The sequence below is a fragment of the Bufo bufo genome, chromosome 5, assembly GCF_905171765.1.
Source record: "Bufo bufo chromosome 5, aBufBuf1.1, whole genome shotgun sequence".
Classification (NCBI taxonomy): Eukaryota; Metazoa; Chordata; class Amphibia; order Anura; family Bufonidae; genus Bufo; species Bufo bufo.
In genome coordinates this window covers 139277496-139349584 of record NC_053393.1, presented here as the reverse complement: position 1 = coordinate 139349584, position 72089 = coordinate 139277496, and positions in this window count along the sequence as shown.

Sequence of the window (72089 nt, the reverse complement as noted above, 5' to 3'; positions counted from 1 at the left end):
ATTTTTTATTTTTTGTCACAAGTTAGTGGAAAATGATGATTTTTTTTTTTTTTTTTTTTTCATACAAAGTCTCATATTCCACTAACTTGTGACAAAAAATAAAAACTTCCATGAACTCACTATGCCCATCAGCGAATACCTTGGGGTCTCTTCTTTCCAAAATGGGGTCACTTGTGGGGTAGTTATACTGCCCTGGCATTCTAGGGGCCCAAATGTGTGGTAAGGAGTTTGAAATCAAATTCTGTAAAAAATGACCTGTGAAATCCGAAAGGTGCTCTTTGGAATATGGGCCCCTTTGCCCACCTAGGCTGCAAAAACGTGTCACACATCTGGTATCCCCGTACTCGGGAGAAGGTGGGGAATGTGTTTTGGGGTGTCATTTTACATATACCCATGCTGGGTGAGAGAAATATCTTGGCAAAAGACAACTTTTCCCATTTTTTTTATACAAAGTTGGCATTTGACCAAGATATTTATCTCACCCAGCATGGGTATATGTAAAAAGACACCCCAAAACACATTCCTCAACTTCTCCTGAATACAGAGATACCAGATGTGTGACACGTTTTTGCAGCCTAGGTGGGCAAAGGGGCCCATATTCCAAAGAGCACCTTTCGGATTTCACTGGTCATTTTTTGCAGAATTTGATTTCAAACTCCTTACCACACATTCGGGCCCCTAGAATGCCAGGGCAGTATAACTACCCCACAAGTGACCCCATTTTGGAAAGAAGAGACCCCAAGGTATTCGCTGATGGGCATAGTGAGTTCATGGAAGTTTTTATTTTTTGTCACAAGTTAGTGGAATATGAGACTTTGTATGAAAAAAAAAAAAAAAAAAAAAAATCATCATTTTCCACTAACTTGTGACAAAAAATAAAAAATTCTAGGAACTTGCCATGCCCCTCACGGAATACCTTGGGGTGTCTTCTTTCCAAAATGGGGTCACTTGTGGGGTAGTTATACTGCCCTGGCATTCTAGGGGCCCGAATGTGTGGTAAGGAGTTTGAAATCAAATTCTGTAACAAATGACCTGTGAAATCCGAAAGGTGCTCTTTGGAATATGGGCCCCTTTGCCCACCTAGGCTGCAAAAAAGTGTCACACATCTGGTATTGCCGTACTCAGGAGAAGGTGGGGAATGTGTTTTGGGGTGTCATTTTACATATACCCATGCTGGGTGAGAGAAATATCTTGGCAAAAGACAACTTTTCCCATTTTTTTATACAAAGTTGGCATTTGACCAAGATATTTATCCCACCCAGCATGGGTATATGTAAAAAGACACCCCAAAACACATTCCTCAACTTCTCCTGAATACAGAGATACCAGATGTGTGACACTTTTTTGCAGCCTAGGTGGGCAAAGGGGCCCATATTCCAAAGAGCACCTTTCGGATTTCACAGGTCATTTTTTACAGAATTTGATTTCAAACTCCTTACCACACATTTGGGCCCCTAGAATGCCAGGGCAGTATAACTACCCCACAAGTGACCCCATTTTGGAAAGAAGAGACCCCAAGGTATTTCGTGATGGGCATAGTGAGTTCATAGAAGTTTTTATTTTTTGTCACAAGTTAGTGGAATATGAGACTTTGTAAGAAAAAAAAAAAAAAAAAAAAAAATCATTTTTCCGCTAACTTGTGACAAAAAATAAAAAGTTCTATGAACTCACTATGCCCATCAGCGAATACCTTAGGGTGTGTACTTTCCGAAATGGGGTCATTTGTGGGGTGTTTGTACTGTCTGGCCATTGTAGAACCTCAGGAAACATGACAGGTGCTCAGAAAGTCAGAGCTGCTTCAAAAAGCGGAAATTCACATTTTTGTACCATAGTTTGTAAACGCTATAACTTTTACCCAAACCATTTTTTTTTTACCCAAACATTTTTTTTTTATCAAAGACATGTAGAACTATAAATTTAGAGCAAAATTTCTATATGGATCTCGTTTTTTTTGCAAAATTTTACAACTGAAAGTGAAAAATGTCATTTTTTTGCAAAAAAAATCGTTAAATTTCGATTAATAACAAAAAAAGTAAAAATGTCAGCAGCAATGAAATACCACCAAATGAAAGCTCTATTAGTGAGAAGAAAAGGAGGTAAAATTCATTTGGGTGGTAAGTTGCATGACCGAGCAATAAACGGTGAAAGTAGTGTAGTGCCGATTTGTAAAAAAGGGCCTGGTCTTTAGGGGGGTATAAACCTGTGGTCCTTAAGTGGTTAACAAGTGAAATGCTCTGTTGGGTTCAGATCAGGTAACTGACTTGGCCATTCAAGAATATTCCACATTTTTGCTTTAATAAACTCCTGGGTTGCTTTGGCTTTATGTTTTGGGTCATTGTCTATCTGTATTATGAAACGCCGACCAATCAGTTTGGCTGCATTTGGCTGGATTTGAGCACATAGTATGTCTCTGAAAACCCCAGAATTCAGCCGGCTGCTTCTGTCCTGTGTCACATCATCAATAAACCCTAGTGACCCAGTGCCACTGGCAGACATGCATGCCCAAGCCATCACACTGCCTCCGTCGTGTTTTACAGATGATGTGGTATGCTTTGGATCATGAGCTGTACCGTGCCTTCGCCATACTTTTTTCTTTCCATCATTCTGGTAGAGGGTGATCTTGGTTTTATCTGTCCAAAGAATGTTCTTCCAGAAGTGTGCTGGTTTTTTAAGATTTTTTTTTAGCCAAGTCCAATCTAGCCTTCTTGTTCTTGAGGCTTATGAGAGGCTTGCACCATGCAGTGGACCCTCTATATTTACTTTCATGCAGTCTTCTCTTTGTGGTAGATTTGGAAATTGATAACCCTATATCCTGGTTGGCTGTTGTGAAGAGGTTTCTCTTCACCATGGTGATCATTCTGCGATCATCCACCACTGTTGTCTTCCGTGGGTGTCCAGGTCTTTTTTCATTGTTGAGGTCACCAGTGCTTTCTTTCTTTCTCAGGATGTACCAAACTGTAGCTTTTGCTACTCCTAATAGTGTAGCAATTTCTCAGATGGGTTTTTTCTGTTTTCGCAGATGAAGGATGGCTTGTCTCGCCTGCATGGAGAGCTCCTTTGACCGCATGTTTACTTCTCATCAAAATCTTTAAAATGCAAGCACCACACCTCAAATCAACTTCAGGCCTTTTATGTGCTTAATTGAGAATTAAATAATGAAGGAATTGGCCACAACTGCCCATGAAACAGCCTTTTTCCAATTACTTTTGGTCCCTTTAAAAACAGGGTGCCACATGTAAAGGAGCTGAAACTCCTAAACCCTTCATCCAATTTTAATGTGGATACCCTCAAATGAAAGCTAAAAGTCTGGACTGTATGTCCATGTCCATTATATAACTATAACTTGAATATGTTTTAGTAAACAGGTAAAAAAAAAACTAAATTTGCGCCAGTGTCCAAATATATATGGACCTAACTGTATATGAGGATAGATACTAAACTGCTTGGGAGATGGGCAGATGTCTTCTTTGAAGTCTGCAGTGAAAGTATGAAACTGCTTTACGTGACAGGTACCCGAGGTAGACCCACAGATTTTTGCCATGGATTTGCCATGGAATTGCAGTTAGCACGGTCCTCCCTAGGATTCTCCAATTGTAATTTAATGGGGCACATTCTTGCATCTTTTTTCCCACAAGATAGGCAACATATTTTTGGGGTAGATTTTTTTTTCTGCCTCACTACTTGAAATCCATTTTTTTATGCATGTGAACATGCCTGAAATGTAGATTTCGCACAGATTTCAGCACGGAATACATGCAACAATCTTTGTGTAAAAAAATAATAAAAGAAAAAGATGAACATATTCTAATACAGGCTGGAAGCCAGGATCAGTGCATTTACAAAGGTTCTCTGTTTTCATGTATATTTATTTATATATTTATCAGTGTATTCATTCATTGTATAAAATATATGCAAGTTTAAATGCTGTAAAGTGGCAGTGTTTCTTGTGTATGCCATTTTATATAAACTATGACTACATGAATCTACAATTTAAAGGGAACCTCTCATGTTAAACATGGTGTTTGAGCTGCATGCAGCATGTTATAGAGCAGGAGGAGCTGAGCAGATTGATACATACTTTTGTGAGGAAAAAATGCAGTATAACTTGTATTTTATACATTTAGATGCACGCTCATTCTGGGCTTTTGAAAGCAAGGAGGCAGTCCAATCAGTGATTCCCTCTATGACTGTGTATACAAAGATAGCTGTCAATCACTGATAGGTAGGGATGGACGAACATCGGCCGAGACGATTCACGAACGAGCTTTGGTGATTAAATATTCGCAAACCGCTTGTTCGCGGAAGGCCCTATTGACTTTAATGGCAGGCGAACCTAAAAAACCTTCAGGTGATATTTGCAGCCACCAAATACTTACTAGAAGTGCACAAACAGTCCCACAACATGGACAGTGACATACCAGAGGGGGATCAATGGCAAAATTTTTAATAAGGGGCCATTTTTATGCGTCTTAAAGGGAAACTCTCAAAAATGTGCCCTGCTGGAGCCTAGAAATCTTTTATTTTAGGCCACGGGAGTACAGGCCCCAAAAATTAGGCATTCACCTGACAGAAAAGAACAAGTGATTATGTTGCTGGAGGTACAGTTGTGTACCAAATTATTCAACCCCCAATGCTGTAAAGGGTTTTAGGGAATTTAGTGTACATTTGTAATTGTGTTCAGAATGAAATCTTACAAGGACTTTTTAAAGAACGAAATGCAACTAAAATGACATCAATGGTTTTTGTAATACAGTATTAAATGTTTTTTTTGTGATTTCTTCATTGACACAATTATTCAACCCGTTAAAGACTACCACTCTTAAGAACAGAGGTTCATTCAAGTGTTTTCGATCAGGTATTGAAAACACCTGTGGATGTCAAGGAGCAGCAATCAAGCATAATAAGCACCAATTAGGCAGATTTAAAAGGACTGTGATACTCAGCTCCTTCTAGACATTTACTGGTGTGTTTACAAACATGGTGAAGTCAAGAGAATGGTCCAGGAAGACAAGAGAAGAGGTGATTTCTCTTCACAGGAAGGGCGATGGCTATAAGAAGATTGCAAAGATGTTAAACATACCAAGAGACACCATAGGAAGCATCATTCGCAAATTCAAGGCAAAGGGCACCGTTGAAACGCTACCTGGTCGTGGCAGAAAGAAGATGCTGACTTCGACTGCTGTGCGCTACCTGAAGCGCAAAGTGGAGAAAAGTCCCCGTGTGACTGCTGAGGAACTGAAAAAAGATTTGTCAGATGTGGGTACTGAAGTTTCAGCTCAGACAATAAGGCGCACACTGCGTAATGAAGGCCTCCATGCCAGAACTCCCAGGCACACCGGTCTCCAAAGAATAAGAAGAGTCGACTGCAGTATGCCAAAAGTCATGTGGACAAACCACAAAAGTTTTGGGATAGTGTTCTGTGGACTGATGAAACAAAATTAGAACTGTTTGGGCCCATGGATCAACGCTATGTTTGGAGGAGGAAGAACAAGGCCTATGAAGAAAAGAACACCTTGCCTACTGTGAAGCATGGTGGGGGGTCAATCATGCTTTGGGGCTGTTTTGCTTCTACAGGTACAGGGAAGCTTCAGCGTGTGCAAGGTACCATGAATTCTCTTCAGTACCAGGAGATATTGGATGAAAATGTGATGCAGTCCGTCACAAACCTGAGGCTTGGGAGACGTTGGACCTTTCAACAGGACAATGATCCCAAGCATACCTCCAAGTCCACTAGAGCATGGTTGCAAATTAAAGGCTGGAACATTTTGAAGTGGCCATCGCAGTCACCAGACTTAAATCTGATTGAGAACCTCTGGTGGGACTTAAAGAAAGCAGTTGCAGCGCGCAAGCCTAAGGCCCCTTTCACACGAGCGAGTATTCCGCATTGCACCCGCACTGAATACTGACCCATTCATTTCTATGGGGCTGTGCACACGAGCGGTGATTTTCACGCATCACTTTTGCGTTGCGTGAAAATCGCAGCATGCTCCTCTTTGTGCGTTTTTCACGTAACGCAGGCCCCATAAAAATGAATGGGGTTGCGTGAAAATCGCAAGCATCCGCAAGCAAGTGCGGATGCGGTGCGATTTTCACGCACGGTTGCTAGGAGACGATCGGGATGGTGACCCGAACCTTATTATTTTCCCTTATAACATGGTTATAAGGGAAAATAATAGCATTCTGAATACAGAATGCTAAGTAAAACAGGGCTGGAGGGGTTAAAAAAAAATAAAAATCATTTAACTCACCTTAATCCACTTGCTCGCGATGCCCGGCATCTCCGTCTGACTCTTTTACTATATAGGACCTGTGGAGAGCATTAACTATAGTTTAAGGACCTGGGATGACGTCACTCCGGTCATCACATGGTACGTCACATGATCTTTTACCATGGTGATTCACCATGGTAAAAGATCATGTGACGTACCATGTGATGACCGGAGTGACGTCATCGAAGGTCCTTTAGCCAGGTCCTAAAGAAAAGAATACAGAAGCAGATGCCGGCTGCGCTATCAAGTGGATTAAGGTGAGTAAATTTTTATTTTATTTTTTTTAACCCCTCCAGTGCTATTTTACTTTTCATTCTGTATTCAGAATGCTATTATTTTCCCTTATAACCATGTTATAAGGGAAAATAATACAATCCACAGAACACCGATCCCAAGCCCGAACTTCTGTGAAGAAGTTCGGGTTTGGGTACCAAACACGCACGATTTTTCTCACGCGAGTGCAAAACGCATTACAATGTATTGCACTCGCGCGGAAAAATCGCGGGTGTTCCCGCAACGCACCCGCGCATTTTTCAGGCCTAAGAATGTGACTGAACTGGAGGCTTTTGCCCATGAAGAATGGGCGAAGATGCCCGTAGATCGCTGCAAGACACTTGTGTCAAGCTACGCTTCACGTTTAAAAGCTGTTATAACTGGAAAAGGATGTTGTACTAAGTACTAAGATTGAATGTCACTTGGGGGTTGAATAAAACTGATGATGATGTGAGCACAGAAAAGACATTTGTTGTTATTTCATTATAAATGTTATGTTATATTTGTCTGACTTACAAGTGCCTCTTTGATTTAATTGTAAACAAGATGACTGAAATGATCAAAATCAATGTCAAACTGGCCAAAACACTCAATTTCAGTGGGGGTTGAATAATTTTGAAAACAACTGTACATTAGGCGGTCACTGGATAACAATTTTACTGTATTGCAATGGAGTACAGGCCACAAAAATTAGGCATTCACCTGACAGAAAAGAACAAGTGATTATGTGGCTAGAAGCAGGGATGGCCAACCTGTGGCTCTCCAGCTGTTGCAAAACTACAACTCCCAGCATGCCCAGACAGCCTACAGCTATCAGCCTACAGCAGGGCATGGTTGAATTGTAGTTTTACAACAGCTGGAGAGTCGCAGGTTGGCCAGCCCTGGGCTAGAGGTACATTAGGTGGTCACTGAATAACAATTTTACTGTAGGCCAGGGGAGTACAGGCTCCAAAAATTAGGCATTCACCTCACAGAAAAGAACAAGTGATTAAGTGGCTGGAGGTACATTAGACGGTCACTGGATAACTATTTTACTGTAGACCAGTACAGGCCCCAAAAATTAGGCATTCACCTCACAGAAAAGAACAAGTGATTGTGTGGCTAGAGGTACATTAGGCGGTCACTAGATAACAATTTTACTGTAGGCCACTGGAGTAGAGACCCCCCAAATTAGGCATTCACCTGACAGAAAATGCCTTTTATGCCGCTGTATATACAGTGCTGCCCATAATTATTCATACCCCATTAGATTCCCTGGTCCATTGGCTGAAAAACACCCCAAAGCATTAGGTTTCCACCACTGTGTTTGACAGTGGGAATGGTGTTCTTTGGGTTGAAGGCTTCTCCTTTTTTACGCCAAATGAAGGAAACATCATGGTGACCAAACAATTAAATTTTTGTCAAATTGAGTGAGATTGACCACTGATCGGCCTGTGACCGCAGAGCTGAAAGCAGTGAAAGACCGGTGTGGCTCTTGGCTTTCAGGCACAACAGCCGCAGCACAGCATGGTAACGTCTCACCTGGTACGTCAAATAGGTTCTGGGGAGCTTGGGGGGTGCAGTGGAAGAGGCAATAGCAGTGGAAAAGGAATCAGCCGAGGAGGAGACAAAGTATGGAGTAGGAGGAGGAGAAGCAGAGGCAGGCCTGCATGCAATCTGTGGCGGTAACACCAAATCCACACGGGTGCCACGGGTTACATGCTTGACGGTCGTCAGAAGGTTCATCCAGTGGGCAGTTAAAGTTATGTACCTTCCCTGCCTGTGTTTTCTAGACCACTTGTCTGTGGTCAGATGTAGTGATGAGCGGCAGGGGTTATATTCGAATTTGTGATATTTCGCAAATATTTTGTGTAATATTCATCATATATTCGTGAATTCGTATATTCGTTATAATCTACATTCTTTTTTTACATGAAAATCTGCAAGGTAATGATTGCTTAATATGTGAATATTGCGCACTCAATAAAGGCCTGGGTCAAAAATGAATACAGTATATAGCACTATAGAATTCGTTTTAGGAATATTCGTCATTTTTTCCATCTGAACACGTGATTCCTCCCTGCTTCTTGCTTTTGGGCCAATGAGTAATTAGCCCACAAGCAACTTAAGCAGATGGAAAAAAATTACTAATATTCTAAAAAACTAATATATAGCACTATATTCAATATAGTGCTATATATTAGTTTTTTAGAATATTCGTCATTTTTTTCCATCTGAAGTCATGATTCCTCCCTGCTTAAGCACAGGGAGCACTATATTCTAAATATTTTCGAAATCTCGAAGTGGCGATATTCGCGATAAAAATTCGCATTTCGAATATTCGTAATCAACACTGTGTGCCAGAGATATATTCACTTGCCGCTGAACGTGGCCAAATAGCTCTGGGATGCCCTTCTGGGAGAAATATTTTCATCCGGGGACCTTCCATTGCTGTGTGCCATTGTCTACAAATTTTCTAAAGGCCTCTGAGTCCACCAGTTTATATGGCAGTAGTTGGCGGGCTAGCAGTTCTGACAAGCCAGTGGTCAGCCGTTGGGCAAGAGGGTTATCTGGCGTCATCAACTTTTTACGCTTGAATATTTGGGCCACGGAAGCCTGCCTTCTGCCAGAAAAACGTGACGTCGGCACGGTGGAAGGTGGAGTGGAGGAAAAATGGGAGGAGAGAGGAGAAGGAGAAGGAGAAAAGGCAGGACGTCGAGGGCTGGGAGTGTGGCTTTGTGGGTTCTGATGGCGTTGCTCCCACTGGGCGCGGTGATGGGAGGCTAGGTGCCTTCTCAAGGCAGTCATCCCTAGGTGAGTGTTGGGCTTACCGCGACTTATGTGTTGACAGCACAGGCTGCAGATGGCAACACTATTGTCAGAATCTGACACGTTAAAAAAAGCCCACACTGCGGAGCCATGTGCTGGCATCCTGGGAGCGCCAGAAGTGACCGTGCATGGTGGATGGCTCGCTCCATATACATTTGCAGTCTGCTTTTTGCCTCCTGTGCACTGAGAGTTCTGCCTGCTTCTCCTTCTTCTCCTCTCTATTTGCTGCTCTGTCTCTCCCTCTGAACTCGCCTCCTCTTACTCTCTTGTGGGCACCCACGTGACGTCCATAGACAGCGCCTTCACCACCACTGACATTAGAGATGTCGGAGTAGGCAGCAACAGCGGGGACCACCCTCCTTGGGCTGATCTGTGTACTGACGTCAGACCGCTGGGTGGCGGTAGTTGCTACCTCCTCTCCCTCATCCGATGCCAAAAATGGCTGCGCATCGGTAAGGTCTGGGAATGGCAGGGAAAATAATTCCTCTGAGGGGTGGAGGGGCTATAGTGGTGGTGGTGGCTTTGGGGATGCACATAGCAGAGAGTGAGGGGGGTGCAGATACAGAGGATGAGGAGGGTGCAGAAGCCACTCAACCAACTCTGGTGCGTCATTTGACGTAATCGCACGCACCTTCTCCAACTTTCCACTTAGGCTCCGACCTGGTGCAGCTGCCCGACCCCTACCACCCCTGCGGAACGGCCTGCCTTTTCCTCTGCCTGTCATTTTCAAAATGACCCTGTGCCAAAGTCCCTAGAGAAGAGCAGTATTTGTAGAAGCAGGTACAGTCAGGTCCATAAATATTGGGACATCAACACAATTCTAACATTTTTGGCTCTATACACCGCCAGAATGGATTTGAAATTATACAAACAAGATGTGCTTTAACTGCAGACTGTCAGCTTTAATTTGAGGGTATTTACATCACATCCAAATCAGCTGAACGGTGTAGGAATTACAACAGTTTGCATATGTGCCTCCCAATTGTTAAGGGACCAAAAGTAATGGGACATAATAATAATCATAAATCAAACTTTGACTTTTTAATTCTTGGTTGCAAATCCTTTGCAGTCAATTACAGCCTAAAGTCTGGAACGCATAGACATCACCAGACGCTGGGTTTCATCCCTGGTGATGCTCTGCCAGGTCTCTACTGCAACTGTCCAGTTCCTGCTTGTTCTTGGGGCATTTTCCCTTCAGTTTTGTCTTCAGCAAGTGAAATGCATGCTCAATCGGATTCAGGTCAGGTGACTGACATGGCCATTGCATAAAATTCCACTTATTTCACTTAAAAAACTCTTTGGTTGCTTTTGCAGTATGCTTTGGGTCATTGTCCATCTGCACTGTAAAGCGCTGTCCAATGAGTTCTGAAGAATTTGGCTGAATATGAGCAGATAATGTTGCCGGAAACACTTCAGAATTCATCCTGCTGCTTTTGTCAGCAGTCACATCATCAATAAATACAAGAGAACCAGTTCCATTGGCAGCCATACATGCCCACACCATGACACTACCCCCACCATGCTTCACTGATGAGGTGGTATGCTTAGGATCATGAGCAGTTCCTTTCCTTCTCCATACTCTTCTCTTCCCATCACTCTGGTACAAGTTGATCTTGGTCTCATCTGTCCATAGGATGTTGTTCCAGAACTGTGAAGGCTTTTTTAGATGTCGTTTGGCAAACTCTAATCTGGCCTCCCTGTTTTTGAGGCTCACCAATGGTTTACATCTTGTGGTGAACCCTCTGTATTCACTCTGGTGAAGTCTTCTCTTGATTGTTGACTTTGACACACATACACCTACCTCCTGGAGAGTGTTCTTGATCTGGCCAACTGTTGTGAAGGGTGTTTTCTTCACCAGGGAAAGAATTCTTCGGTCATCCACCACAGTTGTTTTCCGTGGTCCTCCAGGTCTTTTGGTGTTGCTGAGCTCACTTGTGCGTTCCTTTTTTTTTTAAAAATGTTCCAAACAGTTGTTTTGCCCATGCCTAATGTTTTTGCTATCTCTCTGATGGGTTTGTTTTATTTTTTCAGCCTAATGATGACTTGCTTCACTGATAGTGACAGCTCTTTGGATCTCATCTTGAGAGTTGACAGCAACAGATTCCAAATGCAAATAGCACACTTGAAATGAACTCTGGACCTTTTATCTGCTCATTGTAATTGGGATAATGAGGGAATAACACACACCTGGCCATGGAACAGCTGAGAAGCCAATTGTCCCATTACATTTGATCATTTAACAAGTGGGAGGCACAGATGCAAACTGTTGTAATTCCTACACCATTCACCTGATTTGGATGTAAATACCCTCATATTAAAGCTGACAGTCTGCAGTTAAAGCACATCTTATTTGTTTCATTTCAAATCCATTGTGGTGGTGTATAGAGCCAAAAATGTTAGAATTGTGTCGATGTCCCAATATTTATGTACCTGACTGTATATTGCAGGCTTCAATCAGTATTTGGTGGAAACAAGTATATCAATCCCTTTAATCAGTATTTTGTGGAAGCAGGTCTATCGCAGGCCTCAATCAATATTTAGTGGAATCAGGTATATCGTACCCCTCAATCTGTATTTTGTGGAAGCAGGTATATAGAACCCCTTAATCAATATTTGGTGGAAGCAGGTATATCGCACCCCTCAATCAGTATTTTGTGGAAGCAGGTATATCAAACCCCTTAATCAGTATGTTGTGAAAGCAGGTATATTGCACCTCTCAATCAGTTTTTTTGGGGGCAACATGTATATCACACCCGTTGCAAATAGTTTTTCCAATAGCGCTTGTCCCTCTATATACCTGCGGTATCGCAGCAGATCCGCACCCAACTGCTGCACAATACTAATGCACTATATACTTTCTATGTTAGAAAGTATATTATACGTATATCACACCCCTCAATCAGTTTTTTGGGGGGCAACAGGTATATCACTCAAGTTGCAAATAGTTACTCCAATAGCGTTTGTCCCTCTATATACCTGCGGTATCGTAGCAGAACCGCACACAACTGCTGCACAATACAAATGCACTATAATATACTTTCTATGTGAGAAAGTATATTATAAGTATATCCCACTTCCTCAGTATATCACATCTATCAATAGCACACCTACACCAGTCCTTAAAAGGACTTTTGTTTCCCTATGAGCTAGCATTTGGTGTCCCTAACAGTCTGTCTCTGCTCCACCATGTAACCTCTCCCTACACTGGTAAAACAAAGAATGTAAAATGGCTGCCAGATCGGGTTCTGTTATAGGGTGGGGTTGTGTCCATATGCTAAAACTTCTCAATTGGCTGTCCTGTCCCACCTGATGTGTGTGTCATGGGTCAATGTTGGGCGCAAAGCAAAAGAATATGGCGCCGGCGAACATTGCCATATGTCCGCATGTTCGGCGAATCGCAAACTCGCAAAGTTCACTGTGAAATGACCACCGGGAGAACCGCAAGGCCATCTCTACTGAAAGGACCGCCTCCTTGACTTTAAAGCCAACAATGAGCAGGAATATAAATGTATAAAATACAAGTCATACTGATTCTTTTAACCACAAAACTATATATCAATCTGCTCAGCTCCTCCTGCTCTATAATATGCTGCCTATAGCTTATACTGCATTTTCATGGTGACATGTTCCTTTTAAGTCTATGTTCATATGGCATACTTTTTACAAGCTTTCTGTACTGATTTTGCCCAGGAAATCCATAGGCAAGTACACAACCCCATTATCATTGGAATTTTTATGATCTCCAACTCTGCTCCCTCTGTGCAACTTGGAAGGGTATATCACCATTACCATAATATAACTTGGAAGAAGTCATAATTTCCCATATACCTGATGTCTGCTAAAACGTAATGCTAACTTAAAAAATAGACCTATTTGAGGTCATAATATTTTCTATTGCATCTTTTGTTCTTGTCATGTTCTAACAAGGGTCCTACTGACCCCTAGAACATATCTCGGGCAAACAAACACAAAGCAAGCAATCATAAAAGGCAAAGACCAACACAAATTCTTTATTAACAGATTCAGGACATGGCAGCGAACTGGACCAGCAGGTAAGGGACCAGTGGATAGGAATACCACTGGACCAAGTGCACCAGTTTGACTTAAAGTGGACCTTTCACTAGAATAAAACATCTAAACTAACTATACAGACATGTGGAGCGGCGCCCAGGGATCTCCCTGCACTTACTGTTATACCTGGGTGCCGCTCCGTTCACCCGGTATAGCCTCCGGTATCTTCATAGTTAGGCTCCACCCAGGGGAACCTGCCAGCGTCTCATTCTCCCATGCTGTAGCGCTGGCCAATTGCAGCGCTCAGCTCATAGCCTGAGAGGCTTTTTTTTCTCTCAGGCTATGAGCTGAGCACTGCGATTGGCCAGCGCTACAGCATGGGAGAATGAGACGCTGTCAGGTTCCCTCTGGGTGAAGCCTAACTATGAAGATACCGGAGCCTATACCGGGCGAACGGAGCGGCGCCCAGGTATAACAGTAAGTGCAGGGGGATCCCTGGGCGCCGCTCTCCATGTCTGTATAGTTAGTTTAGATGTTTTATTCTAGTGAAAGGTCCTCTTTAAGGCCAAACTCAGACAGCAGAGACTCATTGAGTCCCGTTCTTCACAGAGTCCCTGATGGTGGGGATAAACTTAGCTGAGGGCTCACTGGATAGGCAGACAAGCAGATGCCTGGACCCCATGTGGAATTGATGCATGGCAGTCACAGGCAAAGCTGCACAAATAGACTAGATGTCCTCCCTCCAGAGAACCCAGGAGCCCTCTCACCGAAGGCATAGACTAGGACTAGCAGATGCCTGTCCCCCATGCAGAGTTAGTCTATCGGCAAACAGATAGAGCTGCACACAAGACATAGAACTGGACTAGGCAGACAAGCAGATGTCTGGACCCCATGCAGAACGGATGCATGGCAGTCCCAGGCAGAGCTTCCCAAACAGGCAGACAAGCAGATGTCTGGACCCCATGCGGAAAGACACATGGTGGTCGCAGACAGAGCTGCCCAAACAGGCAGACAAGCAGATGTCTGGAACCCATGCCGAACGGATTCATGTCAGTCACAGGCAGAGCTTCCCACACAGGCAGACAAGAGACGGACAAGCAGTGACCAAGAAAAGGTGACATTGATGTCTCACTAGGTGACCACACAGACAGGGCAGATGGAAAACCCCAGGTCAAGTGCATAGCTCTTGCACCCAGCAAAGCTGGAGACAGACTTACCACCAGGCCCACAGCTAACAAGAATATATAGCACTTAGTAACCACACCCAGACCAAGACATTAACCCCACAAGAACAAGACAACAGGGAGGGGAGCATGGATACACAAAGAACAGTTCACACACAGGCTGCCACAACTACACATCGTTCATGGCAACCAGCCTACATTTATGGCATCCACCATAGCCAGTCCACCACAGCAACCAGTGTGAGCAGAAACTGCAACCCATGTCACAGTGAACCACACTGTGACAGGCAAAAATAAAAGCTTTTTTTAGAATATGCAGTGGAAATTTGGACTTCTGAAACCCCATATACAAAGAGTAGGGGCAAAAAAATCTAGATTTCAGAGCATTATGTGGCAGATGTGTGACTGGGAATGTTTGTGATATATTTAGTGAAATTAGGGGGCATTGAGGCCTACAGTGGTAAAGCATAGCAGCTGGTATGGGTAGGGGGGTAGGGTACAGTCTGGTTGGCAATATATGGGGTGGCACATCTTGAGATATGCTCTGACTGGCACTGTATACAGAAAACATGCTGTGCTAAGTGGTGAATGTGGGCATGCTTGGGTTGGCATTTATATTATTCAATTTGTAGCATTTTACCTGTGAAATAGGATTTTGCAGCAGCTAATAAATAGGGCAGGGTAAATGTAGACAATACAGCAATACATAAAGATGCAGAAAATGTATCACAGTAGCCCATGCTGGATGATAAATATGGTGCATCTTTTTACCCTTTAATTTTACAACTATTGGTTGGCTTATTTCTCAACTAAATTCTGCACCAAAACATTGTTTCTTATAAAGCGTACCTACACTTTCACATAAAATTTTAAAATATACTGCTATAAGGGTATGCATTAGTGACAGCACTATTGCTAACCATTAGATATATTATATCTGTCATTTATTTAAGCTGTTTCCCCTTTGTATGCTGCATCTCTGGTGGGTGGAGACTGGCTGTAATGTTGTCTGTCCATAGAATACAAATAGAGACAGCAGATCCTTCATAACTCTCTCACTCATATGGGACATTATAGCGAGGCACTGAGCAGTATAGATGTGAACAAAACACTTGGGATGAGATATAACACTTACTATTAGAGGCTAAATCATGTCTGTGTTGTGTTCAGGCTTGCACTGGCCCACAGGGGAGCAGCTGAATCTGCCGATGGGCCCCTGGGCCAAGTGGGACCCTAGTCTCCCCACCTACTGCACAACTGATGCATGGCAAATGGCACAGTACACTGACCATAACAGATATTTAGATATACAGATATTCAGTGTACATCATCTCAACCAGCCTATGTTATTATATGCAAAACTGGGTAGATTATTAACACACTAAGGTCTCCAGGACAGAATAATCTGAGACAAAGGCTAGACCACAGACTACTAGTGAAAACAAATGCGATTTGCTAAACTTTTAGGAATTTGCTGACAGGGGTCAAGGGATATTAGAATGTAGCTGTACAGTAGGCCCCCAGAATCAATTTTATTAGTGGGCCCCAGGCACCCCACTCTACAACTGGTTGTGTTTGTCTCACTCTGCGGCTCACTGCTCCTTCCCATAGTCATCTATGGGCTGATGTAATCTGATCCTCTAGTGAGCTGACAGTCGCTCTTGGTCTCACAAGATGGATTCAGCAGACAATTAAGAGAGAATGTTAGCTTAGAAAGCAAGTGGACTGGAAAATGCTGATTAATATTAGAAAGAGACATGTTTCTCTGATAAGATATATTATTTTTTTTTTATATATATTAACCTGTGCTATTGATTTATGCAACGTTTGCAGTTACCATTTAAGCCACTCCCCTTTTCAGCTAGGACATGTCCCTTCCCACTAAGCCACACCCCTTGTGGAACAACTATAAAATGCATCTTAAGCACATAATAAATGTGGTGCAAGGCATGTGAGCCAGTTTTTGGATTCAAACTAAACCAGAATTCTGGCAAATGTGGCTTAGGGCTCGTGCACTTGGCCGTTGCCCGGCTGTTCCCGCATTGCACCCCGCATCACGGATGCAAACCCATACACTTGTGGGTGCGCAATCTGGAAGGTGGGGTGCAGAATGGAGGCACAGAACCCCACGGAAGCACTACAGAGTGCTTCCCTGGGGTTTCTCTCCGTGCCTCCGAAACCGCAAATAAAATGGTGCTGACGGATCGCGGACCCATTTAAGTTGAATGGATCTGGATCCATCTGCGGAATCTGCATGGATGTTGCGCGTGTATTGGGACCGCAAATTGCCGTGTTCATGAGCCCTTACTAAATCTCTCCCAATTCGCTTCCTTTCTTGCACCTTGGTGCTGTTATTTGGTCACAGAACTCCTCTGTGATAAGTAATTAGCAGGGGTTAGGTGATCCCATATATACGGCAGTTTTATGATATATTTTTATATTAATCATATTTGTTTTGCATGGAGTTGGCTTCAAGCATCTGCATCTCATCCTGGGAGCACAACTATCTGAATGACTAAAAAATACTGAGATTTCATAGTACATATTTGCTGCCGTTTGCCACTTTTCAATTCTTCAGTAGGGTGAGCGACTTTAAATTAGAAAAAGAAACCCATTCAAAATGTCACAATATTGCCTTTAAGAATCCATTTTTCCCTCTTTCATGCTGGAAGACAAGAAGTAAATGATGTAAATGAGGTTTATGTGCAGATAAAAAAAAAAAAAAAAACGTAACAAGCATTGCATAAACATATTAGAAACGTTTCTGACTGACAGCCTATCTGCTATGGGGAGTATTCCCAACTTATTAGCATTGAGGCCCTGATAGAACTACAGAGGGAATAAAATACTGTTGCGCTGAATTCTTGACATAAAACATTTTCAAGGCTCCACTGATAATCGCCTTCTGCCTCCAGACCTAAATTACCATATTTTTCAGCATGTAGAATATTTTCTAGGAGTGACAGATAATAACTTCACTGGCTGCTGCCTCCGTGTTACACGCTAGTTCAGATATGTGATGTTGCCAGCTTATTAAAAACCAATGGTGTTATTTTTCACATGCCAGTCGTGAAACAACCCAAGGATCTGCAGACTTTGAAGAGCTCGTCCAATATAATTGCTTTTCCAAATGATGTGTCCTTGTCTCTATCAGTGGATTTACCAATGTAATTAGTATTTACTGAACATGCATCTGACAATAAAAGAGTAACATATATTTATTATACGTACATATATCTAACATGCAAAGCTGACACATGACATCTACTGGCCAGAGCTGGAATTGCTCCGATCATATTTACACATTGCATTGGTTCTCTTCTGCCACCTACTGGAATAGTGTTGAATGTGTGCCCCAGGATCTTTTGAATACTAAAGCTCCTTAACTCTAAAATGACCATTGAAAATGAAGTTCTATAAATCAAGATTTGCTCCTTTTTACTCTGCATTTTCATCTATCAGGGTCCGGATAATTCTGGTAATATTTAAGCATATCCAACACAATTGTCCAATAGTGCTGATAACATTCATGTTATTTCATTAACACTATGTTATACATTACATTGCATTTCTGCATTTCTACAGTAAGCACTTTTTTTTTTTACAGCTATTCACATTGGGCAGCTATAGGGTTTGAACTTTTTATGCACACATAAAGAAACACTAAAGCACAGAGGGGGTTGTTTACTAATCCGAAATACACCTCAATTAGATGTATTTCATATATAGATGGTGGCCAAACACCTAAAACTGTGGGTGGGGAAGGGGACAGGATGTCAGTCATCATTTTCTATGCCTGGTTTAGGCGTAGAAAAGGGTCTAAGTGTAAGACAGCACTGAAGCTGTCTTAAATTTTAGAACTTGCGCTGGAGAGGCCTGCGCCTCTTCATAACTTCGGCGGACCTACCGCCAGCACAAGGCCTTTATTAAGGCCTAAAACGCCGGTCTTAATAAATGTGCCCCAGAATGTCTACATTATACTTGCAGCTGAATAGATACAGAATGTTTGTTTCTTCTTGCATCCATTTCAGACTGGAGAGATGCTGAGGGAAGTGATCTTCAATGAGATGATTGCATTAATAGAGAAGAATGGCCTCCCACACCATCTCTATTGTTTCTGCAGTTCTGACACCCTCAGGAGACACCTATGTATTTTTTTCCACAGCCATTTATAACCTTTGTACTATAGGCTTTAGTGTCCTTTAACCCCTTAAGGACATAGGACGTACCGGTACGCCCTATTTCCCGAGTCCTTAAGGACACAGGACGTACCGGTACGTCCTGACTTAAAATCTGTATTCCGGCGCCCGAGGGGTTAAACGGAACGGGATTTCGGCTGAAATCCTTCAGCCGGCATCCTGTGACAACGCCAGGGGGGGTCATGTGACCCCCCCGTGTCGGCGATCGCAGCAAACCGCAGGTCAATTCAGACCTGCGGTTTGCTGCGCTTTTTGCAGTTTCTGATGCCTGCGGTCCCTGACCGCGGGGATCAGAAACTTTAGAGTGGCTAAAATCATTATTATTCACCCCCCCCTGCACCCCTGCATGATTTGATGCCGGCGGGTGGTGCAGGGGGGGTGTCGCATGCGGTGGGGGCGTTGCGGGAGGCGGGCGGTGCGGCAGGCGGGATCGCGATCCCCCGCCCGCCTCCCCATGAATGATCGTTGGTGTCTAGTGGTTATACCAGGGTGCCAGCACATTGCTGGCACCCTGGTACAAACGGCTGACATCTGTGCAGATGTCAGCCGTTTAACCCTTTCCATACCGCGGTCCGTACGGACCGCTGTATGGAAAAAGTTAACTGTCATCGTCAGGGAGCTCCCTCCCTCTCCATCGGGGGGCTGCTGTGCCTTTGCAGCCCCCCGATGGAGAGGGAGAGAGCTCCCAGAGAGCCCCCCTCAGCCCCGTGCTTACCCTTCCCCGTCTGCGAAGTTCTGAGCAGACGGGGAGGGTTCCCATGGCAACAGGACGCCTGCTCAGGCGTCCTGCTGTCCATGGTGCTGAACAGATCTGTGCTAAAAGCACAGATCTGTTCAGTGTAAGTAAAATACAGTACAGAACAATATATATTGTTCTGTACTGTATTATACAAACATCAGACCCACTGGATCTTCAAGAACCAAGTGGGTCTGGGTCAAAAAAATGTAAAAAGAAGTGAAAAAAGTTAAGATAAAAAAAAAAAACATTTATCACTGAATAAAAATTAAAAAAATAAAATAAACTACACATATTAGGTATCGCCGCGTCCGTAACGACCTGATCTATAAAACGGTCATGTTACTTTCCCCGCACGGTGAACGCCATAAAAATAAAAAAATAAAAACTATGAGAAAATTGAAATTTTGCCCACCTTACTTCCCAAAAAAGGTAATAAAAGTGATCAAAAAAGTCGCATGTATGCCAAAATAGTACCAATCAAACCGTCATCTCATCCCGCAAAAAATGAGACCCTACTCAAGATAATCGCCCAAAAGCTGAAAAAACTATGGCTCTTAGACTATGGAAACACTAAAACATGATTTTTTTTTGTTTCAAAAATGAAATGATTGTGTAAAACTTACATAAATAAAAAAAGTATACATATTAGGTATCACCGCGTCCGTATCGACCGGCTCTATAAAAATATCACATGACCTAACCCCTCAGATGACCACCGTAAAAAAAATAAAAATAAAAACAGTGTAAAAAAAGCCATTTTTGCCATCTTACGTCACAAAAAGTGTAATAGCAAGCGATCAAAAAGTCATATGCACCCCAAAATAGTGCCAATCAAACCGTCATCTCATCCCGCAAAAAATGAGACCCTACTCAAGATAATCGCCCAAAAACTGAAAAAACTATGGCTCTTAGACTATGGAGACACTAAAACATTTTTTTGGTTTTAAAAATGAAGTTATTGTATAAAACTTACATAAATAAAAAAAAATGTATACATATTAGGTATCGCCGCGTCCGTGACAACCTGCTCTATAAAATTACCACATGATCTAACCTGTCAGATGAATGTTGTAAATAACAAAAAAAAAAAACGTGCCAAAAAAGCTATTTCTTGTTACCTTGCTGCACAAAAAGTGTAATATAGAGCAACCAAAAATCATATGTACCCTAAACTAGTACCAACAATACTGCCACCCTATCCCGTAGTTTCTAAAATGGAGTCACTTTTTTGGAGTTTCTACTCTAGGGGTGCATCAGGGGGGCTTCAAATGGGACATGGTGTCAAAAAAACCAGTCCAGCAAAATCTGCCTTCCAAAAACCATATGGCATTCCTTTCCTTCTGCGCCCTGCCGTGTGCCCGTACAGCGGTTTACGAACACATATTAGGTGTTTCTGTAAACTACAGAATCAGGGCCATAAATAATGAGTTTTGTTTGGCTGTTAACCCTTGCTTTGTAACTGGAAAAAAAATATTAAAATGGAAAATCTGCCAAAAATTTGAAATTTTGAAATTGTGTCTCTATTTTCCATAAAATCTTGTGCAACACCTAAAGGGTTAACAACGTTTGTAAAATCAGTTTTGAATACCTTGAGGGGTGTAGTTTCTTAGATGGGGTCACTTTTATGGAGTTTCTACTCTAGGGGTGCATCAGGGGGGCTTCAAATGGGACATGGTGTCAAAAAAACAGTCCAGCAAAATCAGCCTTCCAAAAACCAAACGGCGCACCTTTCACTCTACGCCCTACTGTGTGCCCGTACAGTAGTTTACGGCCACATATGGGGTGTTTCTGTAAACAGCAGAGTCAGGGCAATAAAGATACAGTCTTGTTTGGCTGTTAACCCTTGCTTTGTTAGTGTAAAAAATGGGTTAAAATTGAAAATTAGGCAAAAGAATGAAATTCTCAAATTTCATCCCCATTTGCCAATAACTCTTGTGCAACACCTAAAGGGTTAACGACGTATGTAAAATCAGTTTTGAATACCTTGAGGGGTGTAGTTTCTTAGATGGGGTCACTTTTAGGGAGTTTCTCCTCTAGGGGTGCATCAGGGGGCTTCAAATGGGACATGGTGTCAAAAAACCAGTCCATAAAAATCAGCCTTCCAAAAACCATACGGCGCACCTTTCACTCTACGCCCCGCTGTGTGGCCATACAGTAGTTTACGGCCACATATTGGGTGTTTCTGTAGACGGCAGAGTCAGGGCAATAAAGATACAATCTTGTTTGGCTGTTAACCCTTGCTTTGTTAGTGGAAAAAATGGGTTAAAATGAAAAATTAGACAAAAAAATGAAATTCTCAAATTTCCTCCCCATTTGCCAATAACTCTTGTGCAACACCTAAAGGGTTAACAATGTATGCAAAATCAGTTTTGAATACCTTGAGGGGTGTAGTTTCTTAGATGGGGTAATTTTTGGGTGGTTTCTATTATGTAAGCCTCGCAAAGTGACTTCAGAGCTGTAGTGGTCCCTAAAAATTGAGTTTTTGTAAATTTCTGAAAAATTTCAAGATTTGCTTCTAAACTTCTAAGCCTTATAACTTCCCCAAAAAATAAAATATCATTCCCAAAACAATTCAAACATGAAGTAGACATATGGGGAATGTAAAGTCATCACAATTTTTGGGGGTATTACTATGTATTACAGAAGTAGAGAAACTGAAACTTTGAAATTTTTCAAATTTTTTCAAATTTTTGGTAAATTAGGTATTTTTTTGTGCAAAAAAAATAATTTTTTTGACTTCATTTTACCAGTGTCATGAAGTACAATATGTGACGAAAAAACAATCTCAGAACGGCCTGGATAAGTCAAAGCGTTTTAAAGTTATGAGCACTTAAAGTGACACTGGTCAGATTTGCAAAAAATGGCCTGGTCCTTAAGGTGAAAATGAGCCCGGTCCTTAAGGGGTTAAGTTTAAATTAGATACTAGACAATGCAATTCCATCTCCATCTCCTGTGCTCTCTGTACATTTATCAGAATTTTCACTTACAGTAAACCATCATAAGAAATGATATACAATTATTGTTACATTATTTTTTTATATTTGTCTACACACAGCAGTTTTTATTGTGCCTAATACTCAATAATTGCAAGCTTTATCATTACTTATGAGACTCTGAAGAAAGCAATACTAGACCTGTGCAACTCCTTCTCCAATGCACTACCAGGCAGTACAGAAATAATGGTAGATAACGCAAAAGTCCTATTGTTATCACAATGTCTAGCTCTTCTATACATTAATATCAGATGCTTTTAGGGCGTGACACAGTTAAATGAATCCCTATAACCTACTCCTCCATGTTACAGATGTTCAAGAAGCTGAGCATGGTCATGTCACAGAAGTATAGGAAGCTGATGTAGGGCCCTCACTCTATAGAAAAGCTTTACCTGTCCTGTTCAATAACTCTGACACTATGGTTACCAGCAAAGAGTTCGCTAAGATATGCCGTCAATATCAGATAGTTGTTGTTTCCACCTCTGGGACCCACTCCTATCTCCAGAATGGGGTTCCCGAAGTGAAGAGAGCATATGCTGCATGCATTCTATTCACTTCTATGGGGGTTCTGATGGGAGTTGAGTGCACTCAATTTTCATTTCAATTTAATTTGATTAAAGTGTCATCTTCTACAAGTGTGTAGCAGTTAAACATGGCAGTTCGACAGGGGAAGAGACAGATATGTAATGCAAGCCACCCTTGCACACTTTCATCCTTTTCTACAATTACGGTATGTTCTTTGTCTCTCTGTCCATATTACTATGTGCTCTTTTCCACCACACTCACTGCCCTGTTACACCTCCATTTCACTCTCTTCACATCAACCCCTCTCTCCTTCACTCCACCATGTACAGCTCCCATGCTTTATTCACCTTTCTGATTAACCTGAACTGATCATGTCCCAGGGTGCAGCTGCGGCACAATAAACGCTCTTACAAATTACAAAACCATCTGCTCCTTCTCTTCACACTTTTGCTGCTAACTTCAGGTAATATCTCTCCTTACCCTGGTCCACACTTTTCTATTTTTAACCTCTTCCCTATCTCTCATAGAAACCCTGCTCATCTCATAAACATTGGTTGTGTATGCTCTCTTCCTTTTTTTAACTGTGCACTCTGGAATCCATAGTTGGTGTGTAATAAGCTGCCATACATTCACAACTTCTTTCTGACTAATTCTTTTAACCTGTTGGCCATCACTGAAACTTGGATTCAGCATTCTGACACTGCTTCTCCTGCTGCTCTCACTTACAGTGTTTCACATACCCCCAGACCTGACACCAGACATGGTGGTGGAGTAGGTGTAGGTGTACTTCTTTCCCCACAATGCACTTTTCAGGTCATTGCTCCAGTACCATTGTGAGATGGGGAAACAGCTCTCCTTCTCTGAACACTGTTTGTGTACATTAAATTAAATGATCTGGACTGCAATTCTGCTGTTCGGCCACAAGATGCCGCTGTTTCCTAAACACAGCTACAGACTGTATACATTTCCATATTCATGAGAGGTGGAGTTACACAGAGCCTGGAGAGGAAGAGAATGGAGCAGCCATCATAGAGGGAGCTGAGACTGAGGAACTGTGTCAGCAGAGGATCCGACGGCATCCAGGTGTGAGAGCATCCCTCAGTGGCCAGAGCGGCAGCTAAGTGAAGCTGATTGTGTCCAAGACCCTGATCCTGACCAGAGGAATGAGGATTGCTTCCAGGAATGCTGATGAGAGCTGAGGAGCAAAGCTACATACACTGCGGGACCGCATGCTTGTAGGTGAGGCATTTGTTCTGTTCAGAGTCACCATTGATGCAGGGTAAGATCGTACACGCACCTCATTACAGTGTTGGCACCTAGAGACTGAGACCAGGCCTGTAGTTAGTTAGTTGGGTCTCTGTTTATGGAGAGCTGATAAACTTTCCACAAACTCAAGCCAAGCTGACGTTTTGCTCAGAAGGGATACTCAGGCATGTGCTACAACACCAGTTATGGGAGGAGGAATACTGTAGAGCTTTGTAAGATTGTAAGCTGTTGTGCTGCACCACAGGCTAGCCCAGGGATGGGCAACCTCGGCCCTCCAGCTGTTGTAAAACTACAAATCCCATCATTCCCAGCCTGCCTACAGCAGGGCTTGATGGGATTTGTAGTTTTAAAACAGCTGGAGGGCCGAGTTTGCCCATCCCTGGGCAAGCCCCTACCACACATACAGTTATTGTTTTTTTTGAGTAATAACAGGTAAGGTGTGTCAGTTTAGTTGTGCCTGCCAGTAGGTAAATTACCATGCGTTCCTCCTGCATCCACCGGAGGGCGCCGCGCTGTGCAGCACAAGGGTCTCAGCCTTCGGGCTGGGTGTATGTAAATTTATTGTATGTTCCAAGCATTTGTCGTTGTGTTCATTACCAGTAAAATTCTGTTTTGGCAAAAGCTGGTGGTGGAGTTATTATCCTTGTTTGTGACTTTGCTGTATCCTGGTGAGCCCACCCCGATACACGGCTTACATCTTGATGTAGTCAGCAGGATACAGTGACCATCATGGACGGGAACGTGGCGGGAGACCTTCCCCTGACGCGAATGGCACCGGTCCAAGACCCAGCTCAGGGTGCGCCAGTGCAAGGCCAACTTGCCCCAACACACCGCTGATACAGCTTGCCCCTACTATGCCCGCCCCAGTAGGGTACATCCCCGTGGGGCCGCTATTGCGTCATCTGCCACAATTTGATCGTAAAAACATGATGTTGCAGGACTGGACTGAAAGAGTGCGAAGTGCGGTTAAAATGTGTAACCTGACCCCCGAGCTGTGGGCAGAGGTTGCGTTGGGGGCTCAAGAGGGGGAAGTCAGACGGACAGTGATGGTAAGGCCCGAATCCGAGATAGACACCCTAGAGAAAATATTCTCCCTGCTGGAGAGAGCCCAGGAGGGGGGCACTAAAGTAGTGCAGTTGGGGAGCCACTTCTTCAACCGGCCACAGAGAGAGGGTAAGACCCTGATGCTGTACTCCAATGCCATACAGGAGACGTTAAATGAGATAGCGGCGAGACCCAGAGGCCATGGCAGCCTTCTGGGTGGTGGACCGGCTACTATAAGACCAGTTCATAGTGGGACTCTCCAACAAGTTCTTACAGGACAAATTGCAAAAGATGACCCGGACGACGCCCGACATGACAGTCTACAGCATCTACCTAGCCGTCGTAGAGAGGAAGAACACATGCCTGTGGCGGCAAGAGTAGTGAGTAACACCCATGCTACAGGAGGTCGGTCTGCATCTGAAGATTCAGAGTCCTTGAAGGATGTGGTCCAGGCACTGCGGACAGAGTTGAGAGAACTTCGGCTGGAAGTGTCCCAGATAAAGGCAGGATCACCCCGACCTCCGGAAATGACCCTAGCGCCCCACGCCACTCCACCCAGGATAACTCAAATGTCGGGGCTCGTCAAAAGAGGGTCTCTCTGCTGGGTTTGTCAACAGTACAGCCACATGGCCATATAGTGCCCAGAACAGATGAAGTTTGAGCCGACGTTAAACTTCCGACCACAGCAGTAGCTGGGCCCTATGGGTGAGGAACACAACCTGTATGCCAGCAGCCCCATTATGGAAGCCGAGTTGGAAGGTCAGAAGGTATGCTGCCTAGTTGATACACGGTCGGAGTGCACCCTTATGCCTCTGGAGTTCTTCGAAAGACACTTTGGACATACGATAGAGCCAGAAGACGGAGCGTCATCAGGCTGACAACTGATAATAACAGAGAAATGGACGCACGAGGGATAGTCTGCATGTGGGTCCAACTGTTTGGGCAAGACGTCAGCAAGAAGGGGGTCGTGCTGGTGGACCATTCGTCCCAGAGAGGTATGAACGTGCTGAGAGACCTAGACCATCAACTCTATGCCAAAGAAGGGCCGAAGTATTGGCATACAGTTGATGGTCTAGGTCTCTCAGCACGTTCATACCTCTCCGGGACGCATTGGCAGTATCTGGCCGACCCAGAAGGTTCTACAGCAGATGGTGAGGAGCTGTAGTCTGCAAAAGAGCAACATGTCTGGTCGGCCCACTGGACACGTGAAGGTGCCGCGGAGGACCCCGGTGAAGATCCCACCTCGACAAGAACAAATATTGATGCTGTCGGTGGGGGCTGGACGACAACTAAAAAGCCTGAAGGCCCTGATCTAGCCCACTTACCAAGAGGAAACGCAGACTCGCCCACTAGTAGCCCGGGCCCTCGCTATTGTGAAGGATGGATGTGTGCCTGTACGCTGCCTCAATGTGATGATCCCTCCTGTGAGAGAGGTGAGAAGATCTGATAGACTTGCTGCATGTGAGGCTATCTGACAGGTCTCTCTTTTTTCCTCTATGTATGTTGTTGTTTGTCAGGATCTCACCTCTCCTCAGGTGCCGCTCGTTATCAGTGATGAGGCTCTATTTAGATCCGCCGCACACTGCTGACCATGTGGTTGATAGTTTCTGCTTGATGTTGCTAGTGCTGATTTGTCTTGGATCTCCTGCTTCTCCATACATCGCTAAGCTAAGTACTTGTTGCCTTCGCTGTTTCTTATTATCTGGTGTGTGTTGTTTCTAGGCCTCAGGGAGACGCAGGTTCCTTCATTCTGGAAGGAACCAGCTGTCTCATTCCCTGCTGCCTATTCTAGGGCTCGTCAGTTTTAGCAGGGCATTAGGTATCCAGTGCATGAGTATTTCCACCATCCAAATCTGCTCATACTGGCAGGAGCTAGGGAAAGGCCTAAGGATTACTAGGAGGTCACCATCCCTCTTCCTTAGCTTTTGAGGCCTAGATTGTTGTCTATTCGTTGTGGTGTGTATTTGGTGTTTTCTCTTCCCCTTAACCTGTGACATTATCAACCGCCTAAACTGTTATCCTTTGTTTTATCAGTGCAGCTATGGATACTGTTTCTGCACTGTTCGAATGTATGCAGGGACTGTCATTGGAGGTGGCTGACCTCCGCACGGCCGTTGCACAGTTTCAGAGACCACAGACGGTGGTTTCCGACAGTGAGAACCAGGCCTGCCCTGAACCGAAGGTTGCTCTCCTGCATAGGTTTTCCGGGGGAAGTGACAACTTTGTTCGGTTCAGGGTATCATGCAAATTATATTTCAGACTACGTCCTAGCTCTTCTGGGGACGAGAGTCAGAGAGTGGGGATTATTATTTCATTGATGAAAGGTGACGCTCAGTCTCTGGCTTTCTTTTTGCCGACTGATTCACAATTTCTCCTGTCAGTAGATTAATTTTTCAGAGCTCTGGGACTTATCTACAATGACCCAGATCGTGTTTCCCTGGAGAGCGTTCAGCTGAGTCCTATTGTTCCGAATTTAGGAGGTGGGCAACTGATACGGAGTGGAATGACCCAGCTCTCCATAGTCAATTTTGTCAAGGACTGTCTGAGAACCTGAAAGATGCCTTGGCATTTCACACAAATCCAGATTAATTGGAGGCGGCCATGTCTCTGGCGGTGTGTATTGATAGACGACTCAGGGAGAGATCTAAAGTTCCTCTTGCTCAGGACGTATTATCATTCAGGGAAGCAGTCTCTTCTGACACTCTGGGTAAAGAGTTATAAAGGTAGAGCACCGCAAACCGTAATTGCCAGTGCCAGCAAGGACTTGTCAGTCATAGCAAATTAATCAAAAATTGCGGCACACGGCTTTTCATTTGCAGTTCAAGGCATTTTATTCATGTCACATCACACAGAATTCATGATCCAGTAATTTCTCAGAAGCACAATTTCGATTACAGGTATTAGATTACATGACCGGATGTTTCGGCCTGTCAAGGCCTTCCTCATCGGTCTATTATCTATGGCAAAATAACATAGATGCTATGAGGCACTGGATATATTCACAAATTAAAAATGAAATAAATAAAAGGGAAACAAGTGCATAATCAAATAGGTCGATAGAGTAAACATATAAACAAGTATGGAATAGGCAAGAGTATATGTGGCATCCTGCGCTCACAAATCGAATATATTACAGAATATATATAAGGGAGGAAATGTGGTAACGAGACATGGTATGGGTAAGTCCGATGGGAGGCAAAATCATACATAGATGGTACTTGTATACAAGATATAGAGTGTAGAGTATAAAATGTACAATGGGGCCATCCCAGGGAAGGTATGAGGTCCAGTTGGAAAAGTGTGGCTGAGTATATAATGTGGATAATAGGTATAAGTGAGTGGTTACTAAAGAATCCAGGGGTATCATGCTGATGGCCGTTTATAATGTAGATAGTAGGTATGGGTAAGTGGTTAGCAAGGGATCCCAGGGTCTCATGCAGATGGCCATTAGTTATGAGATTACCTTGATGTGGCTTCAATGTAGCTCCGGCGCTGGATCACAGGATCTGTGTCCAAATGCACGCCTTATTTAAAATGTACGGGCTCCCCGGAGTGTCGATCACGTGGTCCAGACGTCATGTGACACAGGCGGTGCTGGCGTGCGTTCCACCTGTGCGTCTCACGGCTCTGGATCCAGCGATCGGCATCTTAACGCTCCCTCAAGTGGGAATGGATGCATTATACCTAAAAGTATTATTATAACCTCAAGTGCACGCCAGTGGGTGGCTCTATATAGGAATGAGTTGTGTTAAAAATACATTGGCGGAAACAGGGGCAGAAAGGACAGTATGGTTGTATCATTAAAGTATTGGGTGTATATATAGAAGACCCACATGACAATTATATATGTAGTGTACCATATTAGAGTGTGTGGGTTGTTAGGAATACATAGGATGATGAAACCCAGTACTAAGATTACCCTGGAAGGATTTATGGGAAGGGGAAGAAGAGAAGGGAAAAAAAGACTAAGTTATGCCCCAGGTTCCCAGTCACTGTCCCTGTCCGAAGGCCCGGTGGCGCAGACACATCAGAGCCTGCAAGTCATGCTTTGCCGCTAAAGAGGACACACATAGCCGGTGGCAGACGCAGCAGAGCCTGCAAGTCAAATACTGCACTGCAGAACAGTTCTGTACGGCCTAGCAAAACATATAACCCTAACTATCTAACTACTTTCAGGCCTAGGCTTAGTCTCTGTTACTTCAGGCGCCACTCAGTATAAGACAATGAGTAACCAGGTGTACTGACCTGTGTCCGTTCTGGACCCGAGGATGCCGCTTACCCGGGATGGCCACCAAACTCTCAGCAACCGTGCGGCCTTGCTTGGTAAATAGACTTCTGCCCACACGCTGTAAACGGTCTTCCTGGAACAATCTCTCTTTCAAAGAGCCGGATCCAAGTAAGGGACAACAACTAATCTTCCTCTGTGTGCCCGTACACTCCTGGACACCCGGAGGCCAAGGTGGAATTGGATTCAGTCTCTCACAGAGCATTCCTTCCACCATGTCAGATCAGCTCACACTTCCGGATTTCTCCAGAAGCAGCCTGCATGAGTCATCATCTGCTTTACATATTCAAATCCCAGAGTGTGCTGGTTGTAGCTGCAAAACATTGGTCTCTAGTGCCCAAAATGCTGAATGACAGTTTCAATACAATTAGGCACAAACATGCAACAGGTCCTAGGATGGCTGCGAGACCATGGGCTCAAGATCAAGCCCAAGAAGTGCCAACTGTTTACACAGCAGATAGAGTATTTAGGACATTTGGTCACCCAGGAGGGAGTAAAGCCGGCCCCCAGCAAGGTGGAGGCTGTCCAGAAGTAGCCCCAGCCGGGTACACTACGAGAGTTGCGGGCATTCGTGGGACTGGCTGGCTACTACAGGAGGTTTATACCCAAATTTGCTGATTTGGTGGGCCCGTTAAACAAGCTATCAAGGGGCCCTGTGGGGGGCCCAAAGAATTGTCCCATCGAGTGGGGACCCTGGCAACAAGATGCCTTTGAAGCAGTGAAGAGGCCACTGACCAGTGCCCCGATTCTGGCTTATACGCGGTTCGACACCCCGTTCCTGCTGTACACTGAATGAAGTCTACAATGTCTGGGGGTTAGTGATGGACGAACATTGGCCCAGGGAAAGTGTTGAGCAGTTGGAAGCCCCTCCCCTATTAGATGTGACTGATGTCTCCAGTGCTTCTGAGCCTATCACTCTGCAAAGGTCAACCAGGCACAATGCTGGTGTGCCCTCACAGCGCTATGCAGAGTATGAGTTTGTATGGGAAGGGTTGTCAAGGACGACAACTTCTGGGGTGGCATATAAGATGGGGAAACAGCTCTCCTTGTCTGAACACTGTTTGTGTAGATTAAATTAAAAGATCTGGACTGACATTTTGCTGTTTGGCCACAAGATGCCGCTGTTTCCTAAACACAGCTACAGACTGCATATATTTCCATATTCATAAGAGGTGGAGTTACATAGCGCCTGGAGAGGAAGAGAAAGGGAGCAGCCATCATAGAGGGAGCTGAGACCGAGGACCAAAGCGGCAGCTAAGTGAAGCTGATTGTGTCCAAGACCCTGATCCTGACCAGAGGAATGAGGATTGCTTTCAGGAACGCTGATGAGAGCGGAGGAGCAAAGCTACATACACTGCGGGACCGCATGCTTGTTGGAGAGGCATTTGTTCTGTTCAGAGTCACCAGCGGATGCAGGGTAAGATCGTGCATGTACCTCATTACACCTAGAGACTGAGACCAGACCTGTAGTTAGTTAGTTAGGGTCTCTGTTTATGTCAGGCCACAAGTGTTGCTATTGTTCATTGCAAGGACCCCATAACTTAAAGTGACATTTCACATTGGAGAGCTGATAAACTTCCCACAAACTCAAGCCAAGTTGACGTTTTGCTCAGAAGGAATACTCAGGCACGTGCTACAACACCAGTTATGGGATGAGGAATACTGTAGAGCTTTGTAAGATTGTAAGCTGGGGGGAGGGGAAGATGAATTAAAAACATTTTTTAATGAAAAAAATAAAATAAAAAATTATCTAGAATTTACACCAACATTTAAAGGGTTTCTACAAATGAGCCTCTAGGTGCTATGGGGGCGTCTTTTCAGCACCTAGAGGCTCCGTCCACTCACCATTTCTGCCACCCAGCGCGCTCCAGCCCGCCCCTCTGCTCTAGATTGACAGCCTACTCGCGCCTGCGCCGTGTGCTTCTGTATTCGGCGCAGGCGCAGTGACTGTTGAATCGGCGCAGGTGCAGTGAAGATGCCGGCGCAGGGAGACAGTCACTGCACCTGCGCCGAATACAGAAGCACACGGCGCAGGCGCGAGAATTCGGTCGAGATGCAGAGAAGTAGTCTGTCAATCTAGAGGAGAGGGGCGGGCTGGAGCTCGCTGGGCGGCAGAAATGGTGAGTGGACAGAGCCTCTAGGTGCTAAAAAGACGCCCCCCATAGCACCTAGAGGCTCATTTGCATACCAATAAAACTACGTTTTTTAGGGTAACCGCTGCACAGAAAAGGGATTTCAATAGCATGGTTAGGTAGAGCAGACACTAGCAGATCGCTAGTGTCTGACAGCTAAATAGGTCAAAATGTGATGGTAGAAACCCTTTAATAAGGAAATACATTTTTTAGACCTCACAATTTATATTGAGGAAGGTAAAATACAGACAAAAACATACAATAAGCCTACAGATGTAAATAGCTTTATTTCGTGGGATAGCTGCCATCTTCCTCAATGGGTGGAAAACATTCCAAAAAGCCAGTTCATGAGGATTAGAAGGAATTGTACCAAAAAGGAGGAGTATCAAATAGAGGCAGACAAATTACAACAAAGATTTGAACAGAGAGGTTACAATAAGGAAAATTAATAAAACAAAAATAATTGGTAGGGAAACTAAACAGACAGGATTTATTGAATAAAGAGAATAAAAAAAGGGGAGTAATAACATAGAAGAAAAACATCTTGATATACCGCCGATTATCACGCAATACAATTGTCAGACAGGAATATTGAGGAAGATTATGAAAAAACATTGGGAAGCTTTGAAAGAAGATAAAATAATAGGGGAATACATTCCAAATAATTCAAAATTCATATACAGAAAGGCAAGAAATGTTGGTAGCCTAGACAAATAAATGTGTCCGGAAAAAAAGCGAGAGCCAGATTGCAAGTGAAAAAAAAGCAACACCCCAAGCAGGCTTCTTTCCATGTGGAACATGCAAGGTGTGGAAAAAATTTAAAATCACTAGGAAACAACATACAAGTATGCAAATAAAAAATTAAAAGACAGAAAATCTGGTTACATACAGTATACGAGATCATATCAATGGCATGGCTGTGATTGGCCAGAGCAGCATGTGACCCAGGCTCTATATAAGCTTGAGTCACATAGCGCTGCATGTCACTCTGCTGTTACAAGTGTAGGGAGAGGATGCTGCTGGACTTGTGATTTCAGGGAGAGAATAGGAGAGAATCTAATTCAGCGATCTACATAGAAATAGTTGTGTGGATGCAGGGCACAATCGTTTTACCCGGCCCTGAGCCCATTGACCAGTGCACCAGCACTGCATCTGAACATTTAGGACATTGCAAATTAAAAAAATTTTGGCAATCTACAACATCTGGATTAGTCAGTGTGCAATTTAAGCTAGAAATACACCCATCATTTTCTGGGTTTTTAAAAACACACTTTTTTGCCAAAAAAAACTGTATTTTCCTGATCTGCAAGTGTTAAATTCAAGTTTAATATATACAACTTTCATATTCTGTTACCAAAAAAACACTTTTTTGGCAATCTGCAACATCTGGATTAGTTAGTGTGCAATTTAAGCTAGAAATGCACCCATCATTTTCTGGGGTTTTAAAAACACACTTTTTGACAAAAAACACTATTTTTAGGCCTTGCAGCATCAGCACGTGTGAAATTACAGGCTTAAAAAAATTGTTGGCAGCCTTTGATGCAGATGTCATTGTGAGATAGACCCTTAATACATTTGGATTAGATTCAGAGATTTGAAATACCGCCATTTGGTGCACCAATATTGAATTCAGTCGTACACTGGTTCAGACAGTGTGAGATACACCCTCTACATACAGGGGTTTGATTCAGGCATTTGAAATAAAGCCATTTTGGGCAAAGAAATATTTAATTCAGGCCTACACTGGTTCAGACTGTGTGAGATACACCCTCTACATACAGGGGTTTGATTCAGGCATTTAATATACAGCCTTTTGGTGCACCAATATTTAATTCAGGACTACACTGGTTCAGACAGTGGGAGATACACCCTCTATATACAGGGGTTTGATTCAGGCATTTGAAATACAGCCATTTGAAATACAGCCATTTTGGACAAAAAAATCTTTAATTCAGGTCTACACTGGTTCAGACCGTGTGAAATACACCCTCTACATACAGGGGTTTGATTCAGGCATTTGAAATACAGCCATTTTGTGCAAAGAAATCTTTAATTCAGGCCTACACTGGTTCAGGCCCTGTGAAATACACCCTCTACATACAGGGGTTTGATTCAGGCATTTGAAATACAGCCATTTTGTGCAAAGAAATCTTTAATTCAGGCCTACACTGGTTCAGGCCCTGTGAGATACACCCTCTACATACAGGGGTTTGATTCAGGCATTTGAAATACAGCCATTTGAAATACAGCCATTTTAAGCAAAGAAATAATTAATTCAGGCCTACACTGGTTCAGACCGTGTGAGATACACCCTCTACATACAGGGGTTTGATTCAGGCATTTGAAATACAGCCATTTTGGGCAAAGAAATATTTAATTCAGGCTTACACTGGTTCAGACAGTGTGAGATACACCCTCTACATACAGGGGTTTGATTCAGGCATTTGAAATACAGCCTTTTGGTGCACCAATATTGAATTCAGGCCTACACTGGATCAGACAGTGTGAGATACACCCTCTACATACAGGGGTTTGATTCAGGCATTTGAAATACAGCCATTTGAAATACAGCCATTTTGGGCAAAGAAATCTTTAATTCAGGTCTACACTGGTTCAGACCGTGTGAAATACACCCTCTACATACAGGGGTTTGATTCAGGCATTTGAAATACAGCCATTTTGTGCAAAGAAATCTTTAATTCAGGCCTACACTGGTTCAGGCCCTGTGAAATACACCCTCTACATACAGGGGTTTGATTCAGGCATTTGAAATACAGCCATTTGAAATACAGCCATTTTAGGCAAAGAAATCTTTAATTCAGGTCTACACTGGTTCAGACAGTGTGAGATACACCCTCTACATACAGGGGTTTGATTCGGGCATTTGAAATACAGCCATTTGGTGCACCAATATTGAATTCAGGCCTACACTGGTTCAGACAGTGTGAGATACACCCTCTACATACAGGGGTTTGATTCAGGCATTTGAAATACAGCCATTTGAAATACAGCCATTTTGGGCAAAGAAATCTTTAATTCAGGTCTACACTGGTTCAGACCGTGTGAAATACACCCTCTACATACAGGGGTTTGATTCAGGCATTTGAAATACAGCCATTTTGTGCAAAGAAATCTTTAATTCAGGCCTACACTGGTTCAGGCCCTGTGAAATACACCCTCTACATACAGGGGTTTGATTCAGGCATTTGAAATACAGCCATTTTAGGCAAAGAAATCTTTAATTCAGGTCTACACTGGTTCAGACAGTGTGAGATACACCCTCTACATACAGGGGTTTGATTCGGGCATTTGAAATACAGCCATTTGGTGCACCAATATTGAATTCAGGCCTACACTGGTTCAGACAGTGTGAGATACACCCTCTACATACAGGGGTTTGATTCAGGCATTTGAAATGCAGCCATTTTAAATAGAGCCATTTTGGGCAAAGAAATATTTATTTCAGGCCTACACTGGTGGTTTCATTAAGGCATTTGAAATACAGCCATTTGAAATACAACCATTTTGGGCAAAGAAATATTTTATTCAGTCCTACACTGGTTCAGACCGTGTGAGATACACCCTTTACATACAGGGGTTTGATTCAGGCATTTGAAATAAAGCCATTTGAAATACAGCCATTTTGGGCAAAGAAATCTTTAATTCAGGCCTACACTGGTTCAGGCCATGTGAGATACACCCTCTACATACAGGGGATTGATTCAGGAATTTGAAATACAGCCATTTGGTGCACCAATATTGAATTTAGGCGTACACTGGTTCAGACAGTGTGAGATACACCCTCTACATACAGAGGTTTGATTCAGGCAGTTGAAATACAGCCATTTGAAATACAGCCATTTTGGGCAAAGAAATATTTAATTCAGGCCTACACTGGTTCAGACCGTGTGAGATACACCCTCTACATACAGGGGTTTGATTCAGGCATTTGAAATACAGCCATTTTGTGCAAAGAAATCTTTTATTCAGGCCTACACTGATTCAGGCCGTGTGAGATACACCCTCTACATACAGGGGTTTGATTCAGGCATTTGAAATACAGCCATTTTGGGCAAAGTAATATTTAATTCAGGCCTACACTGGTTCAGACAGTGTGAGATACACCCTCTACATACAGGGGTTTGATTCAGGCATTTGTAATACAGCCATTTGGTGCAATAATATTGAATTCAGGCCTACACTGGTTCAGACAGTGTGAGATACACCCTCTACATACAGGGGTTTGATTCAGGCATTTGAAATACAGCCATTTTGGGCAAATAAATCTTTAATTCAGGCCTACACTGGTTAAGACCGTGTGAGATACACCCTCTACATACAGGGGTTTGATTCAGGGATTTGAAATACAGCCATTTTGAGCAAAGAAATATTTAATTCAGGCCTACACTGGTTCAGGCCATGTGAGATGCACCCTCTACATACAGGGGTTTGATTGAGGCATTTGAAATACAGCCATTTTGTGCAAAGAAATCTTTAATTCAGGACTACACTGGTTCAGGCCGTGTGAGATTCACCCTCTACATACAGTGGGGACGGATCCGTTTGATGTTGACACAATATGGTGCGATTTCAGACGGATTTGTCCCCCATTGACTTTCGGTGCGGTGTCTGGACAGGTCCGTCTAACTAACTTTTACACTTAGAATTTTTTCAGAAATATAATGCAGACGGATCCGTTCTGAACAGATCCCATCGTCTGCATTATAGGAGCGGATCCGTCTGTGCAGACACCAGACGGATCCGCTCTGAGCGCAAGTGTGAAGGTGGCCTAAGGCTTTGAAACCTGTTGTCAGTTATTGCATTATGTGAACATCTAAAAGGAGAAAATAACATAGAAATATGTATATTAGTGGGCGGCCCTTAAAAGGGGTTGTGGCTCAATAAATACTGCACCTGTGGGGCAAGACATCATCGCCCCTGACGAAGCTGGACTGGCGAAACCCGGGTCGGGTGGATCTGTGATGAAAAAGACTTGTTTTTATGACTGAGGTTTTAGACCTTTTTGTAAGTAGAATAAAACCTTCTGATTGCGATAAATACTTGGTGGAACTTCACTATTTGTACTAATACTTCCCTCTAGGGTGCAGGTGTACGTGAGTGCACCTAGCCTCTGGTAACCATTTGTGTGGCTACAAAGTGAAACGACCAGAGTATTGGAGAAAAAAGAGGGTCTGGGATTGGAACTTTTGCACTCAGAAAGGCAGCGCGATCAACAAACTTGTGGACTCTACATACAGGGGTTTGATTCAGGCATTTGAAATACAGCCATTTTGGGCAAAAAAATCTTTAATTGAGGCCTAGTCTGTTTCAGGCCGTGTGAGATACACCCTTTACATACTGTCGTTCTATTCTACTATTAATTAAACACCCATTTAGGGCAAGATTCTAAATTCGAGAAATATGAGGAGAGCGTCAAATAAGGGACGTGGCCTAGGTCGTGGTGCTGCTAGTGGAGCTCCTGTTGCAGGGAGAGGACATGGTCGATCTGTGCCAGCTACACGCACAAGTGAAACCCCTTCCTCAGGTGCGAGTAGGTGACAGAACCTGCAGCGGTATTTGGTCGGGCCTATTGCGGCTCTACGATTGGTGAGGCCTGAACAAGTACAGGCAATAGTAGATTGGGTTGCTGACAGTGGATGCAGTTCCTTCACATTGTCTCCCACCCAGTCTCCTGCTGAAAGACCACAGTTGGCACCTGCAGCCGATGTCCATCATTCTTTCACCTCACCCCCTTGCAAATCAGCCAAGCAGTCTGAGCCCCAAGTCATGCAGCAGTCTCTTCTGCTTTTTGATGACTCTGTTAGCAGGGTTTCCCAGGGCCATCCACCTAGCCCTGCCCCAGAAGTGGAAGAGATTGAGTGCACTTATGCCCAACCACTTATCTTTCAAGTACATGGGAGGACCATCGCAGCACGTCTCGGATGATGACGAAACACAGGTGCCAACTGCTGGGGCTTTCGAAAGTGTGCAGACCGACAAGGAAGGCAGGGGTGAAGACTGGGTGGAAGATGATGTGGAGGACGATGAGGTCCTCGACCCCACATGGAATCAAGGTCATGCGAGTGACCTATGTAGTTCGGAGGAAGAGGCGGTGGTCGCACAAAACCACCAGCACAGCAGAAGAGGGAGAAGGGTGCAAAAACGGAGCGGCCATCCTCTAGACAGTACGCCTGCTACTGCCCACCGCAGCAAGGGACCGAGCACACCAAAGCCAGCTCCAAGGAGTTCCCTGGCGTGGCAGTTCTTCAGAAAATGTGCTGACGACAAGACACGAGTGATTTGCACGCTGTGCAATCAGAGCCTGAAGCGAGGCATAAACGTTCTCAACCTGAGCACAACCTGCATGACCAGGCATTTAAGTGCAAAGCACGAGCTGCAGTGGAGTAGACACCTCAAAAAACAAGAAAGGTCTCTGGCTACTCCTGCTTCTTCTTCTGCTGCAGTCTCGGCCTCTTCATCCACCTCTGGAGTGACAGTTTCACCTGTCACCCCGCAAACAGGATCTGCCAGAAACACCAACACCTGGGTCACCAATCATCTCCCCAATGTCCCACGGAAGCGTTCCGCTCTCCATCTCCCAAATGCTGGAGAGGAAGAGGAAGTACCCCCCTATTCACCCGCGATCCCTGGCCCTGAATGCCAGCATTTCTAAATTACTGGCTTTTGAAATGCTGTCATTCCGTCTGGTGGAGGCGGATAGTTTTAAAGGCCTTATGGCAATGGCTGTCCCACAGTACGTCGTGCCCAGCCGCCACTACTTTTCAAGGCCAGCCATCCCTTCCCTGCACAACCAAGTAGGGGACAAAATCAGGTGTGCACTGCGCAACGGCATCTGTGGCAAGGTGCACCTGACCGGACCAGTAAGCACGGTCAGGGCCGTTATATCTCTATAACAGCACACTGGGTAAATGCAGTGGCAGCTGGGCCTGAGGCGGATAGCAGTTTGGCGCATGTCCTTCCACCACCGAAGATTGCAGGGCGCTTCAGTTTGCCTCCTGTTGCTTCCTCCTCCTACTCTGCTTCCTAATCCTCTACCAGCTCCTCAACCGCGTAACACCTTCACCACCAACTTCAGCACAGCCAGGGGTAAACGACAGCAGGCAGTTTTAAAACTTATCTATTTGGAGGACAAACCCCACACCGCGCAGGAGCTGTGGACGGGCCTTGAACAACAGACCGATGAGTGGTTTGTGCCAGTCAGCCTCAAGGCCGGCCTGGTGGTGTGCGATAATGGGAGAAATCTCGTAGCATCCCTTGCCTGGCGCATGTGCTGAATTTGGTGGTGCAGAGATTCCTTAAAAATTACCCCGATATGTCAGCTGCTGCATAAAGTGCGGGCCGTCTGTGCGAGCTTTAGGCGTTCTCACCCTGCTGCTGCTCGCCTGTCAGCGCTGCAGCGTAACTTCGGCCTTCCCGCTCACCGCCTCATATGCGACGTGCCCACAAGGTGGAACTCCACCTTGCACATGCTGGCCAGACTGTGCGAGCAGCAGCAGGCGATAGTGGAGTTTCAGCTGCAGCACGCACAGGTGAGTCGCTCGGCAGAACAGCACCACTTCACCACCAATGACTGGGCCTCCATGCAAGACCTATGTTCCTTGTTGCGCTGTTTCGAGTACTCCACCAACATGGCCAGTGCCGATAACGCCGTTCTCAGCGTTACTATCCCACTTTATTGCCTCCTTGAAAAAACGCTCCTGGCAATGATGGAAGAGGATGTGGCACAGGAGGAGGAGGAAGAGGGATCATTTCGTAGGGTTTCGGGCCAGTCATTCCCAAGTGGCTCAGAGGGTGGGTTCCTGCACCCACAAACCCAAGGTACACAATTGTCCAGCCAGGGCACAGTTCTGGAGGATGACGAGGTGGTGGATGAGGAGGAGGAGGAGATGGAGGAGGAGGAACCATGTTCACAGCAGGGTGGCACCCAGACCAGCTCATGGCCATCACTGGTGCGTGGATGGGGGGATACAGAGGACACAGACGATACACCTCCCACAGAGGACAGCTTTTCGTTGCCTCTGGGCAGCCTGGCACACATAATTGATTACATGCTCCAGTGTCTCCGCAACGACCGCCGAGTTGCCCACATTCTAACTTGTGCTGATTACTGGGTGGCCACACTGCTGGATCCCCGTTACAAGGACAACTTACCATACTTAATTCCCTCACTGGAGCGTGATCGTAAGATGCGCGAGTACAAGCGCACGCTGGTAGGCGCGCTGCTTTGGCATTCCCACCTGACAGTGGGGGCACAGTGGAAGCACAAGGCGGAGGCAGAGGATGAGGAAGAGGTCGCCAAAGCAGCTGGGGCACCGCCAGCACCTCAGAAGGCAGGGTTAGCATGGCCGAAATGTGGAAAAGCTTTGTCAGCACGCCACAACAACCACACCACCAGCTTATATGGAACATCTTAGCAGGAGGCAGCATTTCACCAATATGGTGGAGCAGTATGTGTGCACACGCCTACACATACTGAATGACGGGTCTGCCCCCTTCAACTTCTGGGTCTCCAAATTGGGCACATGGACTGAGCTTGCCCTTTACGCCTTGGAGGCGCTGGCCTGCCCTGCAGCCAGTGTATTATCTGAACGTGTGTTTAGCACGGCAGGGGGCGTCATCACAGACAAGCGCAGCCGCCTGTCCACAGCCAATGTGGACCAGCTCACGTTCATTAAAATGAACCAGGCATGGATCCCTTAGGACTTGTCCGTACCTTGTCCAGAATAGACATGTATACCGGCACTAACAAGCCATTGTTATACTGCAGCGCAATTGCTCATGTTTGTATTTTGGATATTTCACACTCTTTTGGAGTATACCCTAATTTAAAAAAATTTAATTAAAACCAAAAACCTGTGTTGGCTACCTCGTCCTCCTCCACCGCCGCTTCTACCTACACCGCCTCCTCAAAGTCCACCGCCTCCTCAAACTCCTACTCAATATGGAACTCCATCTCATAAATCAAAATATTTTTTTATTTGTACGTATTTTATTTTATATAATTTCACTACTTTGTCATTTACATTTTCGGGTGAAATTCACCATTTTTTTCCCCACCAATATACCTAGTAGGCCGGTAAAAAAAAAAATGTATAGTACCACTGCTATACCTAGTAGGCCGGTTAAAAAAATATATAATTGTCATTTACATTTTCGGGTGAAATTCACCAATTTTTGGGTGTATAGTACCACTGCTATACCTAGTAGGCTGGTTAAAAAAATAAATAAATTGCCATTTACATTTTAGGGTGAAATTCACCAATTTTGGTGTGTATAGTACCACTGCTATACCTAGTAGACAGGTTAAACAAAAAAAAAATTGTCATTTACATTTTCGGGTGAAATTAATGAATTTTTGGGTGTATAGTACCACTGCTATACCTAGTAGGCCGGTTAAAAAAAAAAATAATTGTCAGTTACATTTTTTGGTAAAATTCACCAATTTTTGGGTGTAATATACCCCTCCTCTACCTAGTTGACAGCTTAATAAATTTCAATAATTTTTCTGTTACATTCTTGGGTTGACATTATACAATTTTAGACGTGAATAAAAACCTGCTATGCATAGGTGACAGGGAATGCAATTTAATATATTATTCAGTAATTAATGCGTGCCACATCCTTTCATTCAATGCTTAAACTTTGAAAAGTTTTCACACTTTTACACTTTAATAATTTCTCCCATATTTGAACTCTATAATTTTAAATTTGAAAAAATGAATCCTCCCTTGGATGTGGTCTCTCTTTCTCATGCTCCCTCTCTGGCCTGTAACCCTGATTCCCTCCACCCGTGATCACTATGGTAGGCGCATAAAAGAACATCGAAAGTTGATAGAGCAGATATCCTGCTGTGCCTGCCAGTAGGTAAATTACCATGCTTTCCTCCTGCATCCATCGGAGGGCCCCGCAGTGTGAAGCACAAGGGTCTCAGCCTTCGGCTTGGTGTATGTAAATTTATTGTCGTTCCCAGCATTTGTGGTTGTGTTCATTACCATGTTTAAGTAAAATTCTGTTTTGGCAAAAGCTGGTGATGGAGTTGTTTTCCTTGTTTGTGACTTCACTGTATTCTGGGGAGACTACCCCGGTACCTGGCTTACATCATCACTCTCATTACCTCTTCAGGTCCACACCTTCAGACTCTTTCATCCTCTCTACCTTCAAAGTGGTGGTTATTTACCAACCCCCTGGCTCATCACTTTGCTGCCTGGCTGCCATACCTGTCCTTAGAACTACCAACTCAAATTCTGGGTGACTTTAATATCCCAATAGACAGTCATATCTCGCCGTCTGTCTCCCAGCTTCTATTTCTAACCTTCTCTCTTGGACTTTCACAACTTTCAAACTCTCAGATACATAAAGATGTTAACACAATTGATCTGGTCTTTTTACGACTCTGCTCCATCTCCGACTTCACTAAGATTCCTCTCCTGCTCTCTGACCACAACCTTCTCTCCTTCACTTTCACAAGTCCTCATCCATCCCAGCACACTCCCGCTTATCAAGCATTCAGACGTCTACATGCCATTAATAATAAGAAACTTACCAACTCTCTACAGTCATCACTGTCCACAATCTCTTCCCTCTCTTGTCCAGAACTGGCTGCAAAACACTATAATGACACCCTCAGAAGAGCCGTAGCTGAAGTAGCCCCCTTCCCCCTTACACTCAAAGCCTCCACACAGAGATTAAATCAACCCTGTCTTATACCTTAAACTCGCTTTCTCCAAAGATGCTCCAGAAACATCGAACGCCTATGGAGAAAAACCTGCACGCCTCAAGTTTTATTCAATGACAAATTTATGTCGACCACTTATAACTCTGCCCTACACCTCGCCAAACAGACTTCATGACCCTGATCTCACTATCCAATAATCCCCAAAAACTATTTGGCACAATTCACTTCCTCCTTAGTCCAAAAGTGCAGGCATCTAGTACAAACCTCTGTGTTGAAGATTAGTGTTGAGCGCGAATATTCGAATAGCGATTTTTTTTTTGCAAATATCGCCACTTTGCTAATTTGCGAATATTTTGAATATAGCACTATAAATTTGCTATTTAGAATTTTTATTTTTATTTTTTTATTGTTATATTTTTTTCTTTCCCACTTCCCAATAGTAGTTCTTACCTGTCCCGAGGATTCCTGGCTTCCTGGCTGCTCCAGTCAGTGCCCGTTGCCGCTTCTGCCGACTTCCGTGCTCATGGAGCGTCCCCATCACCATGGGAACGCCTCCATACTAGAATGTACTGTCGGATGTGAGAATTAAGTTGAAATCGCAATGCGATTACTTCAAGTTATATTAATCGAATCGCGATTTCAACTTAGCACTGCTATATTCCATATTCGTTAACTTCGTTAATTCTAGCAAGCTGACCCATTAGAAACACAGCTCTAAGTTGAAATCGCAATTCGATTATTATAACTTGAATTAATCGAATTGCGATTTCAACTTAGCACTGCTATATTACATATTCATTAACTTCGTTAATTCTAGCGAGCAGACCCATTAGAAACACAGCTCTAAGTTGAAATCGCAATTCGATTATTATAACTTGAATTAATCGAATTGCGATTTCAAATTAGCACTGCTATATTACATATTCATTAACTTCGTTAATTCTAGCAAGCAGACCCATTAGAAACACAGCTCTAAGTTGAAATCGCAATTCGATTAGTATAGGCGCGGCAGACGACGCATTTGTGTGAGGGGAGGCGCCAGCAGGACTACAAAAGGTGGGAGCAGCGAGCTCCCGAGTGACGCGGTCTTCAGCTACAGCTGACGTCACTTCCGGGATTCTCCTGCTCCTATTCTTGCTCCGGCGTCGGCGTGGAACGCGATCCCCCGATACTTCCTCCGGTGGGTAAGTATAGGGCCTGCAACCGAAGCGAGGGACCGTACATCGGTACACGCGGAGGGTAAGTGGGGCGGGGGGCGGCACGGCACAGGCACCGGCAGACATGTGTTCATACTTACCAGCAGCAGCCGGATCACTGGCACGCACGCCCGGTCCTTGCGGCGCATCGGCCCGCCTCCTCACATGTGTTGCTAAGTGGCAATTCGGCATCCCTATCAAAGCAGCGCTTATTGTGGGTGTGTGAAAGGTATGGTCTGGGGATGGTAGGGCCGTGGCACCACAGATATGAGAGGTTTCAACAAGCGCATTTTTTATTACAGGGCGCCTGCTCAGGGATAATTGAAGGTAAAGAAAATAAATAAATAAATGGTTATTATCATGGGAGAAAGGGGGGGGGGGAGAAATGACAGCGACTGTGACAGTCCTGCTGCATGATAGTTGGGTAAAAGACAAATCCATGAGGGGCAGTATGGCCTGGGCATACTGCACCAATCAGCTGCACCCCCTCATTTCTGGGGCACTAGTCTCGTATCTTTAGGCTTACGTGTCTGTCCTCTGAGGACCTGTATACGCCTCACGCACGTGCGCAGATCCGTCACGCCTTCGGATCCAAAGGTCAAAGCCCTGTCACGTCTTCAGGCACCAGTAGTCCTTTACGCACTCAGGACACAATTTAAGTCCTGTCACGACTGCAGGCAAGCATCAGTTCCACACAGTCTTGGACACAAATTAAGCCCTGTCACGTCTACAGGCAGACTCGGTCCTTCACGTCCAAGGACTCCGCGAAAGTCCTGTCACGACTACAGGCGTGTGTGTGCATGTGTGTACATATATGTATGTATATATGTGTAGGAGGGTATGCATGTATATATATATGTATGTATATATGTGTATATATATAAAAAAAATATATATAAATTCATTCATGCATCAACTTATGTCACGTCGCATCCATTTCAGCCATACAAGGGTCACGCCAGTCACAAGGTTCCAGGGCACGCATTGCATTCAATGTCACCACCTAGTCTGGGCGCACGGTTAGAATCCCACAGGTGATTAGTTCCGGGTACACTAGTGCATGCAGGAGGACACTTTGGGCAACAGGGCCTTCATGTCTTCACAATATCTTAGATGGAACCAGCACAGGACCAGAGGAGCCAAGGCACGGTTGATTCACAGAGAAGTCTCGACTTGATGTCTGACAGGGAGCACTCCCAGTCCCTCAGATCCTGGACCATCCCAAAACTATCGGCCGAGCTCCTGCGTAGAGGCATCCCCATTCCCGCATCAGCCAGGAAGGCAGAACTGTATCGTCTCCTCCAGGCGGATTCGGGCCCCAGCCAAGACGTGGTTACAATGAATACCATACAAACTTCTATCAGTCAGCGGCACGCTGTCATAAATAACATGGCCTCATCCATGTCCAGCTTTCAGACCAGACTTGAAGTCGTTGAAAGCAGGGCTTCCAATCCCATTGACGACAGCCAGGGTCCGGTGGTTCCATCAACTTCCGCCGGCTTGGGCGTCCACACCCCACCCGTTTTCCCCAGCATATCCCCATCTCACTTCATTCCTGCCACTCTGAGGAAGGACATCCTCGAGGGTAAGGACATTAATTTAGCCTCTTTACTTATAGCCACCCACGAAGTCCCTGACAACAAAACGATCGCATGCGGCGAAGTGTCAGTAATACTGAAATCCAGAGACAACCGATTAAACAGGAAGCTCAGTGTCATCGAATTTGTTCTGGCATTTAGCCTATACAGAGACGTCATTTGTACAGTATCCCCAACACGCAGGGAGGAGTTGGATCTGTACCTCTATAAGGTGGCGGAACTGGGTCACAAGTACGGGGGCACTGCCTTCTATGAATATCACCGTTCATTCTCTGCCAAAGCGGCCGCATTGCTTACCCAGTTCCGGCATACTGTAGATTGGGCAGTCGTGGACACTGAGCTGTTCTGTCGGCACTTCGCCGGGCAGAAGTCACCAGCATGCGTCAATTGCGGGTCTTATTCCCATGCAGAAGAATGGTGCACCAATGCCAGCACGCGACTCGACGTTCCCATCCCGAAAAACGCCCCGGAGGCATTTACGTCCAAAACAGGCACAGGGGTGGACAAGTTAGGTCGGCCCATCAGATACTTGGGGAAGTCACAGATATGTAACAATTTTAACGCTGGCAGCTGTTTCTACAATCAGTGCCGCCTTTTGCATCTGTGCGCGAATTGCTACAGGGCACATCCCCGCATTGCTTGCCCACAGAAAGGTCACAACCCTGCATGACTAAGCAGGGTAAATATCGATATGCTTGCGTGTCACCTGGCAGGTCATCCTGACCTAGCTTGGGTCAGTTTTGTCATCAATGGTTGTTCATCAGGGTTTCATACAGGACAGGTCGCCATTCCCCAGGCTTCGTTTGAATGTAGGAACCTCCAATCTGCATTAAACAACCCCGAGGTAGTGTCACAGCTGATCCAGGCCAAACTAGCCAAAGGGATACCTCATCGGTCCATTCTCCATACCCCCGTTTGAAACCTTCAGGATCAACCCCATAGGGGTAGTCACCGGGAAGTTTAATAATAAACAAAGATTGATCTATGACTTGTCAGCGCCCCATTCTTTATCCATACCTAGTCTTAACTCGCTCATTCCAGCAGAAGAGTTTACTATGAAATATTCCTCCATAGACGAAGCCATCCAGGTTATTCTGTCCTTAGGTGCACGAGCGTGGCTATCCAAAGCTGACATCACGGATGCCTTCAAACTCCTTCCCATATCACCGCAGTTATGGCAATGGCACGGGGTCAAATGGGAGGGCTGTTATTATTTCGCCAACAAATTAACATTCGAGTCTAGATCCAGTCCATGGCTTTTCGATCAATTCGCCAGGGGCCTACACTGGATCTTGCAGCACAAATTCCACGCTTTTCACGTCATACATTACTTAGACGATTTCCTGTTGATTGAACCCCCGTCACGACCACCGGTAGACCTCGATACCCTGATGCAAGTTTTTAGGGAACTCCAAGTACCAGTGGCTGATAACAAAACAGATGGGCCCAGCACTAGGATCACCTTCTTAGGAATCCAGCTAGACACCGCGTCTGGTCAGGCCAGTCTACCAGCAGATAAACTGTCTAGAATAAAAGCGGCGGTGCGCAACTTGCTTCAAGGGGGGGTCACGTCCAGGGTCAATCTGCAAAGCGTTCTGGGGATGCTCAATTTCGCCATGAGGATCATTCCCCAGGGCAGATCCTTCATCTCCAGACTCCTGCGCTTGTTGCCAGAGGCAGCGGATCAGAATTCGATAATTTATCTCGACCACCAGGCCAAGGCAGATCTGGTCATGTGGGATCGGTTTCTGACACACTGGAACGGAGTCTCTTTGTTCATACCCAAGGTCTCCAACAATTCCCCTGTCGTACACACAGACGCTTCATCTTCGGTTGGGTTTGCGGCTATTTATGGGGAGCACTGGATAGCTAGCGCTTGGCCGGCAGAGGTATCCTGCATACCGGGGTTTTCAGGCTCATCACCTCTATTCGAGATTTACCCCATAGTCGCTGCAGCGCAGGCCTGGGGTAGTCAGTGGTCCAATAAGACGGTATTAATCATATCCGATAACATGGTAGTGGTCGATCTAGTCAACAAAGGGAGATCGGCATCCGCGCAGGTCATGGCCTTCCTAAGGCGCTTCGTGTGGTTGGCGTTACAACATCATTTCAACTATGAAGTAGCGCACATTGCTGGGAAGGCTAATCTGGCCGCCGACGCGCTGTCAAGACTTAACATGCAATCTTTCTTCCAGGTTTCTCCAGACGCAGACCCATGCCCGACTCCAACACCAGTTCACAGCCTCCTCCACATGGATTGAGGCAGCACTTGGAAGTGGCTAGGTCACTCATCAATCAGTCCCTCTCTAAAAACACGCAGAGGAATTATAACACCGCCTGGGGACATTTCAGCACGTTCAAACACCTATTTCCACAGGCTCACTTAGATCATGTGTCTTACATCCTAGCATTTATAGCATACTGCCATAAGACTCTTAAATTATCCCACAGCACCATCAAACTATACTTAACTGGCGTCCAGCATTTCTGGTACAGCATGTACCCCGACAGGCCATCGTTATTTTTGGCACACCCCATTAAAGCCATCCTCAAGGGTATTCAATACACTACGGTTAGACCCAAGGCTTCACGAGAACCCATCACTGGGGAAATCTTCAAATCCCTGTCACACATGTTAGATAACGAACCTTTCGGACACCATACTAGTCTACTCATCAAAACAGCAATGTATCTCAGCTTCTATGGTTTCCTACGCCCAGGCGAGTTCACATGCCCAGGCTCCTCCCCCGGGTACCTCCAGAAGGGACATCTTGTCCAGGTGGGTTCCGCTTTCTCACTCACCCTGCCGCATTCCAAGACTGCTCGGCCGGGGGAAACCGTAGAGGTGAGATATTTCCCCACCGGCAATGCCTGGTGCCCGGTAGCGGTCCTACGGGTATGGGCTGACACCATCATTCAGGCCCTGGCCCAATCTCCCCTACTAGCGTTTGGCTCCGTGCCACTCAGCATTCAAGTCTTCCTAAAGCACGTCCGGATCCTCCTCTCCAAGGTAAAGGTAAACCCGCGATCAATCACAGGGCATTCCTTTAGGATAGGCGCAGCATCCGCAGCTTCAAAAAACGGCACCCCGGAGCACATCATAAAGAAACTAGGTCGGTGGCAGTCTTCATGCTATACCAGGTACATTCCCAATCCACGCTCCGAAATGTCTTGTGCTTTTCAGAAAATATTACTGTAAATCTGTAACACGAATCCTTTGTACCATCCGTGTCTCACGCATCATTTTTGGCCCCCTTTAGGCTTTCCTTACACAAGCAGTTCCGCCACACCCCACTGCAAGGTTAGGGCTCATCATCTGCTAGCCGATCCGATCACAAGTATAGGCGCGGCAGACGCCGCATTTGTGTGAGGGGAGGCGCCAGCAGGACTACAAAAGGTGGGAGCAGCGAGCTCCCGAGTGACGCGTTCTTCAGCTACAGCTGACCCTCCCACCCACAGCCCTCAACTCACACATCCTCCTTTCAAGGTGGCCCCCTTTAGGCTTTCCTTACACAAGCAGTTCCGCCACACCCCATTGCAAGGTTAGGGCTCATCATCTGCTAGCCGATCACAAATATAACTTGAAGTAATCGCATTGCGATTTCAACTTAGACCTGGTTTACTATGGTTGGCTTGGTAGAATTAGCGAAGATGACGAATATGACGAATGTATTCGTCATATTCCTCAAATCGAAGATAACAAAGTATTCTTCATCTTCGTTTTAGCTCCATATTCGTCAACTTCGCTAATTCTAGCAATCAAATAGGAAAGTTGACTATAGAGACAGCTGTGTTTAATTCGCTATGCGATTATATTACTTTGCTTTTTTTTTTATAAATAGAATAATTATAATAATTATCAAGTATTATAATTATTTTATTTATTTTAAAAAAAGCTAAGTAATATTATCGCATAGCGAATTAAAAACTTAGCTGTCTGTAGTCAACTTTCCTATTTGATTGCTAGAATTAGCGAAGTTGACAAATATGGAGCTAAAACGAAGATGGAGAATACTTTGTTATCTTCGTTTTGAGGACTATGATGAATACATTCGTCATATTCGTCATCTTCGCTAATTCTAGATATCAAACCAATAGGAAAGTTACCTTAAGTTAAAATCGCAATACGTGATTATTTAAATCGCATATTAATCGCGATAACTAGAATAATGACGAATATTCGATTTCGACGAATATTCAAGCGATTATTCGCAAATTTCGTCGAAATCGAATATGGCACCTCCCGCTCATCACTATTGAAGATCTGGCCACCTACATCAAACAGAAAAGCCAGAAAATATCCAGTGGGAAATCAGCTCCCAGTCCCTTTCCTGCCCACATCTCCTCTAGATCACTCTCCACATTTGACCCTGTCACAAAAGAAGAAGTTTCCAGGCTCTTTGTTTCTTCTTGTCCTACCACATGCACTACTGACCCACATGCACTACTGACCCCTCCTCCAGTCTCTCGCCCCCCCCCCCCCCTTCCCCGGCTGTAACTACTCTCCTAACTAAAATATTCAAGCTGTCTCACTCTTTTGGCATCTTCCCCTCTTCTTTCAAACATTCTGTCGTAACCCCATTATTAAAAAACCTTCTCTTGACCCGTCTGGCTCAACTAACTACAGGCCTGTATCTAATCTCCCCTTCACCTGGAAACTCCTGGACCTTCTGTTCTACTCTGGTCTCATACATTATCTCTCTGCTAACTCTTTCCTTGGTCCATTACAATATGGTTTTCACACCCTACATTCTAAAGAAACTGCCCGTATCAAAGTAATGAATGACCTCCTCACAGCTAAAAGCAATGGTGTCTATTCTTTACTAATTCTCTTTGATCTGTCTGCTGCATTTGACATTGTAGACCACCATCAACTTCTCATCTTGCTCCAATCTATTGGCCTTAAGGACACCATTCTCTCTTGTTTTTTTCTTATCTCTCTGACCGCTCTTTCAGTGTATCATTCTCTGGCTCTACTTCCTCTTCTTTTCCTCTTGCTATTGGGGTTCATCAGGGTTCAGGCCTAGGTCCTTTCCTCTTTTCTCTCTGCACAGACCCTATTGGACAGACTATTAGTAGATTTGGCTTCCAGTACGATCTCTATGCTGATGACACCCAACTATACACATCATCCAGTAACATAACCCCTGCCGTGCTACAATTCACCCGTGACTGTCTGTCTGATGTCTCTAACATCATATTGTCCTTTCTCTATCTGAAAGGGAATATTTCCAAAACTGAACTTTTGCGGTTTCCTCCATCTACTAAACTACCTAAACCTGATATCTCCATCTCAGTGTGTGGCATTACCATTACACCTATGCAGCACACCTGTTGTCTTGGTATTATGTTTGACACTGATCTTTCGTTCTCCCCCTATTCAATCTCTTGTCAACTCATGTCACCTGCACCTCAAAAACATCTCTAGAATTCGTACCTTCCTTACTGTGGAAACAACAAAAGCTCTCATTGTTGCCTTGATGCATTCCCAACTCTAAAACTGTAACTTATTACTAATTGGTCTTCACCAGACTCTCCTCTCTCGAATCTAGCCTGAATGCAGCAGCCAGGCTCATTTATCTGTCTAGCTGCTACTCCGATTCCTCCGCCCTGTGCCAGTCAAGGCATTGATTGCCCATATAGTACAGGATTCAATTTAAAGTCCTCATTCTCACCCACAAAGCTCTTCACAGGCTGTACCCCCCAACATCTCTGTCTACTGTCTTACTCATGCCCTCCACTCAGCCAGTGACTTAAAACTGACATCAACCTCTCACTCAGATCTCCAATACTTCTCCGGAATGGCCTACTTCAAGCAATTAGGTGAATTCATAACATCCACAGTTTAAGGCGCTCCCTAAAACACATCTTTTTAGGTTAGCCAATCACATCCCCTAATCTTACTCTCCTCCATTCACCCCCCCCCACACCGTTCAGAATAATTCTTCTGAACCTGATCTATTGTCACTTCAGATATCCAACACACCCACTCAGAAGCACTACAGATTTCAGCTGGTGACTGGCTCTTGCAGCCTTAGATCTACTCCCCTATTGTGTTTTAAGATGGCTGGACCATTGCACAAAACAAGCATTTCTTTTCATTTCTTCCATTCATTTAAGCCTCAGCATTTGAGTAAAACAAAGTTCTGTGTTTGGGTTAGGACAGCATGAAACTGCCAACAGGTTCCATATGAGTGCAATAAAGGGAAATAAAGAACAGAAAATAATGTAGGGAATTGTATAGAGAGAATTGAAGAACTACTTACCGTAGGGGGAGGGGGAAATGCCCCTGAGTCTTATGGGGCAAATACTAATGAGCGCTTCCATTATGGATGTGCTCATTAGTAGCGGAGGACTAAGAAGCGGTGAAGGATCTGCACTCACCGCTTCCTGGTCCTCGGCTGTCAGCTGTAAAGGCTGCGCATAGCATGAGTGCGCTCTGTGATCTCACCCTGTGCGCAGGCTTCACAGCGCAGCCGACATCAGGATGAAGAGGATCGCAATGTAGGTGAGGAGCGGCGGCATCCAGGAGCAGGAGGGGTAAGTGTTTTTTTTAATTTTTTTTATAAAACATGAGGCAATATGGAGATGCTGGGCACTGATACTGGGGGCAACATGGAGATGTTGGGGGGCAATATGGAGATGCTGGGGACTTATCTGGGGCAATATGGAGATGCTTGGGGCAATATGGAGATGCTGAGGACTGATCTGGTGGCAATATGGAGATTCTAGGGGCTATACTGAGATGCTGGGGACTGATCTGGGGGCAATATGGAGATGCTAGTGGCTTATCTGGGGCAATATTGGCTGACGTGGAGCAATATGGGGCTGCTGGGGGCTAATCTGAGACAATATGGGGCTGCTGGGAGCTGATCTGAGGCAATGAGGGCTAACATGAGAGGCAATGGGGACTGCTGGGGGCTAATATGAGAGGCAATGGGGGCTTCTTGGGGCTGATATGAGGCAAAGGGGGCTGATTAGAGGCATGGGGCTCTTATTGGGGGTCTGATCTGAGGTTTTGTTGGGGTCCTCTTAACATTGGGTGTCTGATTGCGGGTCTGACCTGAGTTCTAATGAAAAATATTTTTTTTCTTATTGTCCTCCTCTAAAACCTCATAGGGCGAAAAATACAGTATTTTAGTCTCGTATGCTTAAGAAAAGCTTTATTACAATATGATAAGGGTGCGGTCTGCAAACTGAATCTATTAATATTTCATATAAATAAATGAATAAAACATTTTTCTGATGTAAAAGTATGGTAAACATAGCAAACATGTATACATCACAGATTTCTTAATTTCCTGCGCAGACATAAAGTTAAATGTTTAAATTTAGGCTACCTCCAGTCACCCCTAGTGGGAGCCAAGGTGCTTACTACATATAGTTTCTTCAGTTCAAAGTATACATAGTATGAAAAAAGCTCTTTGTAGTGGTGGCTACAGGCAGCCATTATTTTACTCAATGGCAATCCATAATACAGTTAGAAGCATAGATAATGACCCCTACAAAGATATATTAAGAAATTATAATGAGCGCAAAATTTAGACCTATAAAAAAGTATGTCATTTTGTTCTGTTCTGCTAAATATGCAACATGCTCTGAACACAGAAAATTGTATAATAAAGAAGAAGAATGTTTGAGGACTGAGATATGATTAGACAGGTCTGGGCCTCTTTACTGTAATGTGACCTGGATTTCTGTGCAAACTTCCAGTATATGCTGATGTACCCTGTATTATCTTCCAGTTTAAACAATAATACAGATAGGGTTTATTGTTTCATTTATTATTATTATTTATTTTTTCTGTCTATGACAATATAAGCCTCACATGAAATCTTCATTTGATTTGCTACTGTCATGATGTTCTGACGGCTCCAGAAAAGCTTCAAACTGACTCATATATGTAGGAAGGTTGAGTGGCAGAGGTGAGGCCCAGAGGCATATCAATTTTTGTCTTTTTCATCTTTTCTCTTACCTTTCATCAAAGCTAAAGAAAGATATAAATGGTATACTGAATTTATGAGGAATGGGACTACGCATGTTATGCTTTTGAGTGATGCATGGAGCAGTGCGCAGGAACTGTGAAGAAATTGTACAATACTTATTTAAAGTGAATCTACAACTGCTGCCTATCCCCAAAAAGCTCATCCTTGCTGAAGAGCAGAGCCGGAGGCATACCTTACTTGGCTAGCAGAAGTAGCAGCAAAAGCAGGAGGCAGGTTCAGGACAAGTCAGGGCACAAAGGCAGTTCCGGGGCCATACCAACTAAACGTGGTATCAGAGGAACCCACTGATTCCTGGCTGTGTGTATCTGTTGTCACTTGAGATGATGTTAAAGAGCGAGTCAACCATTCCAGTACAGCTGGATTGTTGGTCAAAACATGACCGTTGGATGACAGTGGCAGCTCTGGCCTTTTGCTGTGGGTGCTACCACCTCCCCTTCTTCTGATGCAGATGATTGGTTGGGTTCCTATCCAAAGTTTCGAAGATACTGCGATCCTTGAGAAGTCTCAATGCAACACAACAGCCACAGGGGGATAACTTGTGAGGTGACTGTGTACCGAGGAATAATAACAGTTAATTCTTTACTCACAGTTTTGACGCTCCCTGGGTCGGGCTGCAGTGAAGGGGAGAACAGCACTAGATTCTCCGGGGCACACTCTATTACAGGGGACACCGGCCAGGTGGTGACTGAGGTGCCCTTGATGGTGATTGGATTTCTGGGTGCTTGTGTGGCTGGGCCCCTGAATTAGATAATATTGTGACACCAGCACCTTGGTGGTGCAAAATTATGAGAGTGGTTCTAGTATGGAGATGGAAGAATGAGACAGGGTTCGAATCCAACTAAGAACTGTACTGTAAGCAGGGTCTTGACAGCAACTTACATCCAGATATAAACAGTCTCTCATGTATATGGAGCTTTATGTGTGGTCTTGTATCAGGCTCAAGTCTTGTTAGAGTATGAAAGGTATCTTCTCACTGGTACTTAGCTCTTTGCCTTCTAATCTCTACACCCAAGTGCTACAACAGATGGCCTGTCTGTCTTTGAAGTAACAATGAGGCTGCTGGAAGCTAATAAACCTTCACCTTGGTACAAAGGTGCCTAAAGCCTAGTATAATGGCTATTGTCCTTCCTTTGTCTTTTACATAGAAATGATTAAATCATCTGGCACTCCAGAAGAGTAGACCGTAGAAGAAGGTCCCACCTTGACAACTGAGACAACGAATTGGCTTGTCTGGGCCGTGAAGCCCAAGAGAGAGCAGAGAAGAGAGAGTCCTCTCCTTCTCCCTGCTCCTCACTCCAACTACTCCAACCAACCACTAACTAGGCCTGAACTGTGGTATATATCGACTATGGTGCTATCCTCATCTAGTGGTGGAATAAGTGTAGTGCACCTGACAGCCTGTTAACAGGAATCTATCAGCTAGATCACAGGACTATGCTAATGACATAACATGGAACATGACAACTTTGCAGTGACCCATACACACATCAAGTGGGGCGCTGCATCAAGGCCATACTAATATAATCATTATGACTACATTAACCCCTGCTTGACAGAAGGCTTCAGGTTGATGCCATCCTTTGAGCTTAATTCATCCAGACCTAAATTCTCCAGAGGGATCTTCCATGGATTTTACATTTTTTCCTTATTTATTTTATATCATGACTGACCATCTCAACAAATATTTCAATACTCACAAATTGTTAAAAAGGTATGTTATCGCAGATCTTGGTCTCAGTGATAAAAAGGGCATTATTTCCATATGCCATATTACCAGAAAATGAAAAAAGAACACCTGGAAAACTTAATGTGATTGAGCTGAGATTCACAAAGTATTAACTGTTAGTGGTGCTTGTTCAATGATCACACAACCAAGGTGGTGCACCCTTTATTTTGAGTTCTGCAGTAGGTTATATGTTGAGCTAGTGTCACATTATTACTAGTTGGCATCTCCCCTAGTTGCAATGCAGGCTGCCACTTTGGCATGGTAAAGGTGCAGACATCATTACTATCAAGGCAGAACCTTCTTTCATCAATGAACATTATTTTACATTGATGGCTGCATCTGAGGGAGTGCTGGAGAGTGCATAGTGCAGATACAAACAAGACCAACAACAGGTGTGAGGCATCATTACCATGGCGGTTTCCATCTGGTATTCATGGAGGGGACATTGGCAGCCTTTGGTATGTCCAGGACATTGTGGAACCCGTCCTACTGCCTTTTCAACTCAGAGAGCTCATGCACATGCTGCCTACACTATACAATGTGCTATTCAGGGTATCCAGCAGCTCCCCTGTCCAGCTGGATGCACAGCAGCCAATAACTACCTTGGCTGGACTATGGGTCCAAGTTGAACGTATGTGGAATGGTGGATTGTTACCATGCCAGAGTGGCAGCCTGTATTACAATAAGGGCAAATGCCACCAAGTAATAATGTGAACCAGACTCAACAAATACACAGCTTCAGAACTCAAAATAGAGGGTGCTTCCCCTTGGTTGTGTGCAGGGACGGCCTTTGGGGTATGCGACCTGTGCGACCGGGGGGCACCAGAATGATTCCTCCAGCCTCCGGGGTGGCTGGCTGAATGCCATAGTTAAACAGGGAGCTGTCAGCTTCCTGCTTCCCTATAAAGGAGCCTGTGCTCTCCAGCAGCAGGCACGATATAGTAACACATCGCGCCTGCTGAGCTCTCTGTGCAAATAGCGCATAGGACAGCACTCTGCCTGCTCGCTCTCCAGCTCAGCAGGGCACAATGGCATCATTACATCGTGCCTGCTGCTGGAGAAAGCGCGTTCTTTTTCAAAGGGGAAAGGAAGCTGTGATGTAAGTATTAGATTTTTGGGGGGGCACTAAAGAGGGCAAAACTACTGGATGGGGGCACTAAGGATGCAAAACTACTGAATGGGGTACTAAAGGGGGCAAAACTACTGGATGGGGGCAGTAAAGGGGGCAGAACTACTGGATGGTGAACTAAAGGGCAGAACTACTGGATGGGGAACTAAAGGGCAAAACTACTGGATGGGGCAGTAAATGGGGCAAAACTACTGGATGGGGCACTAAAAGGGGCAAAACCATTGGATGGGGGCACTAAGGGAGCAGAATTACGGGATAGAGGCACTATTGGTCAGCATTACTGGATGCCCCTTTCACACAAGCGAGTATTCCACGCAGGTGCAATGCATGATGCGAAAGCATTGCGCCCGCACGGAATCCGGACGCATTAATTTCAATGGGGCTGTGTACATGAGCGTTGGTTTTCACGCATCACTTATGCGTGGCGTGAAAATCGCAGCATGTTATATATTTAGCGATTTTCACGTAATGCTGGCCCCATAGAAGTGAATGGGGCTGCGTGAAAATCGCATCCGCAAACAAGTGGATTGTTGTTAAGAGATGTTGTTGTATACCTTCAGTTTTTTATCACGCGCGTGCAAAACTCATTAAATCGCATTGTACCCGCGCGATAAAAACTGAACAACTTAATGCGATTGCATACAAAACTGAATGACCTTGCTTGCGAAATTGCTCATTTTTCACTTGACGCATCTGCAACACATTCGGACCTAATCCGCTCACGCTCGTCTGCAAGGGACCTAAGGAGGCATTTTACTCTTGGGGACACTTAAAGGGCTTAACTGCTGTATGGGGGCACTAATGGAGCATAACCGCTGTTCAGAGACAAAAAGCGGGCATTCTACTCTGAGGGGTCACTTAAGAGGCATTCTACTGTGTAAGGGAAGTATCATTGCATGACCAACGTATTGTCGAGTCGCTCCCCTCCCAATGTCCCCCCATTCCCACCCAATAAAGACACAACTCCACAGGTGGATTTAATTGGCCACAGCAGCCATTTAGTAAATAACAAACATACAATAAATAACATAAATAACCAATCCCAAGGCATTCCCACCTGAAGGCCCGTCCAAGAAAAAACATAACACACGGGGAGGGTCCTTGGAGCCCCTGTAAACCTGACGGGTAACTGCCCCGCCCCTCAATTAAATGAAATTACTTCTAGCCGATAAACGCCAACTCAGAGGCAGAAAATGGTAACCATGGGCAAAAAAACATGGGAAGATACCAGCCATATCACGCCCCAAATTCCAATACCTGGGGAGTCCAGAGCCCACCTGGCTCCCTCCCCACCATGCCAGATCCACCATAACCACCAATTCCAAGGATCCACCACCGCCCACGACACAAGGGGGTGAAACCTCACCTCCTTGCGTCCCGCCACACCCACAAAGCCAACTCATTCCCGTCCTGTAAACTTGAACACCATAAGTCAATTCCCACCGCGTTCAGATGTACTCCGTCCCCCCTCCAAAACGCCTCCTCTCCCGCTTCCAACTCCCTATGACCAACCGCAATACTGCCATTCCTCAACACAAAACGACCTACCGCCCTATTAACTTTTATCCTTGCTTTGTTAAGCCTCTCCACTGACCTAGCGTCCCTCCATTGCTTCCGCGGCACCATATCAGACCAGACCATCACCAAACCTGGAAACTGAGCCCACAAACGCAACAAATCAAATTTTATATCCTTTGTGAGCTCTCTAAAGTGGCGCACCCCCAAATCATTCCTCCTACATGCAACACCAATACCCCCGGGGACGTATCCAACCTTGGAAATCTATGTAACTCTGGAGGAACCCGACTCCACAGCATTCCTCTCATCCCCAACCGGCGAATCACCGCCACCTCTCTTGAAGAACCCAGCTGTCTTCCATCTGGCTCCCCAGAACACATAAGAGTGCCCCATGATCCACACCACTACCTGTAGAGAACACAAAATACAATACATCAACCAAAACGTGTCCCATCCCCACAATAACACCATTACCCCCTTTATAGCGACACAGGCCTCACATAGGACCGGAACCGGATAGACTCCCATCTACCAATGCAACGAATTACATCATCCTCCAACCCCCTCCTAGCCGCCTCCATGGCCGCTTCAATCCGAAAGGAATGACCCCCAAACAACAAGGGATCTCTATCCAACCTTACTAAACACGCTTGCAGTACCGTGATAAACTGGAAACGATAAAGAAACGACCCATCCTCATAAACGAACAACGGCCCAACGCCCCTAACCTCTCGCCCCCAAAACTCCCTAAGACACCAAACCGGCCATGTGACCGATCCCACCACCTGATATAAAACAACCCGACAACCGCGACCCAACTGATCCGTTTTTGACCTCTTAATACATAATTCCACCCTATCATTAAATAAATCCACGTCCTCTCTCTGAAGCCCAACCGCTCTGCTCTTACTCGCCCCAAGAAAGCAAAAGAAAAAGCCAACTTAAACAACCTAACCTCACTAACCGACACACAAACCCCCCCCCCAACTGCTCCATAATTTCTGCCAACAACATGAAGGAAATAGGCCTACGCTGATCCACCCCAGGCAACCGCCTCCTCCAACCCTTCAGTGCCTGCGACACCCAAACAGATTTTGTCACGTCCGGTGTAGGCCGACACTTACAACCAAAAGCCACCCCAGCCATAAACTTACTCATTCTGGACACCGACCATCCCCCCCTCTCTGCAATGCCCCACAAACAGCAACAACAAAGCCCCCTCCTCTAACCCACTTCCCTGGAAACGCAGCTTCCATTCCTCCCATAACCCCCATGTCTTATCATACGCCACCCAGGTCCCTGCTGACAAGGATCCCCTCACCAACTCTCCAACTGACCAAATGGAAGATTCCACAGCTCCTGGGGAAAGCTCGTTCCCTGCTAGTCCGCTTCAGGTGCCAGCATCCGAAACCGATCCCACTGAAAACGAGACAATGTGTCCGCAATTTAATTACTTACCCCGGGCACATGGGTCGCCACTATCCAAGCATTCAATGATAAACAACCCAAAACCAAATGCGGAAGCAAGCACACAACCGGTGGAGACGAAGACGAAATGCAATTAATAGCTTCCACCACACCCAAGTTGTCGCAATGGAATCGCACCTTCCCCCCAAATGGACACAGCCACCACAATGGGAAAGAGCTCCAGCAACACTAAATTCTTCACCCAACCTTCTTCTCATCGCGTTGGCCATTCCCCCACACACCAAAGACCTTGTAAATATGCCCCAAAACCATACCCACCCACTGCATTGGTAAACAGGTCCAACTCTGCCACTAACACCCCATCGCCATCCATAAAAACCAACCATTATACTTTTCTAAAAAGGAAGCCCACACCCTCAAATCATCTCGCAGTTCCATATTTAAGCTACGGCAGGGTCCAGCAAAAACGCTTCCGTTACTGATAATAAAACCATCTGAATCCATTTCAACGGATCCGGTTGTATTATCTTTAACATATTTTTAACATTACCAAAATGGATCCGTCATGATCCCAATGCAAGTCAATGGGGACGGATCCGTTTTCTCTGTAACTAATGCATCCCCAGGACGTAAAGCAAAATACAACAGGTTGCGGTTTGCTCTCCGGTCTGGGAACTCAACTAATAGGAACGGAATGCATTTTGGAGCATTCCGTTCTGTTCAGTTCAGTTTTGTCCCCATTGACAATGAATGGGGACAAAACTGAAGCATTTTATTCCGGTATTGAGCCCCTATGACGGAAATCAATACCGGAAAATTTTAACGCTAATGTGAAAGTACACTAAGCCGCACAAAATGATGAGGAGCCTGAATCCCCGCTGTCGCCCCGGGCCAACTTTCTACAAAAAATCTGCCCCATAGGCATAATACAGCATGCTAAATTAAGTTTACCCAATAAAGACTGCAACTCGCGAAGCCGCATTTTTTGTTGCCCACACGCTGCCGACATCTCTTGCCGTAGATCATCAAGCTTGTCCTCAGGCAATCTGCACTCCATAGCCACAGTATCTATGACGATACCCAAAAAATTCTAAACCAATGATGTAGGGCCTTCAGTTTTTTCTGACGCCAAGGGAACCCCAAAAAGCTGCGACATAGCTTCGAAAGAATGCAACATCACGTAGCATACATTCGAACTTGGATGCCCAATAAACAAAAAAACATCCAAATAATGGATGATCGAACCCCAACCCGACCATTCTCGCGCCATCCACTCCAAAAGTGTACTGAACGTCTCAAAGTAAGCGCACGAAACCCAACAACCCATGGGATATCAGGAAAATAAAACAAGGGATATCAGGAAAATAAAAATATCAAAAAGATCAAAATATATGAGTAACATTACTAAAACTGAAAAGGAAGCAATAATTTAAATGCAAGAAAACAATCAAATTATTATTCGTCCAGCTGATAAGGGTGGAGGGATCGTAATATTGATTAAAGATGATTACGATAGAGAGGTGCTAAATATATTGAGTGATAGAAAAACATACAAATTATTGAAAAAAGAACCCACAGAAGTTTTTAAGAAAGAGCTGAAAGAATTGGTCCAAAAAGCAAGTAATGAAGGTATCCTGCATAAACAGGAAAGTATGTATATACAGTTGTGTTCAAAATTATTCAACCCCCAATGCTGTAAAGGGTTTTAGGGAATTTAGTGTACATTTGTAATTGTGTTCAGAATGAAATCTTTTTAAAGAACCAAATGCAACTAAAATGACATCAATTGTTTTTGTAATACAGTATTAATTTTTTTTTTGTGATTTCTTCATTGACACAATTATTCAACCCCTTAAAGACTACCACTCTTAAGAACAGAGGTTCATTCAAGTGTTTTCGATCAGGTATTGAAAACACCTGTGGATGTCAAGGAGCAGCAATCAAGCATAATAAGCACCAATTAGGCAGATTTACTCAGCTCCAATTAGGCTGTGATACTCAGCTCCTTCTAGACATTTACTGGTGTGTTTACAAACATGGTGAAGTCAAGAGAATGGTCCAGGAAGACAAGAGAAGAGGTGATTTCTCTTCACAGGAAGGGCAATGGCTATAAGAAGATTGCAAATATGTTAAACATACCAAGAGACACCATAGGAAGCATCATTCGCAAATTCAAGGCAAAGGGCACCGTTGAAACGCTACCTGGTCGTGGCAGAAAGAAGATGCTGACTTCGACTGCTGTGCGCTACCTGAAGCGCAAAGTGGAGAAAAGTCCCCGTGTGACTGCTGAGGAACTGAAAAAAGATTTGTCAGATGTGGGTACTGAAGTTTCAGCTCAGACAATAAGGCGCACACTGCGTAATGAAGGCCTCCATGCCAGAACTCCGAGGCGCACCCCCTTGCTGTCTCCAAAGAATAAGAAGAGTCGACTGCAGTATGCCAAAAGTCATGTGGACAAACCACAAAAGTTTTGGGATAGTGTTCTGTGGACTGATAAAACAAAATTAGAACTGTTTGGGCCCATGGATCAACGCTATGTTTGGAGGAGGAAGAACAAGGCCTATGAAGAAAAGAACACCTTGCCTACTGTGAAGCATGGCGGGGGGTCAATCATGCTTTGGGGCTGTTTTGCTTCTACAGGTACAGGGAAGCTTCAGCGTGTGCAAGGTACCATGAATTCTCTTCAGTACCAGGACATATTGGATGAAAATGTGATGCAGTCCGTCACAAACCTGAGGCTTGGGAGACGTTGGACCTTTCAACAGGACAATGATCCCAAGCATGCCTCCAAGTCCACTAGAACATGGTTGCAGATTAAAGGCTGGAACATTTTGAAGTGGCCATCGCAGTTACTAGACTTAAATCCGATTGAGAACCTCTGGTGGGACTTAAAGAAAGCAGTTGCAGCGCGCAAGCCTAAGAATGTGACTGAACTGGAGGCATTTGCCCATGAAGAATGGGCGAAGATACCCGTAGATCGCTGCAAGACACTTGTGTCAAGCTATGCTTCACGTTTAAAAGCTATTATAACTGGAAAAGGATGTTGTACTAAGTACTAAGATTGAATGTCACTTGGGGGTTGAATAAAACTGATAATGATGTGAGCACAGAAAAGACATTTGTGGTTATTTCATTATAAATGTTATGTTATATTTGTCTTACTTACAAGTGCCTCTTTGATTTAATTGTAAACAAGATGACTGAAATGATCAAAATCAATGTCAAACTGGCCAAAACACTCAATTTCAGTGGGGGTTGAATCATTTTGAACACAACTGTAGTTATTAAACATCCTAAAATGGCTATCTTCTATCAAAACCCGAAAATACATAAAGTGGTGAATAAGCCCCCTGATAGACCTATAGTGTCAGGGGTGGAGTGTTTAACCAGCGCCTTATCAAAATATGCAGATCAATACCTACAGCCCTGTGCACAGTCCTTTCCCACCTACCTTAAAGACACAAAGCATATACTCCAAATTTTGGATAATATTAAGTGGAAAGAAAGTCTAATAATGGGAACATTGGATGTAAAATCACTGCATACGGTAATCGAAAATGAAAAAGGCTGCAAAGCGGCAAAATACTTTTTGCACCAAAAAGTAGAGTTGCTAAACACCAAAATAAAATGTATTGGGGATAGTATTTCATTTATTTGTCAATTATTTTTTTTTAAATATAAGGATCATTTTTACCTGCAGACGTGGGAGACCGCGATGGGGACGAGGTTCGCACCGGGGTTCGCAAATTTATATGTTGGACGGTGGGAACAAGAAGCCATACACCCCAATGACAAGCTCCAGGCGGGCCTCGTCCTCTGGCGGCGTTTTATAGATGATGCCGCCTGGAGCTGCGCCAGCAGCACATCAACGGATGACATCCTGGTAGGTCAAAAAACAGCCACTCAAGAGGTACGCAGCAGCTCTCACAAGGGCTGCTGCAGATCTGCTGTCCCTACAAAATGGCCCCTTTTCCCGCCCTTGCTACCCTTTTTAAAAACTTTATACCCCTCCCCTAGTGCTATTCCCCCATCGGTCCTGCCAATTAACCCCTTAAGTCCCAAAAAAGCTCAACTCCCTTTAAGCCTTTGTCATGCCAGGCCTACCCCCAGGCCTGCAGCCCTAGGTCTGGCCTGTGCCTTCCTACTATGAGGTGGCACTAAGGGGCCATAACTACTGTGAAAGTGCAGGCACATGCCACAGCTGCATCATTCTGCAGATATCTGTATGGCCTCTTCTGGACAGACTTGAATCTGCAAAACGTTGAAGGTGACGCAATGTTTTTGCACCGCTTACATCACAAAAAAGTGCCAAATGGGGGGGCAGGTAACCAGCAGTTTCCTGCTGTGCTATTTGGAGCCTTTTTTCTGATGGCAGCGGTAGCGTTCCGCAGATCCTGTGCAGAAGTGGTTATAGCATGAGGCACACTATAGGAGGGTGCAAAACGAGAGGCACCAAAGAGGAAGAGGCACTATATAAAGAGGGCATATATCCTGGCATTATATAAAGGGGGCACTATATACAGTGGGGACAACACATGTGGCGCAATATACAGGGGACATGGAGCATGAGGCTATATATACATGAGGCACAGAGTGTGTGGCACTACCATTAAGAGCACTGTGTGTGTTGTGCTTTATTTTCAGGGGGCATAGCATGGGACACGACTGTATGTAGGGGCACAGTGTATGCTGCTATTATATTGAGGGTACAGTATGTGGGCACTAAGATGATTTTGGGTTAGTCTATAGGTTGTCAATGTGTTGGTAACACAAGAAGCTGAAGACATCTCGGTGGCAAACTCTGCAGAGAGAAGTTGTGGCCCGGAGAAGTCATCATGGTGTCTGAACTGGATGGAAAGAGAAGAACTGAGGTGGAGACTTGACTAATGTTGGGCGAGCATGCTCTGCCGAACACTAGTTCGGCTCGAGCATTGCTATGCTCGGCCGAATATCGCGTGTGCTCGAGCGCAATGCTCGAGTCAGTGTATTTAAATCTAAAAACATCACAGCACTATATATGTCTGTAGCATGTATGTATGGACAGCAGAACCTATCAGCTACACTATATCACTATCTAACCTACACTATCTCCCACTAACTATATTATATATATATGAGCTAACTAACTATCTAATGTAATGACACAGGAAAGCAGAGAGCACAGCAATAACACTGCTGTCTCTCTCTCAGAACTGCAAAATACTGCATACAAGGGCTGCTGGGGAGGTTCTTACTGTATATAGTAAGGGGTAGGCAACTTTCCTATTGGTTGCTAGGGATGTGGCTAAGCTCAAAGACATTGCAGCCTTCTCATTGACCCACAAGCAAGAATTAAAGCTACTGATGGAAAAAAAAATCTAGAATATTTGAAATTACGAATATACTTCACTATATTCTAAATATTCGCGAATTTTCGAAGTGCCGATATTCGCGATTCATATTCGCTATTAGAATATTTGCTCCCAACACTAGTTGTGTGATCATTGACCAAGCATCATTAGCTTTTTATACTTTGTCAATATTAGCTCAATCACATTAAGTTTTCCCGCTGTTCTTTTTTTTTATTTCCCAGTACTGTATTCTTAATCCAGGTGAACTGATTAAGTGCTGGTGTTTTTTTTGTACTGGACTCAAAGTCTCTGCAGCTCTGTAGCCTTTCAACAAGCTTTACTCAGCATCCGAACACAAAATTTGAACACAGATTTCCATGGCAAAGTCCATGTTCGTGTTCAGGTGCCCGAACCCTCGGTGTTTGGTACGAACCCAAACTTTACAGTTCAGGTTCGCTCATCTCTATTAAAGACCGCATGACATGTAACAAGATTGCACATCATGTTTTTGTGTGATGTCCATTTCTGCTTTAATGATCCTGTCTACATGTGTCCAGTCAAATGTCATCACCTCTTGTCCTAGTAACCACACAATTTTAGGTTCAACTCTGTGTCAGGTAACTCCAGTAGTATATTACAGCAGAGGAGCAGACTGACGGAGTTACTGTACACTGATGAATACTGCTGTATCCTGCCGGATCTCCATTCACTATAATGGTATCTACAGGGCTGGCCTTAGGTGTTCAGACGCCCTGTGCGAGCCAATCTTGTGCCCCCCTCCCCCCCCCCCCCGTTCACCTAAACATACACAAAGGGGAAAACAATCTTTGTAACAAATTTATTTTTATTTTTATTGCAGATAATTTAAGTGCAAGTGCAAACAAGTACAATCATACCCAGTGTCACCCATAGCCAGTCTCCTGCCCCCCTTAATCATACCCTGTCACCTTTGCCCAGTCCCCTTCCCCCCTTAATCATACCCAGTGCCACCCAGAGCCAGTCCCCTGCCCCCCTTAATCATACCCTGTCACCTTTACCCAGTCCCCTGCCCTTCTTAATCATACCCAGTGTCACCCTTACCCAGTCCCCTGCCCCCTCAATTAGACCCTGCCCCCCTTAAATTAAGGGTGACAGACACTGGGTATGATTAAGGGGGCAGTGGACTGGATAAGGGTGACACTGGGTATGATTAAGGGGCAGGGGACTGGCTTTGGTTGACACTGAGTATGATTAAGGGGCAGGGGACTGGCTGTGGGTGACACTGGGTATGATTAAGGGAGGCAGGGTCTAATTGAGGGGGCAGGGGAGTGGGTAAGGGTGACACTGGGTATGATTAAGAAGGGCAGGGGACTAGGTAAAGGTGACAGGGTATGATTAAGGGGGGCAGGGGACTGGGCAAAGGTGACAGGGTATGATTAAGGGGGGCAGGAGACTGGCTATGGGTGACACTGAGTATGATTAAGGGCCTTAATCATACCCAGTGTCACCCATAGCCAGTCTCCTGCCCCCCTTAATAATACCCTGTCACCTTTACCCAGTCCCCTGCCCCCCTTAATCATACCCAGTGTCAACCAAAGCCAGTCCCCTGCCCCTTAATCATACCCAGTGTCACCCTTATCCAGTCCCCTGCCCCCTTAATCATACCCAGTGTCTGTCACCCTTATCCAGTCCCCTGCCCCCTTAATTAGATCCTGCCCCCGCTGCACCTGCGCCCCTAAGCTCCTCCTCCATGCTCCGGGAACCTGACCTGGCAGCTGCAGCGGCTCAGCTCGCCAGGCTCGCCTCACACAATCTCGGGCCGGCCAGCTGTAAGAGACCGAGTGCGAGCTATGTTGGCCGCCAGGCGCCCCTGTTGCCATGGCGCCCTGTGCGGCCGCCAGGGCTTTTTTTCCGCCACCTATTAGCCGGCCTGCTGCTTAGCAGTGGCGTCACCAGGGAGGGGCCAGAGGGGGCCACGGCCCCCCCTACATCACGCTGTGTCCACCCAACTAAAATGCCCCCCCCCCCAAGTGAGCCGCCGCCGCCGGGCACAGGGAGATGAGCGCTTCCATTGCGCTCATCTCCATAGTATTCTGCCTGTGCTGCGGCCATGCAGGGGAGGGAGAGGCGTGTCCCTTCCCCTTCCTCTGATAGGCTGCCGGCCTAGTGCCTGCAGCCTATCAGAGGCCGGCGTAGGCTGCAGGCCTGAGCCATACAGCGTGGGACACAGGCCGGAAGAGACCTGCATTGCATCGCTGACACTGAGGTAAGTATAATTTTTTTTTTTTTTTTTTTACAATAGTGTTACTGGCACATTGGGGGGCTTATTACAATACTGGCACATGATGGGGGGAGGCAGGGGGGGCTTAATGGCACATGATGGGGGGCCTTAATACTGGCACATGATGGGGGGCTTAATGGCACATGATGGGGGGGCTTAATACTGGCACATGATGGGGGGCTTAATACTGGCACATGATGGGGGGGCTTAAAACTGGCACATGATGAGGGGCTTATTACTGGCGCATGATGGGGATGCTTATTACTGGCACGTAATGGGGGGGGCTTATTACTGGCACGTAATGGGGGGGGGGGCTTATTACTGGCACCGGCACGTAATGGGGGGGCTTATTACTGGCACGTAATGGGGGGTTATTACTGGCGTGTAATGGGGAGGGGCTTATTACTGGCACGTGATGGGGGCTTATTACTGGCACGTGATGGGGGGCTTATTACTGGCACGTGATGGGGGCTTATTACTGGCACGTGATGGGGGCTCTTGTTACTGGCACGTGATGGGGCACTTATTACTGGCAGTGGCACGTGATTGAGGGCACTTATTACTGGCACATTATTGATGGGCACTATAGGGGCATCTACTGAGGTCACAAAGAAGGGGTATTTTATATGAGGGGCTCTGTACAGTAGCATTCTATACTGGACACATGGTGGGTACTATGGGGAAGGGGGGAGAGGAGTACTATGGAGTCATCTACAGGGGGCACTAAGAAGGGGTATTTTATACTTGCAAATTATGGGGGACACTGAGGGCATCTACTGGGGCACGATATATGGGGCATTTTATACTGGTACATTATGGGGGGCACTAGGAGGAAGGGGGAGAGGAGCACTATGGGGGCATTTACTGGGGGCACTATATAGGGGTATTTTATACTGGCACATTATGGGGGACATTAGCTCAACTGGGGGCATAAGGGGGTATTTTTTTTAACTTTCAATAGTTTTTTATTGTCAAAGTATTGGCTCATGCCAAAAGTGATAGAGCATACAAAGTACAGGCAGTAATATAAGTCACTGAGCACAATTTTTTTGTTTAAGTACAAATATAAGATGTACAAAAAAGTATACATTTTCATAGCAAAATCATGTCATGCAAAACATAACAAACAAACATACTATCAGACAATAATCTGGGCCTCGTCCTCATTCCAACGTAAGATGCAAATGCATCCTGTTTAAGAGACATTCAAGAACACATGTGTGCAAATCCATCAATTTCCCGTCGCGATTTCCCTACTCCTCCCCTCTACATCGATTATCGTTGCTCCACCCTTTCTGGAATCGCTGGACACAAACTTCCCCAGGATTTCCATTTCAAATCATGTTGAGTGACTTGAAAGGTTCAGTGAGCTAGTATATATTCGTATAATTTAGTGGTGTTAACCGCACTAATGATCTCTTGAAGATCAGGAATAATAGTGCTTTTCCAATTTCTCGTGATTGCCAATTTAGTGGCTAGTAGTAAATGTAAAACTACGGTCCTAGATTTAAATGGAACTTTATCTAGATCTATCAGTAACAGGGCTAGAGCTGGGTCCAGAGGAATTTGATATCCAGCAACTCCAGATATTTTAGTAAACACTTGAGACCAAAGAGAGTAAATTCCTGGACAGGTCCAGAGTATGTGCAATAATGTACCTTTATGTCCGCATCCCCTCCAACATTCTATGCTAGTATTTGGAAAGAATGCATGTAACCTGACTGGAGTGTAGTACCATCTAAGAGTCGTCTTAAGAAAAGATTCTAAATGTGAAGAGCATTTAAGAGTGGAAATAGCAAGCTTGTTTGCTACTGACCATTGAACTGGGGTGAAAGTTGCCTTTAGCTCAACCTCCCACGCTAGGAATGGGGCTGTTTTGAGAAACCGATCTTTATCCCCTAAATGCATGTATAAAGGCTTAATCCCTTTTTGAGCTGAGCCTTGAATGGACCACTGGATCAATAATTGAGTATGTTTCTTGAGGATAAAAGAGGGGTTGCTCGACAATGCATGTCTTATCTTGATATACGAAAATGCTTCCTGTTGGGGGACATTATAGGATTGTTTAATAGCGTTAAAGGTTTTTAAAACCGAGCCCGACTACAGGTCTACCACTGTGGAAATTCCACTATTTCTCCATACCTTCACGTTCAAATCCGGGATCAAATATTGGAGAGATTCTATAGGGGTCAAGTGTGCCACTGATACTGGGGCTGCTCGACTCATATCATGGTACCTTTTCCACAAAGCTATTGATGTAGAGACATAAAATGCGGGGTGAAGGCCTGAATAATCATCATGCAACGCAGCCATGAGAAGAGCGCGTAGATTTCAGCCTGGGATTTGTGATTGTTCGATGTGCACCCAATGCTTTCCTATTTCTCCTCTCCACCACTCTTTGAGTTGATTAATCCTAGAGGCTAGATAATAATTGTACAGGTTAGGCATACCTAGGCCCCCGCATTTTTTATGTCTGCACATAATGCTTCTAGCTATTCTTGGTTTAGCTTTGTTCCAAATTAAGGCGCTTAGCATTCTATTAGCTAGGTTAAAAAAGGACAGTGGAACCGGAATAGGGATAGTGCAGAATAAATATAATAATTTTGGCAGTATATGTTGTTGAAAAGCAGCAATGCGCCCCAGCCAAGATAGCTCCGATTTGGCCATGCTATCTAACTCTGGTTGAAGTGAAAGCAGGGGGGAAGGGGGGGGGAATTGGCTCTATAAAGTTCCTGAGGGGTACCTGTCACTTTAAAACCTAGGTACTGGACCATTGACTCCTGCCAATCTAAGGAGAATTCTGCTTTCAACTGGGACAATATTGTCTCTGGGATCCCCAACGAAAGAGCCTAGGATTTACTTTCATTAATCTTATAATATGATATGGCCCCGTAAGAACGAATGATATCCATCACCGCCCTCAAGGATTTCCTGGGGTTCGTTAGGGACAGAATAATGTCGTCTGCATACATCGATATGCAATGTTGCCTATTTCCAATTTGTACTCCCGTCACGTCAGTTGCCTGGCGGATCGCCTGTGCCAATGGTTCCAATGATAAGATAAATATTAAAGGTGATAGAGGACACCCCTGTCTCGTGCCATTAGATAATGTAAACGGGTCAGACAATACTCCATTTGCTAAGACATAGGCTGAAGGATTAGAATAGAGAACCTGTATGGCTTGTATTGTAGACTCTGGGAAACCCATTCTACGGAGTACAGAGAAGACCAACGACCAGTTAACTCGGTCGAAAGCCTTCTCGCCATCCAGGGTAACCATAACCGTCGGTATACGAGCTCGATTTACAAAGTCGACCAAGTTCAGTACCCTCCTTGAGTTGTCTGTCATCTGACGCCCTTGAACAAAGCCCACCTGATCAGGGGCCACTATGGATGGAATGATATTCGCTAGGCGGGATGCTAAGATCTTTGCATATACACTCACCTAAAGAATTATTAGGAACACCATACTAATATGGTGTTGGACCCCCTTTTGCCTTCAGAACTGCCTTAATTCTACGTGGCATTGATTCCACAAGGTGCTGATAGCATTCTTTAGAAATGTTGGCCCATATTGATAGGATAGCATCTTGCAGTTGATGGAGATTTGAGGGATGCACATCCAGGGCACGAAGCTCCCGTTCCACCACATCCCAAAGATGCTCTATTGGGTTGAGATCTGGTGACTGTGGGGGCCATTTTAGTACAATGAACTCATTGTCATGTTCAAGAAACCAATTTGAAATGATTCGAGCTTTGTGACATGGTGCATTATCCTGCTGGAAGTAGCCATCAGAGGATGGATACATGTTCTCATTCTGTTTACGCCAAATTCGGACATTTGAATGTCTCAACAGAAATCGAGACTCATCAGACCAGGCAACATTTTTCCAGTCTTCAACAGTCCAATTTTGGTGAGCTCGTGCAAATTGTAGCCTCTTTTTCCTATTTGTAGTGGAAATGAGTGGTACCTGGTGGGGTCTTCTGCTGTTGTAGCCCATCCGCCTCAAGGTTGTGCGTGTTGTGGCTTCACAAATGCTTTGCTGCATACCTTGATTGTAACGAGTGGTTATTTCAGTAAACGTTGCTCTTCTATCAGCTTGAATAAGTCGGCCCATTCTCCTCTGACCTCTAGCATCCACAAGGCATTTTCGCCCACAGGACTGCCGCATACTGGATGTTCTTCCCTTTTCACACCATTCTTTGTAAACCCTAGAAATGGTTGTGCGTGAAAATCCCAGTAACTGAGCAGATTGTGAAATACTCAGACCGGCCCGTCTGGCACCAACAACCATGCCACGCTCAAAATTGCTTAAATCACCTTTCTTTCCCCTTCTGACATTCAGTTTGGAGTTCAGGAGATTGTCTTGACCAGGACCACCCCCCTAAATGCATTGAAGCAACTGCCATGTGATTGGTTGACTAGATAATTGCATTCATGAGAAATAGAACAGGTGTTCCTAATAATTCTTTAGGTGAGTGTATTTTAAGATCTGTATTAAGTGAGGAAATGGGGCGGAAATTTTGTGGAGTAGAAGGATCCTTTCCAGATTTGGGCAAAGTCACGATAACCGCTTCCAACATTTCTTTGGGCATATTACCCGTTTCCATGGCACGAGACAGAGATGCGTGGAGATGTGGTAACAAATGGTCAGAGAAGGTCTTGTAATAAGAATTTGGAAGCCCGTCTGGACCAGGACTTTTATGATGTGGCAAACAGTTTATATTTCGGCCTGGGTGACGGGAGCACAAAGGGATTCACTTTGGCATTTATCTAAAGAGGGTATCGTTAGGGATCCCAGGAAACCCTCTATGTCCCCAGGGGAGGCAGGGATAAAGCCAGATTCTTCCTTTAAGTTATACAGTTGGGAATAATAAGATCTAAATCGATTAGCTATAGCTTCTGGATCAAACAACTTGTAGGATTTGGAAGGATCCCAAAGAAAAGCTATCTTTGATTTCACAGCTCTTGCCTTTACCCGACTTGCTAGCAACCTCCCTGCTCTATTAGCTTGCGAATAATATGTAGCTTTAGTAATAGGAAAATTAGCGAGCACTCATACACTTGGCAACCAGATTGACAGTGGAAGGGAGAGTGAATCTACCCATAACGCGTATGGTGAAACAAGTGATGTACCTGCATTGAAAAGCCTCCGATAATACTGTATGGCCATACAGAAGAAAATCTTTACAGTAAAGGATTAACTATTCTTATCGTCGAAAGCTGCACCAAAGGAAATTGCGGAACAGAGTGGCAACTCCTGCGATCTTTGGAACTCCCGCGAAATTTAAACCAGCTTGCTGTATGGAGCGACTGAATAAGCCGGCAAATATTTAAAGCTCCATTGAAGCAATAGGGAGACAGCAGACGCTAGACGGTAAGCCAAACATCGATTTAAAGTTTTCTTCAATCCAAAGCTCATATCGAGCTTAAAAGGATATGCTATAAGAGACTTTTCACATTATCAGGATT